The sequence below is a fragment of the Phaenicophaeus curvirostris genome, chromosome 26, assembly GCF_032191515.1.
Source record: "Phaenicophaeus curvirostris isolate KB17595 chromosome 26, BPBGC_Pcur_1.0, whole genome shotgun sequence".
Classification (NCBI taxonomy): Eukaryota; Metazoa; Chordata; class Aves; order Cuculiformes; family Cuculidae; genus Phaenicophaeus; species Phaenicophaeus curvirostris.
The window spans coordinates 3254402-3305570 of record NC_091417.1 but is presented as its reverse complement, the minus strand read 5'-3'; the positions used below and the strand labels follow the sequence as shown (position 1 = coordinate 3305570).

Here is a 51169-nt window from a genome sequence, read left to right as displayed (position 1 = left end):
CAGCCCCCCCGGCACCCACAGCTCTTGGCTGGCCCCGGGGCCGAAACGGGAGCATCTCTATGTGCTCAGCACTGGGGAGACCGCTCCTCGAATCCTGGGGTCACTTCTGGGCCCCTCCCCACAAGAAGGATGTTGAGGCTCTGGAGCGAGTCCAGAGAAGAGCAACGAAGCTGAGGAAGGGGCTGGAGAAGAAAAGGAGCGGCTGAGAGAGCTGGGAGTGTTTAGCCTGGAGAAGAGGAGGCTGAGGGGAGACCTCATTGCTCTCTGCAACTCCCTGAAAGGAGGTTGTGGAGAGGAGGGAGCTGGGCTCTTCTCCCAGGGGACAGGGGACAGGGCGAGAGGGAATGGCCTCAAGCTCCACCAGGGGAGGGTCAGGCTGGACATTAGGTAAAAATTTTTCACGGCAAGGGTCATTGGGCAGTGGCAGAGGCTGCCCAGGGAGGGGGTTGAGTCCCCTTTCCTGGAGGGGTTTAAGGGACGGGTGGACGAGGTGCTGAGGGACATGGGTTAGTGATTGATGGGAATGGTTGGACTCAATGATCCGGTGGGTCTCTTCCAACCTGGTGATTCTATGGTTCTCTGATTCATTGGCCAAAGGGTGGCTGCGAAGCACAGCTGTGCAGATGTTGGGAAGCCAGGAACAACTAGGGACCCCATGGGCAGGTGGGGATGCAGGCTGAGAGACTCGGGGTTGTCCAGCCTGGAGAGGAGGAGGCTCCAGGGAAACCTCAGAGCAGCTTCCAGCACTGAAAGGGGCTCCAGGATAGTTAGGGAGGTGCTCTGGATCAGGGAGAGTACAAGGGGAATGGTTTTGAGCTGAAAGAGGGGAGATGGAGATGAGATCTTAGGGAGAAATGTTTTCTTGTCAGGGTGGGGAGGCCCTGGGCCAGGTTGCCCAGAGCAGTGGTGGCTGCAGAGGGGTTCAAGAGCCATCTGGCCGTGGCACTGGGGACACTGTTTAGCCAGCACGGCCTGGATGAGCTTTAGAGGGCTTTTCCAACCTCAGTGCTTCCATGAGTGCCAGCCTTCCCGGGGAGGGCTGAGGATGCGCTGTCTGGAGAGCCTGGCCTCCTTCCAAGTGCTGAGGCTGTTTCTCTGGCAGGCGGCGGGGAGGAGAGAGACACGCCAGGCTGGGAGGGTGCTGGGAGGGGGGTGCTGAGCCGTCCTCACCCACTCCGGGTGCCCCTACATCCCAGATCCCCTGCGGGTGCCGGGGTTGGAGTTGACGCAGCAGCTGCCGTCACCCCAGACACGGCCCCGCTGCTCGGTGCCCCCCGAGCAGGAGCAGGGCTGCCCCCCCCATCCCCAGCCAAAGCCTCTGAGTCACTGTTTTCCCCACAGCTTTGCAAAGCTGATCAACACCACCGAAATTAATTCCCGTCTGGCTCAGAAACACAGGCAGCTCCAAGGAGAAGGATGGGCACCACCCATCCCTGTGAGGGGGCAGGAGAGGGGATGGAACCCTCCTGGCAAGGTGTCAAGGGAAGGATGGGAAGCACCAGACCAAGCTTGTGGAGCAAACTGTGCCAGAGGGCTGAGAGGGAGCAGAGGGCAGGATACAACCCTGGCCCCGGGCACGGAGGAATCATAGAATCACCAGGTTGGAAAAGACTCACCAGATCGTTGAGTCCAACCATTCCTATCAAACACTAACCCATGTCCCTCAGCACCTTGTCCCCCCTTCCCTTAAACCCCCTCCAGGGAAGGGGACTCAACCCCCTCCCTGGGCAGCCTCTGCCACTGCCCAATGACCCTTGCCGTGAAAAATTTTTACCTAATGTCCAGCCTGACCCTCTCCTGGTGGAGCTTGAGGCCATTCCCTCTCGTCCTGTCCCCTGTCCCTTGGGAGAAGAGCCCAGCTCCCTCCTCTCCACAACCTCCTTTCAGGGAGTTGCAGAGAGCAATGAGGTCTCCCCTCAGCCTCCTCTTCTCCAGGCTAAACACCCCCAGCTCTCTCAGCCACTCCTCTTCTTCTCCAGCCCCCTCACCAGCTTCGTTGCTCTTCTCTGGACTCGCTCCAGAGCCTCAACATCCTTCTTGTGGTGAGGGGCCCACAACTGACCCCAGGATTCACAGTATGAGGCAGGCAAAGGCCACACGTGGGCACAGGAACACATCCGTGGGTCCAAGAGGGTACCCGTGGGTGCAGGAATGGCTGCTGTGGGGCACAGGAGGGGGACACGAGCGTAGGATGGGGTCTGTGGGGTGCAGGAGCAGGCCTGTGGGGCACAGCTGGGCTCACAGCTGCACCATTTGGAGCTGGAGGCTCCTGAATATGCATGAATATGCATGAGGGGGGGCAGCCAATGGCAGCAGCGCTCCGGCGCTCGAGCAGCTGCCAGCCTTTGCCATGAACTGCTCCTGACATTTCAGATGCGCCTCAATGGGTTTCCAAGCCTCCCTCCCTCTCCCTCATGCGTCCTGCCCCGCCCCACATGAGGCTGAGACCCCCTGAGCCAGGGTCAGGCTCCTCAAAACTCATGATGGGGGGCAAAGGGGGACCCCGCAGCCCTGCCTGTCCCCTGCCAACCACCCCAGGGGCCTCTCTGCTGCCAGGGTCAGCCCGGGTGGTTCTGACACCTCTAGCCCCACAGGGAGAGGTGGAATAACCCTCTCTTTTTCCCCTAAAGCCGGCTCCCTGCCACCAGCTCGGCTGCAGCCCAGCTCCCTCCACCCACGCAGTGAGGACACACACGTTGCCAGCAACCAGCAAGTCTCTTCTACTTCATTTTTATTTCAAGTCAGAGCACGTCGGCTCTGCCTTCACCAGTGCAGAGGGTGGGAGGAAGAGGTACAGGAGAGCACAGGGAGTGGCATCGGGAGGAACCAGAGCCCAAGCAGTGCTCGACACCGACTCCAAGGCAGCTACATGCTTCCTTTGCCAGCAAACCAGATCCTGGCTGAGCCCCCCCCACTCCCGCCTGTGCAGGGCAGTCGGCGTGTGAGGGAGGAGGCTGCTCTTTCCATCTGGAAGGGGCATTCCCTCAAAAGGGCAGGAGACCACAAACTATCCCCTCTACCTCCCACTGATGTGTTCCCTCCCCCTGTGATCCCAGCGGGAAGCTCCTCTCCGTGCATCCCAGCCCCAGCCAACCTAGAGAGCGAACTGTGCCAAGAGGCCCCAGGTGTGGATACGATAACTGCACTTCACGCGTGGGGCTCCAGCTCCAGGAGCTGCACAGCGTGGCTGTTCCAGGGAAATGCAGCCTTCCCCACCTGGAGCACGGAGAGGAATGTGGGGAACTAAAGAGATCAGCTGGGCAGTGGCCAGCCCCTGCTCCCAGCCCACAGCTCCACTGAGGAAGGCCTTCCTCTGTCTTGCTGGATGTGAGCCAGCGTATCCCACCCTGCCCCAGAGCAGGGATGTGCTAAGGACACAGAGGCTCGCTGCCACTGCCACCTCAGCCCTGCTCCTGCACCCACCAGAGAGCAAAGGCCATGGGAACAACAAACACAGGTTTCACTAACCACAAGATCCCCTCTCCAAAGAGAGGAGCGATGGGAACGCGCTGCCTGGGACATCGAGGACAGTCGGGAGTCAGCAGGGAGAGAGCACGTGAGCCCCAGACACTGCAGAGCCCGGGACAAGGCCGTGTTCCCAGTGCAGCCCCAGTCCCACCAGCCTGGACATCCCTCAAGCAGGGCAGTGGTCCCTCTTCCAGCGAGGGCTGCAGGTCCCAGGGAAGGCAGGCAAGGTCACTAGGTCTATTTACTGCATCTCCCGCCGTCCCCCTAGGGGCTCAGCTGGCTCGTCCGGACTGTCCGAGTGGCTGTCGTCCATGCCGAAGTCGCTCCAGTGCGGGAAGGGCTCCAGGCACCTCGGACCCTGCGGGCTTCCCAGGCCGGCGCAGCTGGAAAGAGAGAAGAGGTCAGAGCGGAGAAGGGACGCAGGGGAGATGCAGGGCCTGATGCGCCTGCACGTCTGCACATCAACCGCTGCTTCCTTGGCACAACCGCTTCCATGCAGCAGAAGCTGCTTTTGCTCGGCACAGCCTCACCGCAGCCCACAGCTTCCAGCAGCTCGGCCACAGAAGCAGCCGCTCGCCCTTGCACGCAAACCCAGAGCAGGAAAGGAGGGGGGAGACTGCCACCAGTGACAGGGACACCCGAAGCTGCGCTGCCTGGGTACCTACCCATTGGCCTGGGCTGCCGCGCTCCCTCAAACCCCTTCCTTAAAACCAGAAGGGCTCTAGTTAAAAACTGGTCTCTTGCTGGGGTCCAGACACCTCTTTCTTCCTGCTAGTTGAAAACCAAGACGAAGAAATGTGGGGACCGGGTAGTGCGGGAGGCCAGAAGTAGCTTCAAGTCTCACGCGAGGGGCAGGGGGACTCTGAGCATCTCTGCCAGGCACTCTGGGCTGCCGTGAGCACAGCAGGGACCCTGCGCTGGCCACAGGACTCACACACGCAGGCGATGTCTGCGCTTGTGCAGCTTCTTGCAGGGAGCTGCGGCAGCTGCAGACCGAGGACACCCTCCTCCCCCCAGCCCAGCTGCCTCCCCAGGTGCAGAATCCCTTTGGACGGCCGCAGCCACGGCACCAGGAGATGCCTGGTTAATTCCCCGGCACGCCACAAGCACTCGGAAGCTCTAATGTGCATGAGGAACTACGAAACCCACTCATGCTGCAAGGACCAAGGTGAGACGCATGGAAAGCCTGAGCTTTGAAAGCCTCCAAAGGCTCCTCGCTCCCCAGAGATTAAGAAAGGAAAGCAGCCAAAGAGCTTTGTAAATCTCAGCTTAGGCTGTTCGAAGAGACTTAAGCTCTTTTCTGCTAAGCCCTCCGGAACAGGTCACCCTCCTGGGTAGCCTGGAGGGCAGCAGAAGAGCTGCCCAAGATACGCAGCTCCGTCTGCCTGACCCCCAGGAATCCTGCCTGTTCGGGCCTGGGGAATACGTGCTCAACCTCATTCCCTCAACCAGCTGTAGCAAGGATCATAGAATCATTAGGTTGGGAAAGACCTTTGAGATCATCAACTCCAAACTTACCTGTCCGCTACAAAATCAGGGAGGTTGGAACTGGATGGGCTTATCCCTTCCAACATAAACCATTCCATAGAATCACCAGGTTGGAAAAGACCCACTGGATCATTGAGTCCAACCATTCCCATCAATCACTAAACCACGTCCCACAGCACCTCATCCACCCGTCCCTTAAACATCTCCAGGGAAGGTGACTCAACCCCCTCCCTGGACAGCCTCTGCCACTGCCCAATGACCCTTTCCGTGAAACATTTTTTCCTGATGTCCAGCCTAAACCTCCCCTGGTGCAGCTTGAGGCCAATCCCTCTTGTCCTGTCCCGTGTCCCTTGGGAGAAGAGCCCAGCTCCCTCCTCTCCACAACCTCCTTTCAGGGAGTTGTAGAGAGCAATGAGGTCTCCCCTCAGCCTCCTCCAGGCTAAACACCCCCAGCTCTCTCAGCCGATCCTCTTGTTCTCCAGCCCCCTTCAACAGCTTCGTTGCTCTTCTCCGGACTCGCTCCAGAGCCTCAACATCCTTCTTGTGGTGAGGGGCCCAGAACTGACCCCAGGATTCGAGGAGCGGTCTCTGTACCAGACCCACAGCAGCAAGGAGAGGTGCGGACAGCAAGGCACCAGCCAGCATGGAGCAGTCCCAGGCACAGCACAGGAGCTCCCTGCACCCCATGGCCAGTCCTTTCGTGCCCGAGTTACCTGCCGTGCAGGTTCCCTCCTGGCAGCAGCGCAGGGCGGCTCTCTTCCTCCTGCACCCAGCCGCAGTTGGACATGGCGTAGTGGAGGATGGCTTCTGTCACTGTCTGTGAGCCTTGGCCTTGCACGCATGCCTCGATCTCGGGAACGGAGAGCTGGCTTTGCAGGAAAAGGTGCAGGCGGCTGTCGGAGAGGAGGACCACGTTCTGCACAACCCTGGGTACAGAGGAAAGAAAATGAGCGAGGCAGGAGCATGCTGAGCCCTTCCCCACTGTGACCATCAACAGCCCTGGTGCCACCTCACAGCCAGCATCCCCTAAGCAAGGCCAGGGCAGCATCTCCTCTCCCTCCCTCAGCTCTCACAAACACTCCACTCACTTCTCCAGGAACTGCTGCAGCCCCTGTCTCCGCTTCTCAATGAACTCATCCGTGCTGCCCACGAAGAATGTAGATTTTCCAGGCAGGTCTGGGACAGGCCTGCAGGCACAGAGCAGAGGCAGCGGCTCAGGGTCAGATCACCCCAGCACAGAGACACACGGGCAGCCAGGACCTTGCTGTGTGCAGAGCTGGATCCCAGGAGCTCAGGCGTCCTGTGTTCATGTCTGCAACTTCTATCCAGGACTGAAAAAGCTGGAGAGGGGAGGTGTCCCTGCCCATGGCAGGGATTGAAACTGGATGGGCTTTGAGGTCCCTTCCAACCCAAACCATTCCATGATTCTATCCGTAATCTGAGTTCCCATGGCTCTCCCAGGGTCAATGGGAAGCAGCGTGTGGCCGCAGGAAGGGGAAAGGAGGGAGCACCATGCTTACACCAGGCCAGCATTCTTCTGGAGCTGCCTCTTCAGCCACACAAATTCACGGTATCGGCGCCGCACGCATGAGGTCTTGGCAGTAAAGGCCTTGCTGTTGGTCTGCAAGAAAACCCACCAGGGAAACAAACCACATGATTGAGGGCAGCAAGGCAGAGGATCTTGCCCATACAGCTCCCCGTGTCCTGTGAGTGCGAGATCCCCTCAAAGCACTGTGAGCGCTGAGGAGCTGCAAGCGTCTTAAAGACCTGAGAAGGAGCCAGGTGAGAAGCTGAGTCTCAGACCCACATGGAGACAGCGCAGGAGGAGGGATGGGCTGCTGAGGGCTCCCCCTTCACAGCTCCTTCCATCCTCGCTCAGCATAGCTGGACACAGGCAGGCAGCCCCGCTTGGGAGCCTCGTGTACAGCATGCTGAGCTCTGCGGCTCACCCCTCTCTCCCTTGGCTGCAACTCACGTGGAGGAAGATTTTGTAATCCACATAGGAGTTCCAGGAGCCTTCGTTCTGCACCCGGGGGTCCTGAACGCGCACTGTGGTCAGCTCCTACGGCACAAACACCACCTGAGCGCAGGAGGCAGCGCTCACCGCCCCGCGCCAATGTTCCCTCTTCCCAGAGGAGCCCTCCTGGGAACGGGGACCCACGATCACACTGGCTCGTCTGGCTGTCCTGCCCCAGGGAGAACGCAGACACCTCCAGCCCTTCCCACCCCTCATCAGCTGCCCCTCAGCTCTGCCCCACAGACATCTCACACCCTTCAACACAGGAACAGACAAAACCCACGTCAAAAGGCTCTTACTTCCTCTCGGTTCTCCAACATCCTAGAGCCAGAGCCCAGTGAGAAACATCTGCACAGAGGAAAAAAGAAAAAAAAAGGATTTAGTGAGACAAGATCAACACATCAGGGTCTCCTCTGTACTCTGCCTCCCTCCAGGCACCTCTCCAGCCTCCATGCTTTCCCTGATCCTTTCCCCTCAAAAGAAAGAGGGTGCATTCAAATCCCTCAGCCCCCAGGGAAAAGAGCTTCCAGCATTAATCCCCCACGTGTTCCTGAGGCACAGTACAGCTGGGATGTACTGGAGAGCGTATGGTGACCACGGCCAGAGCCTGAGGCACCTCTTCAGGTCGGCCCTGCTCACAGAGGCACTGGGATCACAGGGCTGAGCAGGGCTCCCAGTTCAGAGGCGATGGGCCAGCCGGCTGCTCCTGCTCCCACAGCACTTCCCTGGCAGATAACGGAGTCTCCGGGAAAGCTGGACACAGCTCTGACAAAACTCCTGTTGGCCAGGAACCTTGTTGCCCAGGAACCTTGTTGCCCAACCAAGAGCTCAGGTCCCCCACTTTGCTCCCCGCATCCAGAACTCGGATGTGGGAAGGCAGGAGGGGGGAAAAACCCAGCCCACTCCTCCCAGGGGCAGGTTTGCACTGAAATTCCAGGGGAGCCGGTTTGGCTGGGGAAGAGAAAACCCGTTTTGGCTGCCCATTTCCCTCTCCCACGGGCCTGCCTCTCTGCTCGCCGCCTCCCAGCACGAGCTGGGCTGGGGTCTGTGAGCTACTCCTGCTCTCCTGTGTGGATCAGACCCGCTCCCCAGCTGCCCCCTCGGCAAGTCGCCCATCAGCACCAGAAACGGATAATCCCGCTTCTCTCTGGCTCTTTCACAAGTCACCTGGCTAAGCAGCAAACCTGGTACCACGATCTCCCCACCCTGCTGGGTTTCGTGTCTGCATTCCCACTGCTCTCCCTCACACTCCTCCCTAACACCCCCCTTCCCCTTCTCCCAGTGGGAACTGGGGGGGGAAACGAGCATCTGTGAAGCCCCCTGGATCCCCAGCGCTCCCCAACTTTCCTGGCTCCCACCACACTCAATGCTTCCTCCACCATTCCCGGGTCCTGCAGATTTACTGCACCATTACGTACTCCTGCAGTAATTCCTGTTCCACACAGCAGCAGGAACACAGCCCCAGGGCTTGAAGAAAGGGGAGGCCAGCAAGATGACCCCTCTCTCCCAATAAATACCCAGTCCAGCCAGCCAAACCCCTCAGAGATAGATTCCCTGCATGCACACAGACGAGGAATACTCGTCAGGGGGAGCTGGAAGACCAAGCCTGTCCTGTGTCCCGGTTTCACCTCCTCTGCAGGATTATTTACAAGAGGTTTGGGAACAGGACCCCGCCTGCTGCTGCTGCCCGGGCTCCCGAGGGACACAGCTGCCTGATGGCAGGGGCCACGCAACCCTTCACCTGTTCCTCATGCCTGGAATCTTGCCTTTTAGGCCATGAGAGCTGCCAAGTGTCAGGCGGTGCTGGAAACCCAGCCTTTATTTATAAGCAAAGCTCTTCTGAAGACGGTGCTAATTTTAGCTGGGAGAAGGGGAGGGGTTGGGCCACAAACCAGGCTTTAAAAAAAAAAAAATCCAGCTCCACCGGTTTGCAGGTACTTGCTGCAAGGCTTCAGCTGTTCCATTCTGCCTGGAGAGCAGGAAAGCGTTAATAACTGTGGAGAAGGAGTTGGGAATAGACAACCAGAGAAACCCAAGCTCACTGCGTGGTGTCTTGGAGTAATTGAGCTCAGGCTGGTGGTGGGTCAGGCTACTGCTGTCTCCAGTTTGAGCCGTAAAGGGGGAAAAGGACAAGAGGAACCTCCGAAAAAAATAACCCCCACGCTCCAGCACACATGATTCCTCCCTTGGGGAAGGAGGAGAGAGAAAGAGCCAAATGTAACATGAGTCAGACGGGTGGGAGCTCCCATCCCATCCTCCCCCGTGCTGGGGGCTCCCAGCCAGAACCAGTTTCAGCAGAACTTGACCATCACATTCCCTGGCCTCCCCAGGAGATGCTGCTGCCATCCCGCTGCTTTTAGAGCTCCTCGCTCATTAAAATGAAGAAGAGACTCCGAGATTGCCTAATGGAACAGCGGAGCATTGCCAGGAAGAGGAATTGAATTCCCCAGCTCCTGGAAGGGTGTTTGGAAGAGCAGGGAGACCCAGGAGAGGGAGACCGAGCTCCACAGGCAGGGAGAAAACTGGAAGTAGAGATTCCAAGCGCTCCCTATGCTTTCACCCAGTGTTATAACAACACAGGCGTAATCTTATTTACGCTTTATTTGGAGTTAATTGATCTTAACTTGATAAATCAACATAAACCCAACCGAGAAGGCAGCTCGGGGGTAGCTTTAACCAGTTACAGCAAATCCTCTTTCAGGGTTTTTGCTTAAAGCCTCAGTTTAAGGGGCCCGGGGATACGGGGTTTGGTTTAATCTTCCTCCAATTTGCATTTCGGTGTTCCCAGGGCTCACACTTACAATGTCTTCCAGCTAGAAGGATGCGAGAGGTGGAAGCCACCCGGCAACACCCCACGCTCCCAGAGCCTCACAGCTTTCCCCTGGCCCAGGATAGAATCATAGAACCACAGGATACAGCAGCCTGGATGTTCAGAGCCCCAAGCGGGGTCCGGTTCCAGGCAGATCACCTCCCCGAGCCCTCAACTCACACTACTGGTAGAGAAAGTGTCCGGTTTTATCTCTTGCCTGCTATCTTTTACCTTTTTGCTCACTCAGACTCATCCTTAGCAACGGTCTCTACCCCTCCATACCAGCAGAACCTGCATGGAGCACTTTCCTACCAGGGATCATCAAGTCCAGCTCGGAGCTGCCTCTCCAGCTCAGTTCCCCGAGGCTCCACAGGCATCCGAGCACACAGGGCACCCCTCTAGGCTGCTTCCAGGGCCGCTAAGCCTGGGGGGAAAGCCTCCCAGCGGAGCTCCAGGTGGGAAAAGAGGGAACAAGTCCCATTTACTTCTGCTTTTGCCTGTCAGGCTTGAACAGAGCCGTCCACACAGAGCACTGAGGAGGATTATCATGAAATCATGGGATGGTTTGGGTCGGAAGGGACCTCAAAGCTCATCCAGGCGCAGGGACACCTCCCACTGGATCAGGGGCTCCAATCCCCATCCAACCTGGCCTTGAACCCCTCCAGGGATGGGGCAGCCACCCCTGCTCTGGGCAACCTGTCCCAGGGCCTCCCCACCCTCACAGGAGAACATTTATCCATAAGATCTCACCTCAATCTCCCTCTTTAAAGCCATTTTAACCCTCCCTAGTCCCAGCCTTGTTTTCCCCTCAGAAGGAGGGTCCCAGGCGGCGACTCCCGAGCACGACGACCCCCACCCCACCGGGAGAGGCCGCGGGAGAAAGAGGTCGAGGACTCCCAGCTCCCCTCCCGCCCCGAGGATCCCGAGCTCCCCCCTCACCTCCTCGCAGGCCGCGGCCCCTTTAAGCAGCGCGGCGACACCGCAGCCTTAAACCTCGGGCGGCGCTTCCGCTTCCGGCGCGGCGCACGCTGGGAGTTGTAGTTCGCGCCCGGAGGCGGAGAGAGGAACCTGTTGAGCCTTTCAGCTGCGATGTGGACCCCGCGGGGAGGCGTGGCCACACCAGGCTGCGTCGCGATCGCCACCGGGCCTGCGAGCTTAGGCCTGACCGGAAAGGAATCCTCGCCGCGTGTAGGCGGGGGGGGACTACAACTCCCAGCATGCATCGCGGCGCGGGGGAAGGGAAGGGAAAAGGCATGACTCCCAGCGTGCATCGCGGTGGGTGTGGGAGGCTGGGACTACAACTCCCAGCGTGCGCAGCGGGGGCGAGAGGGTGGGACGGGACTACATTTCCCAGGGTGCCTTGCGGCGGCGCTGCGGGTCGCGGCGCATGCGCAGGCGGCGCGGCGGGCAGCGGGGCTGGCCGGGCTCTTTTGTTCGAGGGAGGCGGACGGAGAGCGGCCAGGCCCGCGGCCCCAGCCCAGCGCCCCCAGCGCCCCCAGCCGCCCTCACCCTCCGGCGGGGCTGTGCAAGGTGAGGGGGCGGCCCCGGGAGCGCGGCTGGGGCGGTGCTGGGCGTTACTGGGGCCGGGGGGGGCGTTGGGGAGCGATGCTGGGGAGGTACTGGGCGTTACTGGGGAGAAACTGGGTGTTACTGGGGGGGGGCGGGCAGTGGGGAGAGGGGCTGGGGAGAAACTGGGTGTTACTGGGGTGGGAGGGGGCTTGGGGAACGATGCTGGGGATGTACTGGGCGTTACTCGGGGGAAACGGTGTTACTGAGGGGGGGGGCAGTGAGGAGAGGGGCTGGGGAGAAACTGGGCGTTACTGGGGGGGCAGTAGGGAGAAGGACTGGGGAGAAACTGGGGGGCAGTGGAATGAGGGGCTGGGGAGAAATGGGGGGGCAGTGGAGAAAAGAACTGGGGAGAAATGGGGGGGGCAGTGGGGAGAGGGACTGGGGAGAAACTGGGTTTTACTGGGAGGGACAGTGAGGAGAGGGACTAGGGAGAAACTGGGCGTTACTGGGAGAACAGTGAGGAGAGGGGCTGGGGAGAAACTGGGCGTTACTGGGGGGGGCAGTAGGGAGAAGGACTGGGGAGAAACTGGGGGGCAGTGGGGAGAGGGACTGGGGAGAAACTGGATGTTACGGGGGGGGGCAGTGGAGAGAGGGACTAGGGAGAAACTGGGGGGCAGTGGAGAGAAGAACTGGGGAGAAACTGGGGGGGCAGTAGGGAGAAGAACTGGGGAGAAACTGGGGGGCAGTGGAGAGAGGGGCCGGGGAGAAACTGGATGTTACGGGGGGGGGCAGTGGAGAGAGGGACTAGGGAGAAACTGGGGGGCAGTGGAGAGAAGAACTGGGGAGAAACTGGGGGGGCAGTAGGGAGAAGAACTGGGGAGAAACTGGGGGGCAGTGGAGAGAGGGGCCGGGGAGAAACTGGATGTTACTGGCGGGGGCAGTGGAGAGAGGGACTAGGGAGAAACTGGGGGGCAGTGGAGAGAAGAACTGGGGAGAAATGGGGGAGGCACTGGGGAGAGGGACTGGGGAGAAACTGGGCTTTACTGGGGGACAGTGGGGAGAAGGATGGGGGAGAAAGTGAGGAGAGGGGCTGGGGAGAAACTGGGCGTTATTGGGGGGGCAGTGGGGAGAAGAACTGGGGAGGAACTGGGTGTTACTGGGGGGCGATTAGGAACCGGTGCTGAGATGGAACTGGGCGTTACTGGGTGCTGGGGAGGGACTGGGCAGTACTGGGGAGCGGGGCTGAGGTGGAACTGGATGTTCCTGGGAGATCGAGGAGGGATTGCTGAGGGAAATGGTGTTTAAGGGGTGAGGTGATGTTTGAGGGTGTGGGGAGAGGTTTGGGGTGCTGGAGGGTAGTGGAGAAAGAAGGGGGGTTGCTGGGGGGGCTGAGGCAGGGGTACTGGGAAAGCGAGGGGCTGTGGAGATGGGGAAGCGAAGAGGGGGTGTTAAGGATGCTGGAAGGGGGTGTTAGTGGAGGAGAGGGGGTTTGGGGGTGCCAGGAGAGGGAGTGTTAGTGGAGAAGGGGGGTTAGGGATGCTGGGAGAGGAGGTGATGCTGAAGGGGGTGCTTGGACTCGATGATCCAGTGGGTCTTGCCCAGCCTGGTGATTCTAAGGTGCTGGGAGGGGGCGTGTTAGTGGAGAGGGGGGGTATTTAGGGGTCCTGGGGATGGGTGTCAATGGGAGAGCGCTGCAGGAATCGGGGTGCTGGCAAGGCTGAACCCCTCCAAGGGGACCCAGTGGGGCCAAAGCCGAATGTGGGAGCGAAGAGGGAAGTTTGGGAGGGGAAAGGCTGGAGTAGGGACCCTGCTGGGGAGAGGGGGTGGCATTAGGGTGGGAAAGGGCTTCAACCCAACCTTGGTGGAGCCCCTGGAGTGAGGAGGAGGGGAGGGAGGTGGTGGTGGGGGTGGAAAGCTCTAGGAAAAGGGGGAGGAGGGGGAGTCTGGAGCGGGGAGGGGACAAATATCAGCTTTTGGCGGGGAGAATGAGCGGGAAGCTGCTCTGGAGAGAGCGGGATGGGAGCCCGTGAGGGGAACCGGAGGGGGAAGAGCTGCTGTGGAGTGAACTGGAATGGTGTGAGACTGGGGGAGAGCTTCCCTGCGGAGATCCCACTGGCAAAGGGAGGCTGTGTCTGGCAGGCTGGAAGCAGGGACGCGCTGGGGAAAGGGAGGGGAGAGATGGAGCGGGAGCTGTGTTTGCATCGAGTCCCTGCTCACCCCAAATGAGAGGGGGGTGATTGGGCAGCTCCCAGCAGGACCGGATTCCTCCAGCCCCTTTGCTGGAAAAGAGGAGGTTTGGGAGCCTGGAGAAGAAGAGGAGATTGGGGCGCAAGGAGGTCTGGGCTCTAAGGGAGTTGAACCACGCTTGGCATGGGTGTTGTGAAGCGTTTAGGGGAAGAGGAGGACTTCTAGAAAGCGATGCTGGAGCCCAAATGGGATTCATATCTCTGATACGAGGCTTTGCTGAGGAAATGACAGATGTGGGGGTGGCCGGGAGGGTGGCAGTGGGGTTTGGCTCCAGGTTGACCCGTTCCCTCCCAGTGCAGAGGAGACAGCAGGACCAGAACGTGGTCTGGGTGTCGGGGGTGAGCGTTGGGATCCTTGGGATGTGGCAGCGCTGTTGGGGTTGGGGTTGATCAGCTTGGGAGCAGCACACACAGATATGGTCCCTATAAAACCGAGAGATCAAAGTATAAAAGGGCGTTCAGGCTGAATAATGATTTTATTCACTTAAACCCCAACGTAATAACCTCTTGTGCATCCAAGAGAGGAGGGTGTTGGCGATGGGGGCGTTTGGGGCCAGCATCCCTGTGGAGTTTGCGACCCAGGCCCTGTTTCCGTTAGTGCTCGAGGTAGTGGCAGCGATGAGAACCAGATGTGGCTGCTCCAATCTCTGCCACCGCCAGGGAAACGCAGAAGGAAGCAGGTGAGGGGCCTGCGGGTGTCGTTGGGAAGAGCCCCTGGATGCGATCCCTCTGTCCCTAGGGATGCAGGCTGGCAGGGGTTGCTCTGGAGAGGGAGGAGGTGCTGAGGAGACTAGGAAGCTGGGAATCCTTCAGCCCTTGAGGCAATGTTTTCCCCTCTCCATACAAAAGGAAGGAGGAGGAGGTAAATCCCTGCTCTGATTCCATGAGTGTTGATCCCATCTAAAGTGTTTGGAAGCTGTGTCTGCCTTCACATAACAGAATTCGTCTCTGCACGATGAGATTTCTTCCTTCAGGTTCTCTCTTCCTCCTGCTCCCTGTGTGTTTCCCTTCAATCCAGCAGTGCCTTCTCTCCTGGATTGTGAATTTAACTTGGAATGATGTGGCTGAGCTTGGAGGTCGCAGCTTTCCTTTAGCCTGGTCTCCACTCAAAGGCTTGAGCTCTCGCTCAGACTTTCCAGAACCGTTTTCAGGCTCTGGAGAGTGGAAGATTTAACGTGCTTGTTCCCACTTCAAAGGAATGATGCCTGCTGCCTTTCCCTGGCGCGCGTGGAATAAACTTGGCGTGCTCGTAAGTCTGTAAGGAGATGAGCGATCCCAGCCAAGGCAGGAGGAGGAAACGTTTTAACTTTAAAACTCCTCAAAGCTGAGCTGAACAGTGAATCCTGTAATGCAGAGTGAATGGAGCTGCTCTGTACTGAAATTAAACCTCTGGGTCTGCCCTTCCTTCTTTTGACTTCCTACCAAGAGGATCAGCGCCTGGCACCACGGAAAGGTGTTGGGTAGAGCTTCACCGTCTCCCGAGGGAAGCGTCCCAGCCAGCGGTGCCGATAGCGTTTGCGTTCCCAGTAGGAGTTTCCCTGCGTGGATACGGATCTCCGGGAGATCTGGTGATGCCAACACGGATTCCCTGCAACGGTGTGCTGGAAATTCCAGCCCTCGCTCCTCCATCTGCCCCTGTAACCAGGCTTCTTTGCACTGGGCCTCTTTCTTCATGGCCTTTTACTCCTATGTGAGTTCTTTCCCAGTGGCTTAGGTGTGTCCTGGATCTCTTTCCTCTTAGCCACAGACCAAGATGATATTCTTTCAGCTTCTCTCTCTTCAGCCTCCCCCTTGACAAAGGATTTCAGCTTTGCCTTGAGTGCTAGAGAAGGAACAGCAAATGAAAATGGAAAGATTTCCTAGAATCATGGAATGGTTTGAGTCAGAAGGGACCTTAAAGCCATGGGCAGGGACACCTCCCGCTGGATCCAGGTGCTCCAAGCCCCATCCAACCTGGCTTTGAAAACCTCCAAGGATGGAGCAGCCACCACTGCTCTGGGCAACCTGGGCCAGGGCCTCCGCACCCTCACAGGAAACCATTTCTTCCTAATATCTCATCTCAATCTCCCCTCTTTCAGCTCAAAACCTTCTCCCCTCATTCTCTCCTTGCACTCCCTGATCCAGAGCCCCTCCCCAACTTTCCTGGAGCCTCTTTCAGTGTTGGAAGCTGCTCTGAGGTCTCCCCACAGCCTTCTCTTCTCCAGGCTGGACAACCCCAACTCTGAGCCTGTCATCCTAGGGTAAAAAATGTGGCATGGGCCCATCCCAAATGTTGTCTCAAAATCCTATTTTTCAGTGTAAGCCTGGTGTAGGAAACTGAAGCTGAGTTTTAGGAACCTGAGCTCCTGCTGTGATCTCTCTGGGCAGGACCTTACATCCTGTAGACTCCAGCGTCTCCTAGAAGCGTGACAGGAGCTGTCTGCCCTCCCCAGAAACGCCCAGGCGAAAGGAAACGGCTTCGTTCCACGTGTAGGGACTCAGTGCATGTGAAACGTGTTTATTTGAAAGCCCTGGAGACGAGGGAGCAGAGCACGGGGTGAGCTCCCCTGGGCTGCCTTTCCAAGTAGGTGGGGATGGTTCAGCCTCTCCCCTTTCTTCCCGAGACCCAAAGCCAGCTGGTCCTTTGGGTGGCTGTGGTTTGTTTTCAGTAACTAAAATCGGAGGGTTTGGACGTTCCTGAAGGCTGAAATGTTTGCTGAGCACCCTCTTCTGCAGAGGAACAGGGCGTGGGGAGCAGCTCGGGTGTTCTGCATATAAACCAGGCGCTGGTTTTGTGCCCTGGAGGGGCCAAAGTCCCCTTCTCGCACCAGAGCTGCGGTTTGACTGCAGTGCAGCAGCAGCTTCCCTCTGTGTCGCTGCTCCAGCACTGAAATTCCTGTTTCTACTGCTGGAACCACAGCTCAACCTTCCTACCCAGAGCAGCTTTATGGTTTGCTTGCTCTGGAGACAAACCCGTTATCCCTGCTGCAGGGATGTGACAGCAGGTTTCTGGAGAGCCCACGGAGGTGGAGCAGGTCCCCGGCACTTGCTGGAGTCAGTGCCTGGAGCAGGAACAGGAATATCTGCTGAGAGAAACAGACCCCGAGTGCGCAGGGACTCCGGTGAGGCTGCTGCTGGCCGAACACTGAGGTGCGGTTGCCACAGCCCTTTGCTCTGGGATTATTGTCCCTCCCCTTGGCCAGCTCTTTCTCCAAGTGCTCCTGGCCCTGGATTTGCGTGCTCCCTTCCCAGCTTTACCACAACGAAACGTTGCGTTTCCCTGCTGCCTCTTTTCCTTTCCACCCCTGCCTGCCCTGCACGCCTCCAGTTCCAGCAGCTCCTCTGCTGTTAGACCCTCTGATCCAGTTGCCTTCCTCAAGCAGCCACAGCGATCCAGCTCCGCATCCTTGGGGGCCTTAAAAACAAGGCCTTCTCCGAGCCACAACCACAGCACTTCTGACTAAAACCCTGCACAGAGGTCCCCGCTGAGAGCAAGGGAGCCGGAGATCTTGCCCCTCTGGGCCATCTTGGAGTTTATTTGCTGGCTATAATCAGAGCTACGACAACTCCTTCATGGGAATCGCCTCTGCTGGGCTCTGGCCCCTTTCTCCATCAGCCACGCGGTGCCAGAAGAGGAGGAGGAGGAGGATGGAGGGGAGGAAGGAACTGCCTGAAGAGTTGCAGACTGAAACCTGATCCCAGGGCTTCCCGCTGCAGCGCTGGCTCCTGCTCAGGATTAGCTGCTGGCAGTGGGTCGAGGCTTTACATTGTTGTGTTGCCCACCAGCTGAGGCGGTGCCAGGCAGCCCAGCCTCCTCCTCGGTGAGGCTGCGGGTGGCGTCACTGCTTCGTGTTGGCCTCTGTCTGGTGTCTGATTAAATATGCTCTCAGTCTAGTCCAGCCCAGGAAGGAGCTGAGGAGGGAGAAGCCTCTCTGGTGGATGTTCTTGTCCAGCTCTGTTTTAGTGGCTGTTCCCATATGGTTGACTCTTACTCCATCAAACAGGGTGATAAAATTCATCCTGAGGGGGCTGCGAGTCCTCTGATGTTCATAGAATCGTGGAATGTCATAGAATCCTGGGATGGCTTGGGTCAGAAGGGATCTCAAAGCCCATCCAGTTCCAACTCCCTGTCACAGACAGGGACACCTCCCACTGGATCCGGTTGCTCCAAGCCTCATCCGATCTGTTTAAATTGCTTTGCCAGCAAGTTCATGATGATGCTCCATAGAACTTGAGGTGTTCAAGGCCGTGATGCTATCCTTCTAAGACATAAAGGATAGAATTCAATCTGCCAGCAAGTTATTCCCTGTCCCAGAGTACCTGTTGACCTGATTGTCTGTATGAATTGGGAAAAACCGTCTGTGTTTTTGTGGAGATTGAGGCCAGTGTGCGAATTGAGGGTGTGTGGAACCTGCGTTTGGAACTGGGACCAGCCCCAAGGCAGTTTAAGCTTTCCCTTCCCCGTTAACACCAGGACTAGCAAATTGTTTGTTCTTAGGGCACTGAGACTCGAGACTTCCACAGAATCATGTTCCAACTTCTTTAGAGCTTCCCTTGACAAATACCTGCTGGAGCTGGGAATGCAGGGAGGGCTTGGCTGTCGTGGGGCAGCGTGGAACAACAGGAGAGGACAGCGATGCTCACACAGATTTAATAGTTGCAATGCAGTCACGCGTGGTCCCAGCGTGGCCGAATGCTGCGTAAAGAATTCAGCACTTTAGTTTCTGGCTATTAAAGTTTCCGGTCCTGCTTTTTGCGTCTCTAAAATAAGATTTACACGATGGCTGGAGGTTATTGTGATCGTGGCTTTGAGCTTGGGGTTTCTAACTCAAATATGTCAGGGTTTTTGCTTTAAAAATCCAAAAGCTGAGTCCTCAAATGACCGAGAGCCCAGGTGCTGGCACAGCTGGTACCAAGGTCGGCTTGAATGCTGCAGCGCAGTAGCAGGGTCCAAAGGATAAACATGTTGATCCGGCACCTACCAAGCCGAGAGGCGCTGCCTGCTCCCTCTGCACTCTCCTGTGCCCCTCGGCTGCCCTGGAGCCCTGGCTGGGAGCTGGCAGCGGAGCTGGGTGCTCTGGAGCGTGGCCTTTGGGCTCAGTTCTCTCCCATCTGCTCTGCCCTGGCCCTTTTGAGCCTTCTGGGGCTCATTTGTAACCCGTCTCCTTTGGAGGATGCTCCAAGGCAGCTCCTCAGCATCTTCTACATGAAGGAGCGAGTCCAGACGTACCCCAAGAGCTGAGGCCATTCCTGAACTCATCCGTCTCCATCAGCCAGAGTAAATATGTAGGATTTTTGTTTTGCTTTATAAACCAGCCCTGATTTGGGTAGGTTTTGCCAGCTGAAGTTTATTCTGCCTAATTCAAGATAACCTGAGTGGCACAACTGAAGTTTCTGAGGAGGCAGCGTTTGCCCTACTCACCAGGCATTTTGCTTGGCAGAAAATACGTGTTTTATGGGAATAAAAGAGAAGTATTCCTCAGTGCTCCAGCTGGGAACGCCCCTGGGCTGCTCTTGGGTGACGTGGGGAGGCTGCAGAGCAGAGTTGGTTTCAGCGGTCTGGGTCCTGTTGCCAGCTTTGCCAGCGGCTCTCTGTGACGGCATCGCTGCTTATCAGAGATAACAGATGGAGAGGTTTGGAATCTCCTGACCCTTCAGTCGGCCTAAATCAGTGTAACTTGTTCTGTGCGCCCGGCTGCCTGTGCAGGCTTTGGAACAGAGGTCGAGAAGGAGCTTAGGGAACCAGAGGGCTCCACGTTTTCCTGGAACTGAAGGAAAAAAACCCCTTCCTGCATCCCCTTCTCACCCAAGCAGAGGTTCTGTTGGCATCTCGGTGGCTTAGGATCTTGTCCATCAGGCTGGGACCTCTTGGTGTAACTGGTACCAGTAAGAAGTGACTGGAGAGCACTTGCAGGTAGTGGAGGAGGGATTAACAGACCCTCTGCCCCCCACAGAAGGGACAAGGTGGACGGCTCTTCCCAGGAGAGACTCTGATCTGCCCAGCCGAGCTGCTCGCACTGGTGTGAGCCGGGGAAGCGAGGCCTCTCTGTGGTTTTTGGCTCCCTGAGGTGTTTCGTTTCAGCCTGGGGGAAGCGCCTGGCGAGTTGGCAGAGCTGCTCCTCCTCTGCCATCCCCTTGGCGCGAGCGGAGTGCAGGGAACTGTGCTGAGGGCCGCGCTGTCCCGTGTTACCTGTGTACGGCAGGTAGCCTTGGGCTGGCAGGCCAGAGATTTCCCTGCCCTGCATCACTTCCGCTGCTTCCCAGCGAGCACCGGAGACACAGGCCGGAAATTTTCACTGTTTAAACAGCTCTAGAAGGTAAGGGGGGGGAAAAAATAAAGGTTTTCTGGGTTGTGAGTTAGATAAATACCTCAGAGTGCATATCTGTGAACCAGCAACGAAGCTCGGTACTAGAGGCTGAGACTTGTCTTTAACTTGGATTAACTGTTTATTAACTCTCAGTTAATAGCAGCGTCACGCTGGCTCCCTTCTGCTGCTGTGCAGCTGCTTCCTGCAGCCCGAGGCAGGGTTGGACTGAGCTGAAGGGCAGGGCTGTGAGGTGAGGAGAGAGAACAGGTCGAAGAGGGATGCTTGGCATTCAGGAGAGGAAGGACAAGGTGTGGAGCAGCTGATCTAGGATGTGGTTTCATCTCTTCACCATCGGCACACAGGAGCAGCGAGGACGAGACACGATGTGCTGAAAACAGCACAGGGTGGAGTTGGGCTGAGTCTTGATGGAATTGGTGAAATGAGGTGCTGAAGAAGAAGGCTGAAGCTGCATGTCAGAAAGAATCGTGGAATGATTTGGATTGGAAAGAACCTCAAAGCCCATCCAGTCCAACCCCGCTGCCCTGGACAGGGACACCTCCCAACGGATGGTTGGACTTGATGATCCAAGAGGTCTTTTCCAACCTGGTGATTCTATGATCCGGTTGCTCCAAGCCCCATCCAACCTGGCCTTGAACCCCTCCAGGGATGGGGCAGCCACCACGGCTCTGGGCAACCTGGCCCAGGGCCTCCCCACCCTCACAGGAAAGAATTTCGACCTGATAACACATCTCAGTCTCCTCTCTTTCAGCTCAATGCCGTTCCCTGTCATCCTATCCCTGCACTCCCTGATCAAGAGTCCCTCCCCAGCTTTCCTGGAGCCCCTTTTCATTACTGGAAGCTACTCTGAGGTCTCCTTGGAACCTTCTCTTCTCCAGGCTGAACAAGGGGTCATCTAAATATGGCAATTTTCTGTTTGTCTTTTCGTCTGGCTGGAGCATCCTGGCCCATCTCTTCTATTTCCATGCGCCTCTTTTCTCCAAAGCCGCATTCCCGTGCTGTATCCGATGCGTTTGCTGCCTGGCAAAGGCCAACCTGACCTTAACACAAACATGTGGTTCTCTCTCCTCTTTTAGCAGCGTCGCCCATAAGCTGAAAAACTGGCCAGCACAATGGGAAAAAAACAGAACAAGAAGAAAGTGGAAGAGGTGTTAGAGGAAGAGGAGGAGGAGTATGTGGTGGAGAAGGTGCTGGATCGGCGAGTGGTGAAGGGCAAAGTGGAATATCTGCTGAAGTGGAAGGGCTTCTCGGAGTAAGTTTCTGCTGCTGTGGGGTGGGTGCTGGGCTGCTCCAGCACGAGCATCTCTCTGTCTTTGGCTCCCAAAGCCTCTCCAGGCAGGTGGATCAGACTCCCTGACCTCTCCTTGTGGAGCAAACAGGCCAAGGGCAGCCGCAGTGATAAAAACGTGGTGCTGTATGCATTAAGGTTGGAAAAGCCCTCTAAGCTCATACTGTCCAACTATAGAATCAGAGAATCACCAGGTTGAAAAAGACCCATCAGATCATCGAGTCCAACCATTCCTATCAAATACTAAACCGTGTCCCTCAGCGCCTCGTCCACCCATCCCTTAAACCCCTCCAGGGAAGGGGACTCAACCCCTCCCTGGGCAGCCTCTGCCAGGGACCAATGACCCTTTCTGTGAAAATTCTTTTCCTAATGTTCAGCCTGAACCTCCCCTGGTGGAGCTTGAGGCCATTCCCTCTCGTCCTGTCCCCTGGCCCTTGGGAGAAGAGCCCAGCTCCCTCCTTTCCACAACAACTATCAGTTCAGCCACACCGTGCCTGCTAAACCGTGTCCCCAAGTGCCACGTTGGCATGTTTTTTGATCCCCTCCAGGGATGTAGACTCCACCACTGCCCTGAGCAACCTCTGCCAGGGCTTCACCACTCTTTCAGTGAAGAAATTTTTCTTAATATCCAATTTAAACCTACCCTGGTACAACTTGAGGCTATCTCCTCTCATCCTGTCACTTGTTTCTTGGGAGAAGAAAGCTCTGGGAGCTGCAGAGAGCAATGAGGTCTGCCCTCAGCCTCTCTGATCTCTGCTTGGGTGAGGACAGGGTCCTGTTCGATGGGGCGAGGAGATGGCTGCTTCCCTCAGCATCCTGCCGTGACTTCCCTGAGAAGTCCAGGGCTTTTCTTGGCAGGGACAAGCTACCCGTGACTAAAATTCTGCTGCTGTCTGTGGTTGCAGCGAGGATAATACATGGGAACCCGAGGAGAACCTGGACTGCCCAGACCTCATCGCAGAGTTCCTGCAGTCCCAGAAAACTGCGCATGAGAGTGAGAAGTCCGAGGGAAGCAAACGCAAAGCGGAGTCGGACACAGAGGATAAAGGCGAGGAGAGCAAACCAAAGAAGAAGAAGGAGGAGGTGAGGCAGGATGGGGTTTCTGCTTGTGTTTGGCATGGGGTCTGGCAACAAAAGACTCCGATCAAACTGTTCTGCATGCAGAGGAAACTGTTCCACCTCAGCAAGATGCAGATAAAGTGCTTTTGAGAAGGTGTGGCTCTCGGAAGGAGTCCAGGTCCAACTCTAAACTGGAAGGCAAATTCTTGAGCCAAAAAGGTGTGGAGATGGGGTAAAACAGGAGACAGGGATTGTTTGTTGTCCCCCTTGGGGTGGATCAAAGAGCCTCCTGCTCAGGTCTGCCTGGGAAATGGGGCAGTAAAAGGCTCTGCAGTCTGGTTTTCATCCCAGGAGCTGCAGAATCTGGGCTGGTACAAGGTTTTAGCCAGCAGGGCCTTGGAAATTGGGTTCTCTGCTTGCAGCGTGAGCAGGGTGCTCTGCTGTGTGGTCCCAGGTCACCTCAGCAGGATTACACCTGAGCATTTGGCACAGTTCCCCATGGCCTCGGTCACTATAGTCCGAGTGTCAGATACGCAGAACCTCTCTGAGTGGCCCCCAGTGTGTCCCGGTGCCCAGACGCAGGGCCCTGGCTGTCATGCGTCGTGTTACATTTGGAAACTTTTCTCTTTGCAGTCGGAGAAACCGCGAGGCTTCGCCCGGGGATTTGAACCAGAGCGAATCATCGGTGCCACGGATTCCAGCGGGGAGCTCATGTTCCTGATGAAGTGGTGAGTGTGACTTTGTGTCTGTCACATCTTCGCTTATTCTGTGCCAGAGAGGGAAGGACCTGCACCCGGGGAGTCCCTGCTACCTGGCACCCAACCTCTCGCAATGGCGCTGCTGCCTGAGGCGACCCCTCTGCGCTGAGGCTAACGAGGATGTGAAACGAGCAGGTAGGGCCCAGAGGATCGTGAGGCTCGTTAAGGTGTCCCCCTGCAACAGGCAGGATTTGGGGAGAGAGAGAGAAGGGCACGGTGACCCGTCACGGGCTGCAGTTCTAAAAGGCTGCGCTCAGAGGAGAGCTGTGATGATGACCACGTCCCCTTGGGCTGCGGTGACACGGGGCTGTCACCGGCGCAGGAGCCAGACCAGGCAGGTGTAGGTGTGAGAGTCATTTGCTTTTGCACCATCTCGGAAAGATGGAGTGGCTGGGGTCAGGGCTGCATCCTTGATTCGGCTTCTCCCCGTCCCAAACAACCTCGAGCTGAACTGACATGAGAAGCTCGACATGTGCGCTCACAGCCCAGAAACTACCTGTGTCCTGGCTGCATCCAAAGCCGTGGGACCAGCAGGGTGAGGGAGGGGATTCTGCCCCTCTGCTCTGCTTTGTGAGACCCCACCTGGAACCCTGTGTTCACTTCTGGAGTCCTCAGCACAGGGAGGACGTGGATCTGTTGGAGTGAGTCCAGAGGAGGCTACAGAGATGATCCAAGGGCTGGAGAACCTCCCGTAGGAGGACAAGCTGAGAGAGTTGGGGTTGTTCAGCCTGGAGGAGAGAAGGCTCCAGGGAGACCTTAGAGCAGCTTCCAGGACTGAAAGGGGCTCTAGGAAAGCTGGGGAGGGGCTCTTGATCAGGGAGTGCCAGGATAGGATGAGGGGAATGGTTTTGAGCTGCAAGAGGGGAGATTGAGATGAGATCTTAGGGAGAAATGTTTCCCTTTGAGAGTGATGAGGCCTTGGCCCAGGTTGCCCAGAGCAGTGGTGGCTGCCCCATCCCTGGAGGGGTTCAAGGCCAGGTTGGATGGGACTTGGAGCCCCTGATCCAGTGGGAGGTGTCCCTGCCCATGACAGGGGGTGGGACTGGGTGGGCTTTGAAGTCCCTTCCAGCCCAAACCATTCTGTGATTTTCCCTGGGCTTATGTGCTGCCTCTCCCTGCTCCAGACCCAGTTGGGAAGGGGCCTCTTGGATCCCCCGCACAGCTCAAGGACTCCGTTTACCTCCCACTTCATGTTTTTTCTCCTCTCTCCACTTCTCCCACCTCCCCTCTCAGCCTCCTAACTTGCTTTTCTCCTCTTCCCTTTAGGAAGAACTCGGACGAGGCCGACCTGGTCCCTGCCAAGGAAGCCAACATCAAGTGCCCGCAGGTGGTCATCTCCTTCTACGAGGAGAGGTTGACATGGCATTCCTACCCTTCAGAGGATGATGACAAGAAAGAGGACAAGAACTAAACGCCCCGGTCCCCGCGCTGGCCAGCCTTTGTATAAAGATCTGAACTGTGGGTTTGAGCAGGAGGGGGAGAGAACGCAGCTTTTGCTCGCTCGGGAGCATAGAGATGGCTGGAGAAGATGCCCTTTGAAGAGACCAGTATGGTTTCTGTGCCCTGCAGCTGCGCAACCGCTTTAATGCGGCTTCACGCTGCGCACAGATTCCATCCAGCCCGGCTCGCTTTGGGAGGGGAGGGAAGGGCAGGGGGATAGCGGAGAAGGGGGGGGGGGGATCAGGGGGGGTTTCAAAGCTGTTTAATTGCAGCTTTGGGGGAGAGGAGGCAAAGCCCCTTCCATGCGGGACTATCCCTGGGGGCGGGTGGGCTGGGGAGAGGGAATGCAGACGGATACTGCTTGTTCTTCAAAGACCATCTCAGCAACCCACAGCCTTCTTCCCAATAGTGTTAACTCTGCATTTTTACGGCGTAGCATGTGTGTAGTTTTGGGTTTTTTTCTCCTTTTTTGCTCTTTACTGGTGTTTTGGGGTGGGGGGGGGAGGGAGGGGTGTGTGAGGGGAGGGACTCGGGCTCTTTGGGAGGGAGGGAGATGAGCTCTGGTGGTGACGTTCCAGATCATTTCCAGAGTTGGGGTTGTTTTTTTTTAAGAACCAGAATTCAAACAAGGAAAAACAAAAAGGGGGGGAGGGCAGGGGGGAGCTCAGTATTGATGACAGAAGCAGGGAGATGGGACCGCTGACACGAGACTGAAGCTGGGAACAGCCAGGTCTCTGGAGCTGAGATCCTTGAAACCCTGCGAGCTGTTTTTTTAACGGGGTGGGGTTGGGAGATGTGAAGCTGCAAACTTGTGATCCGGATTGTCCCGCAGCACAACTGCCAGTTCCTGACAAGTATTGGATGTGGGAATGGATTTTAACCCTTTAAAAGCCTTTCTACCCTTCTATTCATTATAAGGTGCTATTTCTCAAACCTGGGGGTGGGGAGGGTAGGGGGAGAGACTCCTTGTTCCTTTTCTCACCTGAATTTGATTTCCAGCCAGCAGCACTGGGAACCCCTTTAATTGTGGGAGGGAGAGGAATTTGACAGCGGCATAAGGCAAAAAAATCAATTCCCTGTTCTCTACCAAGTGATTGTTTGTCAGAGGCTGGCCCTTGCTGCTGGAGCCGATCTGGTACCCAGAACCTCCACAGTGGGGTTTTTTTTAAGTCAGATTTATTACAAATACTGAACTATTTAACGTCTGGAGTCGTGAGCCCCACCAGACTCCCGGCCCCTCCTCGTAGGGTGGTCTGTATCTCGACTTGCATTGTACAAACCTTTTTTTAAAAGCATGTGTTTAGGTTTCTGTGAAAAACGTTGTTTAAATGTAAAGTACGTGTTTGGATTTTAACTTCATACCGAGCTCTGTCAGGTTTGGTTTTTTGGTTTTTTTTTGGTTTTTTTTTTTTTTTTTGTCTCAATAAAATTTTAGATTTATAATCCTGATTTTTTTCTTCTCTACCTTGCTCCTTCCTGCAGCTCCTCGCGCACCAGGCGCCGAGGTTTAGAGCCGGGCGCGAGGGGAGGTTGTGTTCTCTCTGAGCAGGGCTGGCTCTGCTGCAGCCCCGCTTGGGATGTCGACAGAGCAGGAGCTTCGGGGCAGCCAGCAGCGTGTTCTGGTTTATCTCGACTTCCATCCGGAGAAGAAAAGCGTTCGAGAGGCTGGTGTCCAGAAGCCTGAGTTGTGTTCTGTCCCTGGAGATGAGGAATCGCTGTGATCTAGGACCTTATTTGATGGAGCGAGATTCTGTTCGAGCTGGGAGCACACGCTGCCTGCGTTCTTAGTCAGGACCTGGCACAGGAGGTGGGGTAAGTGACCTTGACTTCAGTTCTCATTTCAGTGTTGAGCACACTTGGTCACTTTGCATTTTATGGATGGGTTGTCAAAGCTCTGGTGGTGGTTCTGGTGACTTTGGCTGAAGATGGAGATGGAGATGGCCTCCCCTGAGCCTTGCTGAAGGCCACAAGCTCTTATGCCTGGGGAATGTTGAGGCTCTGGAGTGAGTCCAGAGAAGAGCAACAAAGCTGATGAAGGGGCTGGAGAACAAGAGGAGCAGCTGAGAGAGCTGGGGGTGTTTAGCCTGGAGAAGAGGAGGCTGAGGGGAGACCTCGTTGCTCTCTGCAACTCCCTGAGAGGAGGTTGTGGAGAGGAGGGAGCTGGGTTCTTCTCCCAAGGGACAGGGGACAGGACGAGAGGGAATGGCCTCAAGCTCCACCAGAGGAGGTTCAGGCTGGACATTAGGAAAAAATATTTCACAGAAAGGGTGATTGGGCAGTGGCAGAGGCTGCCCAGGGAGGGGGTTGAGTCCCCTTCCCTGGAGGGGTTTAAGGGACGGGTGGACGAGGTGCTGAGGGACGTGGTTTAGTGATTGATGGGAATGGTTGGACTCATGATCCAGTGGGTCTTTTCCAACCTGGTGATTCTATGAAATCGAGGTGCCGTGCTCAGCCTTGGCCCTCGCTGAGTTCCGAGGTGCAAGGTCCCACCTGCCCCTCTCCCCGCACAGAGTGTGGTGGAGGTGAGACAGAGGGGAGTGGATTTTGCTGGGCTTGTTCTCAGCTCAGGGATTGCTGCTCCCGGAGGCTTGGGAACGGTTCTTCGCTGCCTGTAGCCTCCCAAGAGGGGTTTGCTGAGTTTGTGCATGAGCCAGGGTGTGTGTGAACGCAGGAGCTGGAAGGAAAAGGTGCTGCGGCAGAGCAGGCAGCAAAAAGAGACCAGAAAGCACCGCGTCCTCCCCTCCCCGTCCGTGCTGATCCCACTTCTCCAGGCCAGGAGTGAGCAGTGACCCCAGCGTCAGGGCCAGAGCCTTCTCCCAGCGTCATGGGGTGGAGAAAACCCCTGTGGGTTTTTGTGCAAGCCGGTATTCCGCTCTGGAACAGCCCTTGGAGAGATAGCAGAAATAAATAGCCTGGAGGCCGAGACGAGCCAGGACGCGCCTCGGAGTGTGGATTTTCATGCCTCGCGGCCCCCTTGGCCAAGAGGTTGCCATGCGTGGAGCTGGCGTGGGCTCCGCACTGGCAGCGGGAGAACTCTTCCCGGCCATAAGGAGAGGTTTAATCCCCAGAAAAATGATGTTTTCCCCGTGGGAGCCGCGATGAAAGACAAAGGGGAAGCAAAGCTGCTTTTCGCTTGCTGTTCTGGTTGTGCCAGGTGAAGGGAGGCGCCCGAGGCTGCTGGACACAAAGCTTTGGGGCCCCAAAAGTGGCCTCTCTGCCAGCGTCGTGGCTTTAGGGAGATGCTCTGGTTCTTTGCTGCTCCATGCAGGAGCTGCTACGTCACACGGCGTGAGATGAGACGGTGCCCACGAGCGGCGAGGCCAGTAGGGCAGCGGGTAGGCATCTGCAACTAAGAAATACGGAGAGGGGCAGGGTCCTGAGCCACAAGGATCAGCGCAAAATGCTTCTTTCCAGTTCAGCAGCTCAGCCCCAGCCAGTCTTTTGCTGGTGCAGCAGCAGTTCCCAGTTTTCCATCCCCAGCTGAAGCTGGAGGCGGCTTTCGGCAGCGCCCTGGCTGCCGGGGAGCCTGTGCCGCGTCCCGGCCCAGCGCCCTGCAGCCCTGCGCAATCCCTCTCACAAAAGAGCAGCCGCGTCAGGACCCGGAGCAAGGCTGGACGCAATCCCAGCGCTGCCCGGGGAGCGGGGCCAGAGCCAGAACTTCGCATCACGGATAACGGGTCCCCTCCGCCGGCTCTGCCGCTCCCCGCTCTTCTCAAGGGCTTCGTCCTGCAGCGAGGGAGCTGCAACCAGAGCTGGCAGCGCCCGCATTAAATACACGCACGATGGAATCAACTTCGGCTCTGTAACCGCACGATGGAATCAACTTTGGTTCCATAACCACAGCCGAGAGCTGCGGGGAAGGTGGCCGGAGCTGCGAGAGGGAAGGGAGGGTTGGGGAAAGCAGGAACCGGAGGATTCGGCAGCGCCGACCACGGCAGCCGGACGCTGACTTGGAACGACAGCAGCGCTGGCCAAGAGGAACCATCATTTAACCAGGAATTTGGTTTTCCTTAAGAAGATGCTGGTGGGGAGATAGGAAAGAAGCTGCTGAGCCAGTTTCCCACAAACATGAAGCCTTTTGTGTTGCGAGGCTGCGACCTGGAGCCCCAGAGCTGCTCCAGGTGCTTCCAGGAGCAGGACTCGCAGAAGAGGCCGCTTTGTTTCCTTGACGCACTCGTATCTTTTAAAATAATAAAATAAGAGCCGGGAAAACTGCTTGTACAGTGAATAAGCCGTTTTATTTTTGTCCTGTGCTCACACAATCTCTTCTCTCCCTGACAGGTCACAGAGCAGGCAAATAAAGTCTCTAAAGAGGAAAATAACTTAAAACATACGCGCGGGGCTCCCTTCCGACCTCCCCGCACCCCCAGCTCCACCTCTTGTGCTTCGTCTCCTGCGTAAGCCAAGCCGTTGGACCTCAGGAGGCCGGGATGGGAGGCCAGAGCCCGCCGGGGTCCCGCGCTCCCGGATCCAACTGCTTTTCCCTCCTTCGCCTGGAAAAATACGGCTCCTCCAGGCCTCCCCGCTGCATTCCCAGGTTTCCTTCCTGTGGGTGACCACCCCGAGCCTTCCCCTCCGCCCGCGCCGCCCTCGCCCCGCATCACGTGCACAGGACTTGGCCAGGAAAAGCCAGTTTTAAGCTTTTTTTTTTTTTCTTCTTATTTTCTTTTTTTTTTTTTTTTTTTTTTGTTTCGTTTGTTCGGTTGCTGGTAAAGTCAGGACCCTCCCAGCTGTGCTCTATTGGAAAAACAGCTTCTAGGACCGTCTCCGTGCGGAGACCGACAGTGATCAAGGCACTACCCCCACCCCCCTCCTGAAAACAAAGGAAGTCGGACCAACACCTCAGGACAGAAGAGAATCCTATAATGTGATCACACGGTTACACGGAATCCTTATGGCAAAGAGAACATTTAGCAGCTTTGAACGTTTGGGGCTTCTCCCTTTGACTCAACACAAGCACTCTAGACCCTAGAGGGAAAAACAGGGCGGAAGCCCCCGAAAAAACCAAAGCGCGGTTGGGAATCGGGAATCCTATCGGCTCTCTAATTTCTAGAAGTGACGAGGGCCGGGGCGGGGGGCCCCCCTGCTCCCCGCTTTGTGCTCTGCGGCGAGCCGGAGAGCCCCGCGGCCCCCTCCCCGCCCTCCTCCCCAAGCAGCTCCCCAGTCAGCGGGAGAAGAACAGCGGTTGCATGCAGGCTGCTGCGTGTGCCGGCCCGGGCTGGCTCGGCGGCAGTGACGTGCTCCGAGTGCGGTTGGCAGGGGTTCATTAACACTCTTAGCACTCTTAGTTCAACCCTCTCCAGTTCCACGCTCTTTCCCCCCCCGACCCCCGTCTCCATTCCACTTCCCTTCCCCAAAATCCTAAAGCTCTACGCACCCCAACCCCCCCCCCCAATCACGGTTCTCCCACGAGATCCACCCCTGCGGAGCTTCCTCGGATCGAGAGGGGTTAATGGAAGTCACACCACTTGTGGTTTCCACGTGTGCACTGGTCTGATCTAGGAAGGGATGGTGGTTAATCTGGATTCGAGTCAGGTTGGATCACACACACCGATGTTCAAAACTGGTTCAGGAAAAGGAGGAAAAAAATAAAAGAGGGAAGAAAAAAAAAAAAACAAACAAAACCCAACTACCTGAAATCACGGAACTTTGGAAGTTCAGAAAACGTCTCTCCTAGAACTCGTTTGAAGTTCGTTTGCTTAAATCTCTTTTCTTATTTAAAGCCAGTTCCTAACAGTAGTTTTTCCACCTCTGCTAACCTCCCCACCTGCGACGCCAGCTCCTTTCCTGCGCTCAAAGGATTCCAGGTTGTGGAAGGCGCCGGGCTGGGCAGCGCGGGGTCCCCGTCCCTCAGCCTGCAGGTCCCGCAGTCCCTCCCGCGCGCTGACCGGCAGCAGTCCCGGTTGTTTGAGAAGATATTATCGGATAAGAAGGCATGAAAGTTCCTCTTTTTTTAAGTTCAACCTTCCAGGCTCAGCCCTTCTCCAGTTCTCACTTTTGAGCGAGTGTCCCACTCGGCCCGCCTCGCCGGGAGCTTCACTTCCTCCGGTCCTTCTGTTTGCGCTCCTGCCGCCGCGCCTGCTGGTCGGCTACGGCGCGAGGTATCAAGATGACGCTGCCGTCGCTGGCGTATTGCAGCGCGTACTGGCTGGGCGAGTAGGGCTGCCCGTTCTCGTCCCGCAGCCTCCCGAAGACTTCTTGGTAGAGGTTCTGCACCTTTTGCTTCATCTGGCGGATGGATTTGAGGAATTCCACCTTCTCCCTGAGCAGTTTGGACTTGTCGCGTTGCAAGTCCTCGACGTCGCGTTCCAAGTTGAGGATGGTGTCCAGCTTCCTCTTGCGGCAGTTCTGGGCAGCCATCTTGTTCTTCCCTCGCCTTCGGATGTCGCGGATCAGGCTCAGCTGCGCCTCGCTCAGCTGGTACTTGGAGAGGAGCTCGTTGAACTCCTCCACCGGCAGGTTGATGATCTTGTCGTTGGTGAAGGGGATCTTCATGGCTCTGGCTCGATGCTCGTCCCTGCTCATCTGCTTGTCCAGGAACTCGGACGGCTTCTCCTTGCTGCTCTTCTTGCCGGCGCCGGGCAGTTTGGGCTCCTCGGGATCCAGGTTTCCTGGAGCCATGTTATAGGTGTGGTTGTGGCCAACATGCTCCAGGTAAGGCAAATAATGGAGCTGCGAGGGGTCCTGGTAGCTCATGCGGCAGAACTTGCTGTACTCTGGCTGGTATCCAACTGCCCCTTCTGCTTCTTCAAAGTCCACGTTTTCGGAGTCGGAGCTGTAGCCGACAGCTCCTTCCTCAGAAAACGAGGAGGAGGAAGAGGATGAGGAGGATGAGGAGGAAGAGGACGAGGAAGAGGAGGCTTCCGAGCTGCTCAGAGAAGCGGGACTGTGGCCAGAATCCAGAGAAAGACCTGAGTCGGAATCAAACTCCTCTTCCAGCTGCGAGGCCTGCACGGGGTTGAAGCCTTCTTCGATCGCCAAGTCCATCAAACTGATCTCATCAAGCATGGCCTCGTCTAGGAGGCCGCCCAGCGGGTCGGGCAGCTCGGGGCCGGCCGTCTCGTTGACTGTGCTGTTCAGCTGCGGAGGGAAGAAGATCCCACTCAGGTTGGTGGAGCCGAAGGTGCTGTTGAGGCCGGTGGAGTTGTCCGGCGCCAGCTGGAGCAGGGCCGAGCTGCCGGCCATGGAGGGGCTTTCGATGTCGGAGCTGAAGAGGGAGAAGTCCTGCGCGCAGCTGCCCAGCGAGGCCTGATGCAGGCTGACGTTCTGGTTGATGGGGGTGTTGGGGGCCAGGCTGTAGTTAGCGGTCAGCAGGTCTCCGCTCGTGCCGTTGTACAGCGTCTCCGCAGTCGTGCTGTTCACTTCCATCGCCTGGAAGAGACGGGGAACAGCTTGGTGAACGAGCTGCGCTCCAGCCCTGTCTCTCCTCAGTGCCCTTCGCTTCTAGCGCGTGCCAAAAAGAGACAGGACGATGCTTCTGGATCCCACAGAAGGAGCTCCCTCCAGCAGCTCGGCAGCATCCGGAGGGTTGGGATGGCAGCAGCAGCTGCCCCACGGGTGGGACAGTGTCACCGCACAGGCTGGGATGGAACTGAAGCAGCCACAGCCAACCCCGAGCCACGGCTGCAACGGGATCGGATGCACGGGATGCCCATCAAACCTGAATTCCATCGAGCAACACGCTCCTAACAGGCTGCCCAGGGAGGGGGTTGAGTCACCTTCCCTGGAGGGGTTTAAGGGACGGGTGGACAAGGCGCTGAGGGACATGGGTTAGTGATTGATGGGAACGGTTGGACTCGATGATCCGATGGGTCTTTTCCAACCTGGTGATTCTATGATTCCTGAAAGGGAAAAGCCCGCTGGAGCTCACCTGCATTTCCATGATGGACATGAGGTCCAGCCACTGCTGCTCCAGATCGAAGGGCGACTCGGTCTCGGCGAGGAGCGGAGACAGCAGGCTGGTCTGGATGCCCGCAGATCTGCTCTCGCCGGGCACGGCTTCGCTCAGGGTGGAGACATCCGCAGCTGGAAACTAACCACGTGAGACAGAGTCAGTCCCCGGCTGAGCTGCCATGGCCAGCGAGACAGCAATCCCGAATGCCCTTCCACCTCCGCGCAGGCAACCGCTTTGCCTTTGTTCAAAGCAAACCGGTTGCAGTTATTGCTGCGCAGTTCACTAGGAACTAATTAGAAGCAAAGCCAGAAATCTTTAATTAATTGTGACCTCCCCCCCGCTTCCTTCGGCAGGGTAACCCAATTTACTGCCAGCTCTGCGGGCTGGGTTCAGGGTACAAGAAGCATCGATACCCTAGCGAATGAGCAGAGGAGAGCGGCTGCTGCCTCGAGATCTGCTGAGGGGTGGACCCGTCGCCCTTCTCCGCTCACCTCTGAATTCTCCCCGAACGGGAAGGTGGCCTCCAGCAGCCTAAGGCACTCCTCCAGGGACAGGGCTGTCTGATCCTCTGCACTGGGCACCTGATGGAAAACACAAGCAATCATAGCCCTGGGATTAGGGAGGTGGTGAGGAGAAACGAGCTCCTTACAGCAACGCATCCAAAAAGAGCCAGAGGCCCCACCCAATGCTTCGCAGACTCCATCCTCCTGCTCCAGAGAGCGTCAGAGCGGCCCCGGAGGGAAACGTGCCGCCTCTGCTCCCGGCGAGCCTCACCTCCTGCCAGCGCAAGGACTCTGCTACAGGCTGGAGGGGACTCTGCGTCTCTGCCGCTGCCACACAACCCAAAGGCACAGCCAGAACCAGACACCCTCCTCCTAGCGCCCTGCCGGCGGTGACACGGCCCTTCCCCTGCTTCGCTGCGGCTCTCCGGCCCGTCAGGCTTTGCCAGCATCAAATCCACCAGGTGAAGCCTTATCCTGCGGCTCAGCGCATCCTCGGCGAGCATCACACGCGACACCCTCACCCCAGAGCCGGACAGAGCACCCCTCACCTCCCCGGCGCCTCCGAGGGATCGCAGACCCCCCGTTCACGCTGCAGACCCCAGCCCGGGCAGCCACGGGGCTTTACCTGCGCAGGGAAACTCTCCCCGGTCTCTCCATCAACTAGTAGGGTCCTATCCAAGATGTCATTCCCTCCGCTCCTCCAGCTGTCCCCGCGCTCCCTCCCATCGCTCAGCTCTTTGTCCACTTCGCTCTCTTTCTGACGGTGGCTGTAGTCAAAAATCTCTCGCCCAGCGCCGAGATCAATATCCTGTCTCCACAGGATGTCAATCAAATCGATGTCCTGAAAGACAGACCACATCTCCTTCAGCCCCAAGCAGGGTCCCCGCCCCGGGAGGGACCCCCCACTCCCTTTCCCCGGGGTCCTTCTGCCTCCGGGGATCCCCGGGAGCGGCTCTGCGGGCTCCAGGCCCGCCTTGCATCAGCCCGTGGTGCCATCCCGGCCATTTGCATAAGGGGTGCGGTGCAGCCGGGAGGAAAATCCCCGCATTCCCACCCACCTGATGCAACTTCAACCGCGGAGACCGGCTTACCGGCAGCCTAACCCCCCCCGCCGCCGTCCCCTCCCGGTGCAGCCCCGCTACCTTTCTCATGTCCCCAGCTGCCACCCGGGCCGATCATGATCCCCGGGGGAGGCGGCGGCGGCGGGGCGGGCTGGCCGGGGCGCGGCGCCGCGCACGCATCGCCGGCTGCGGGAGGCGGAGGGCGGGGGGGGGTGAAGCCACCGTTCTCTGCTCCGCCCCACCGGCCCCCGGCGGCGGCGGCGGCGGGAGGGCTGCCCGGTGCTCGCAGGGCCCGGCTGGGCTGGGCTGGGGGCGCCCTGCCCGGGCCGGGGCTGCGGCGAGCCCCGCCCGCCGGTACCGTGGCTGCGGCTCCCGCCAAGCCCCGCCTCGACCGCCACCCCCCCCGCCCCGCCGGGATGCGGCGGGCCGGGACACGCCCCCTCCCGCCACCGGAGCCCCGCGAGGCCCCGCCCACCGCGCCCGGCACGCACCAATCAGCGCCCAGCCAGGCCGAGGCCACGCCCCCCGCGCCCCCACACGCCGACCAATCAGCGCGGAGCCGCGCTGAGGCCACGCCCCCCGCGCGCCCCCGCGCTGAGGTGGAGCCCCGCCCGCCGCGCTTTATCCAATGGGCGCCGCGCTGCGGCGAGGCCACGCCCACCACTCCCCAGCGCCAGCCAACCAGCGCTGAGATGTGGAGAAGCCACGCCCACCGCGCTCCCCACGCCAGCCAATCGGGACCCCGCCCCGACCAATCGGCGCCGCCGGGGGGCGCGCGCTCAGCCAATAGGAGGCGCCCCCGCGCCCCCGCAGCGCGGCCCCCCCCGGCCTCGCCCTGCGCCGCCAATATAGGGAGGGGGAAGCGGCGGGGGGGGGGCTCGTCCCGGGGCCCCGAGCGGAGGGGATGGGGAGGGATGGGAAGGGGAGTCAAGGCCGGCGTGACCTTGGCTCCCCGCCCCACACCGGGAGATCCCGGGAAAGCGGTGGGAAAAGGCTCCCCAACCCCCCCCCACCCCGCTAGCAACGGGCACCGGGCGTTCCCGGGGGCGCTGAGCCGGCTCAGCCCCCGCGAAAGGCGCTGCCCGGGGCCAGCGCTGAGCCCCGGCGGCTCATCACATGCTTGGGCCGCGTATTTTTATCCCGGCGCTGCCTCCCGCCCTTCCCCACCCCCAATGCTGCAGAGGGCAGGGATCCATCCCGGCTTTCCCGTTGGGATAACGCGGAGCGGGTTAGTAAAAAAACCCAAATTCCCCTTTTTCGCATGATTCCGAACCCCCAGGAGCCCCGCGCCGCACCCAAAGGCGAGGTCCAGCTCCTAAAATTCTCCCTAGCAGCACGCGGAGTCGCAATATTCCCCGTGCCAGGAAAAGTCAGGTCAAAATTTAAAGCCATCTGCAGCTCAACCGCTTAAAAGAAGGATCCAGCCCCGCAGGTGCCTTCCAGAGGCTGCTGGGAGCTGCGGAGCGCAGGCAGGATTCCCAGCAGAAAAGCTGGAGGGTTGCTTGGAATTTACCAGGGAGTTGAGGTTCCAGGCCAAGACCCCCCCCTAAAAAAAGGGTTTGGGGAGCACAGGCCGTGTTCGAGGTGGCAGACGGGATTTCCTGGCATTAGGTGCCCAGGCGCTGAGCCCCCCACACCCTGCAGGAGAAATAACCCCCTTTCCTCCCCGAATCAGGGCTTTAGGGGGAAAAACATGGAAAAAAGGGGCCTGAGGAAGAGCACTGACACCTGAACTGGTGGGATTCAGGGGAGGTGCAGACCCAAATCTCCCCACCCTTCCCTGAAGGAGCGACTGGAGCGAAACTGCAGCGCGGAGGAGCGCGCTTCCCACCCAGCATCGCGTGATTCCCACCCGGCATCGCCTCCTTCCCACCTGGCATCACGTCCCTCCCACCTGGCATCGCCCAGGCTGGCTACGAGTTCCACTCCCAGCCGGTCCAGCCAGAGCTGGCTGGGTTTGCGATGGTGCTTAATGCAGGATGGCATTTTAGGACAGGAATAACCAGGAAAGCCATGGTGTTATCTACCTCCTGCCACCCAAATCCACAGTGTTTCTCCCTAAAACCCGACACGGGTTCTCTGGGAAAGGCTACGCAGACCCCACGCCCTTTGCCTGGAGCACCAGACTTGGGGAAGGACAGTGAAGTGACCTTGTACAAGGCATCCCATCCTTCCCAGTTCCCAGGACAGGGAATCGCCCCTCGGTTATCAGGGAGGAAGCTGAGGGTGTGAACGTTTGCCTTGCGTCTGCCACCCTCTGACCGCAGCTCCTCTCGTTGACGCCTCCAAGGTCACCGATCACAAACCCAGAGTGGGATTTTTCACTCCTCCAGAGCCAGGAGATCCTGGCAGAGAGGGAAAAGCTGCCCGCAGGACCAACCCAGGCTCCCTCCACGCTTCCTATGGCAGCATCCTGCTGCTCGGCCCTCGCTGCCAGACCCGAAACAATCATCACCTTTGTCTGCACGCGGTCTCCCACCGCTTCCCTCACACCATTCCCTGCCCGCTTCTGCCAGAGCCACACGGCTAAAGCTCTCGGCATCCACGACAGCTGCTTGCGGAGCTGCCCACCCCGCGCTGCCAGGCACAGGCAGCCGGCTCCGGCTCTCCCCATGCCCAGACGCCTCAGCGCCTCGACCCAGACGCAATTTAGCAGACGCTGGAAGGACCCGACGCTGCAAATCAGCCCTAACGTCCCCGCCGGCACCATCGGGGAGAGACAGAACATGCCGTGACAGAAAGAGCGGTGCCAAAAGGGAAAAGACGGGAGTGGAAGAGCATCCGGGGCCCAGTCTTGCATCACAGCCTCCGCAAGGCTGGGCTCAGACAGAAACACAAACCCGCTTTCCACTTCACCTCTCCCCACCCTCCTGTGATGAAAACCGAGCCATAAACTTCGCCGCTGGATGAACTCCAGAGCCAAGAAACCCAAGCACCCGCTCGGCACCTGGGATCGCGCTGTTACCCAATGCCCCTGTTTGTTTCCCAGCCTCGCTTTATCGGTTTCACAACACCCAGCTACGCACGCGGGTTGCGACGCTGACCCCAAACCTTTCCCCCCAACCCTTTCACTATTACTTTCTCACCAAGAATAAAGCAAATCAGGAAGAAAAAAAACACCTCGCACATCCCTGGAGACCTCCAACTGAAGCAGAATTCAGCATTCTGCCATTCCCAAGCGGGATCCCACTTTTTCCAAGTGCTAAACACACACAACACACAGAGTCCCGCTCACTCGGGGCGGTACCAGAGGGTAAAATCCTCCCCCAACAGCTCCCTTTTCCCCCCACCAAAAGAAAATAAAGTCTTGCCTACCTCTTTGGTCAGGTCCCCGTTCACCGGCGCAGCCACCGCTCCCAAATCTTCCAGTTCTTCCCAAATCCCTGCTCAGCTCCGCTCTCCCTCACCCCGTTGTCGGATTGCTGGCATCCTGCAAGCCGCTGCTGTTCTCTAGGGCGATGCCGGCGCTGGGCTGGCTCCCGGACACGGATCCTTCGGGGTCTCTGTGCACCAACCAGGCGTTGACCTCAGTGGTGGGGACCTGAAACCGGTCCAGGGCCTCACCTGGTTGAGCAGCCGGCGAGCGGTGAAGTAATAGTCCAGGTCTACGCTTTTTGGGTGGATGCCATAGCATCCAAGGTGTTTCGCAGGTTGTGAAACTGGGTCTGGGTGTAAGCGGAGCTCTGGCCGAGGATGATCTCCCGGAGAGGAGGGAGCTGTGAGTTCAGGTAGGTATCCACGTCCACGCGAACGCCGATGAGGCTGAGCAGGATGGTGAACTGGATGAGGCCTTCAGTGAAGTATTTCTTCAGAGAAAGCATTTCTGGCAGAGGAGAAAAGAAAACAGGTAGAGGGGTTGGGAATTCAAAACAAAAAAGCCAGCGTCGGATGAACGTTCCACACAACAGGTTGGTTGGGTTTGTCTTTCCTCTGCCCCACTTTCGAACAAACAGCACAAAGCAGCGACTTCAGTGTCCAGGTTATCGCTAAAACACAGGATAAAAGTTGAAAGAACATTCAGGGCTTTGGGATCGGGATGGCTTTGTTTTCCTTCTCAGATTCCGGATCTCGCTGGTTCATTATTAAAGATTGAAATCTTAAAAAGCAACAAACCCTCCCCAGAAGTCGGCCCCCGCTCATTCACACCCCTTTGTCTCTTCAGAGCAGTATGAGACAGAAAAATCCATGACTTACTGTCCAAAAACTCTACATACAGCGCCTTCCCCTCTCCCCGCCGATTCCCCACGCTCCAGGACAGGCTCCGACAGCCGCCTGCTCGTTCTTCCCCTCCTCTGGCCCGCGCAGCCTCTTGCAGGAGCCTTTCAGGAGTCAAAGTTCCAGCTCACGGGAAGGTCCAGAGACGCCTCCGCTCCTGGCTGCAATTTCATCAGCCGCTGCAACACAACCAGAGAGCAAACGCGATAACTCACCCGGGCACCACCCAAAACATCACACATGGAGCGACTCGGCCAGCAACCGGCGGCTGCCCCCGCGGAACCCCATCGGTCCCACTTCAGGGGCTGATTTTCCACGAGGCGGGCACGGCGAGGTTACCTTTGGTGACAATATTGTCCATACTTCCCCTCCCTGAGCTATTCTTAGGCTGGCGCGTCAACTTCCCCTCGCTGAAGGCATCCAGCTCGACTCCCTTCGCTCCTTCTCCCTCTTTCCAGCGGCTCTACAAAAACACACCAGAGGCTTTTCCAACAGCAACAAAACAACCTAAACCGGGGGGTTCCCGGCCTTGCCCTTCCCACCCCTGCTTGGCCCCCGTCCCGGTGCCCCGGAGGAGCCGTGGGGCCCCGGTTCTCCCCGCCGTCCCCTCCTCGGTGCTGGGGACGACAGGGCCCTGTGCCCCCTCCCACCAACCCCATCCCGGGTCCCGGTTCTCCCTTCTCAGGGGGGGCTCCCCCCATCCCCTACTTCCCACCCCAGGTCCCGGTTCTCCCCGCTTTCCCCTCCCTAACGGGGGGTCCCGGTGCTGCCATGTGCCCCCCAACCCCGGCCTGGGTCTCCCGGTTCTCCCCTCGGTGGGGAAGGTGGGGGTCATGGCGATTCCCCAACCCTTCCTTACCCCACCTCCCCTCTCCCGAGGGCTCCCGGTGCTGCCCCCCCCCCCAATCCATACCCCCATTTCTCCTCTCCCGTGGGGAGATCCCGGTAACTCCCTCAATCCTGATCCCGGCCACCGATTCCCCCCCCACTCTCCCCTCTATTTTATTTTTTTTTGGGGGGGGGGCGTGATCCCGGTGATTTTCTACCCCGGTTCTCCTCTCCCGGAAGGAAAACCCCGGTAATTCCCACCCCCTTCTCCATCCCGACCACCGGTTCCCCTCACTCTCCCCTCCTTGTGGGGTGGGGGGGGGGGCGCTCCCGGTGCTACCGGTCGGGTAGCTGCCCCCCCCACCTCCCTTCTCAATCCCGGTACTGCCCCCCCCACGCCATACCGGGCCCTTTAACCCCCTCCCAGCCGCTCAGCGCCGCCCCCCGGTACCCGCCGCTCGCCGCTCGCTCGGGCCCCGCCGCCGGCCCCGCTCCCCGCCCCGGCCCCGCCGCCTCCTTCTTCCTCCTCCCCCCGCCGCCGCCTCCCGCCAACTCCCGCCTCGCGCGGCGCCTCCGCCAATCAGCGGCCGCGCTTAGGGGGCGGGGCGAGGGAAGAAACCAATGAGAAGCGCAGGTGAGGGGCTGCGCCCGCCTCCCGCGGAAACAGCCAATCAGCGCCGCCGGCCCCGCGCTCGCCCAATGGGAGAGGGGGAGCCACGCGGTAGTCCCGCCCCCTTCGGCTTCGGGGCAGTTGAGTGACAGGAAGGCGACCAACCAAACGTGGCGCCTCGGCCGAGCGGCGGCCGCAGCCACCAATCAGACGCCGCGGCGGCTCGGCTCGGCGCTCGAGTGGCTCCGCCCCCTCCGCCCCGCGGCCGTTGCCATGGCAGCGGGGGCAGGGGGAGGCCTGCGGCCGCCATGGCGGAGGCTCCAGCCCCAACAGGCCTCAACAACGGCCCCGGCTCCCCAGGGAGGCTCCGAGCCCCATCCAACCTGGCCTCGAGCACCTCCAGGGACGGGGCAGCCACCACTGCTCGGGGCAACCCGGGATAGGGCGTCCCCACCCTCACATTTCTCCCCAAGATCTCATTTCAGTCTCTTTCAGCTCAAATCTTACCCCACCTCTCCCTGCCCTCCCTCATCAAGAGCATCTCCCCAGCTTTCCTGGAGCCCCTGAAGCTGCTTTAAAGTCTCCCTGGAGCCTTCCCTCCTCCAGGCTGAACAACCCCAACTCTCTCAGCCTGGCCTCGAACGGGAGGTTCTCCAGCCCTCCCATCATCTCCGTGGCCTCCTCTGGACTTGCTTCAACATCTCTGCGTCCTTCCTGAGCTGAGGACTCCAGAGCTGGACGCAGGGCTCCAGGTGGAGCCTCATCGGAGGGGCAGAATCCCCTCCCTCCCTGCAGGTCCCACGGCTTTGGATACAGCCAGGACATGGGTGGTTTCTGGGCTGTGAGCGCATGTTGCCAGCTCAGGTTGAGCTTCTCATCCACCAGCACCTTCCCTTGTCTCAATCCATCCTCCCCCCAGCCTGTAATTGTACCCTGACCCAGGTGTAGGACCTCGTCCTTGTTGAACTTGGAATCGTGGAATCATGAAGGCTGGAAAAGCTCTGTGAAGATCATCCAGTCCGCCCCCACCAGCTCCACGGTGACTTAAACCATGTCCTGAAGCACCACATCTACGCTTTGAACCCGTCCAGGGATGGAGATGCCACCACTGCCCTGGGCAGCCTCTGCCAGGGCTTCACCACTCTACAAGTAAAGGAATTTTCCATAATATCCAAGCTAAACCTGCCCTGGTGCAACCTGAGGCCATTTCCTCTCATCCTATCACTTGGGGAGACTGAGATGAGATTTTAGGGAGAAATGTTTCCCTGTGAGGGTGGGGAGGCCCTGGGAAGTGGTGGCTGCCCCATCCCTGGAGGGGTTCAAGGCCAGGTTGGATGGGGCTTGGAGCCCCTGATCCAGTGGGAGGTGTCCCTGATGGAACTGGGTGGGCTTTAAGGTTCCTTCCAATCCAAACCACTCCTTGATTCTATGATTTAATTAGTCATTATTTATTGTGTTCTAATAAAAGTTATGACAGGAGATGAGCAGGAGAGGGGGGGACACCTTCTTAGCTAAGCAAGGCTTGGGGACATCCTGGCCTTCATGGTTTTGGGGATGAGATGGGGCCATCACCTTCTGCAGTAGAACCAGAGAATAGAATCATAGAATAGTTTGGGTTGGAAGGGACCTTAAAGATCATCTAGTTCCAACCCCCCTGCCATGGGCAGGGACACCTCCCACTGGATCAGGCTGCCCAAGGCCCCATCCAACCTGGCCTTGAACCCCTCCAGGGATGGGGCAACCTGTTCCAGGGCCTCACCGCTCTCGTGGTGAAGAAATTCTTCCTTATGTCTAGCCTAAACCTGCCCCTCTCCAGTTTATACCCGTTGCCTCTTGTCCTATCACCACAAGCCTTTGTAAACAGTCCCTCCCCAGCTTTCTCGTAGCCCTTTCAGGTACTGGAAGGTCACTATAAGATTTCCTTGAAGCCTTCTCTTCTCATAGAATCATAGAATCACCAGGTTGGAAAAGACCCACAGAGCTCCTCTGTGAGAGCTGCCGGAGCAGCTCATCCCATCATCACCTCTCGGAGATGATCAACCACCAGGACCTTGATGGGAACTCCATAAACCATTCAATAAACACAGAGCAGGGTCGTGTGAAAACCTGTCATCCCTGAGCAGGTTTTTTACACCCTCCATCAATTGGCGGGGTTGCCTCAATTAACGCCGGTGTCCCCAAAACAAGGGGCAGAGGCTGCAAGTCCTGGCAGGGAGGAGGGCAGGGCAGCACCTCCCCTGCTATTCTTGCCACCCTGCAGCACTCGGAGTGTCCTCAGCTGCCAAAACCAGACACCCTCTTCCCTGCCCTAGAAACTCGCCGGGACAAACAGGATGCCAGAGACAATAGTTCATCTGAAAAAAACGTGGAAAATGAGCGTGGGCTCCGATGCCTCGCAGCAGGGCGAGGTTTTCCAGCCAGGAGTGTCTTCCCAGAGCAGCAGCCGGGCCAGAGCTCCTATATTTTATGGCGAGGACAAAGGTTTCTGGATAGCTGAGAGATGAGGATGGGCTGTGCACGCCCCGGACCCACAGAGCCCTAGCGCTGCGAGCAGGGATGCTCCAGAGCACCCAGGGAGACGGGCGCGGCAGGGAAAGGTGGCAAAGAGCCTGGAAGCACCCAGATCCAAACGATTTTTTGGGTCACGGGCTCGCTCTTCCCTAATCTCCACATGGAAAACAACCCATGGAACACCCACAAAAGCCGGGGCGCGGCCGCTGCCCACGTCGTGGCACAACTGGCAATTTGCTGTGGCAACGGGATGGATGGATGGATGGATGGATGGATGGATGGATGGATGGATGGATGGATGGATGGATGGACGGACGGACACACAGCCCCGTTGATACTGTGAGCCAGGAAATCTGGGGGTTCTTCCAACCCCGATGGCCACGAGGGTTTGCGATGGGGACGCCTCGAGCGTTATTCCAGCACCATCTCCCCATCCAGCCCTGCATCCCATGAGGAAAACAGGCGCGTGGGAGAGTCCCTAAAACCACCCCCCAGCAACCCGAGCCGGGCTGCCCCTCGCAGGGTTATTTTTAGTGTCCCTCTCGGGGACATTTGGAGGCTGGCAGGCATTCCCGTGCCCTGCTTCGTGCTGGCACAAAGGGCACGGAGCTCTGTTCCCAGTGCTCCCAGTGGAAAACCAAACCCCAGTTTCCCTTTGGTCGTGGCCGATGGGGACGGTTGGGGACAGTGGGATCCCTCGGGTGGGATGCAGCGGGTCGCTGCTCCAGGAGTAGCATGTTCCTCGCTCCGGGGGTCCCCAGGGGCTCAGCCCTCACCACGGGGAAACACTCCAACCTTGGCGATTAAAGCAAATCAGGGTGGTTTGGGTGCAGCCAGCAAGGATCATCTGGGGGGCACCAGCCCCCTAGACACATCTGCACCCCCCCAGCTGGACCCCACACTGCTGGGACCCCCCCCGTCCACCTCCCTCAGGTCACCTAGGGGGGACCCCAGATTAAAGGCACCCTAAAAGGGTGATCCTGAGCCTCCCTCCCTCTATGCGCTCCCCTGAACCCCCAGTTTGGGGGGTGGGGGTCTCAGCCTCCCTTTTCCCCTCCTCAGCCGGTCTTTTCCCAAAGGGGGTGTAGGAGGGGAGCACGGGGGGGACCACACGAGTGTCCCCCCCTCATTCCCCACTGTGTCAACACAGGGGTGCAGGATCTTTGTTGGGGACACCCCCCCCCTTTTTTTGTCATTGCTGCAGGATTGCTGAGCCCAGGGTGCGAGGGGGGGGGGACACGGGGCCAGGGCGGAGCTGGGGGGGGGTGGTGGAAAATCAGAGGAGGAATGGAGCCATGGAGCTCACGAGGCCGGTATGGGATTGGGAAAGGGCTGGGGGTCCCCTGGGAAGTGGGGGGGTGTGGAGCATGGGGAAATGGGGGGGAAAGAGGGAAAATTGGGAGGGGAAGCATGGAGGGGGGGAGAGAAAAAGAAGGGAGGGAGGGAGAAGAAAAAGGGGGGGTGGTGAGAAAAAGGGGGGGTAAAAAGGGGAGATATAAAGAGGGGGAGATGAAAGGGGAGAGGTGAAAAGAGGGGGAGGTAAAAAGGGGGGGAGGTAAAAAGGGGGGGGTAAAAAGGGGGGGAATAGGGGAGAGAGGGAGGGAAAGGGGGAGGATGGAGAAAAAGGGGGGTGGAAATAGGGGAAGGAAAGGAGGAGAAGGGGAGCAATGGAAAGGAAAACGAGGGAGAGGTTGTGGGGGAGCCCAAGGTGGGTGCCCCCACCCCAGCCCTTCTCCCCCAGGAGCCCTCCCTGTACACGGTGAAGGCTCTCCTCATCCTCGACAGCCACGGGCAGCGCCTGCTCGCCAAGGTGAAAGCCCCTGCCTCAGTTTCCCCGAGGGATGCTGCGTGCGCTTCCCAGCACCCTCCTGCTTCCCCCAGCTTGGGCTGCAGGGTCTCGGGGGGGGGTCCCAGTACTGACCTTGAGGGTCTTGGTGGGTGGCTTGGAGATCCCAGCAGGGGCTTTGGGGGAGTCTGGTGGGGGTTTGAAGGGTCTGTCAAGGGCTTTGGGGGCTCTGATGGGGGTTTGAGGGGTCTGTCAAGGGCTTTGGGGGTTCTGATGGGGGTTTGAGGGGTCTGTCAAGGGTTTTGGGGGCTCTGATGGGGGTCTGAGGGGTGTGGCGGGGGGTTTGAGGGGTCTGTCAAGGGCTTTGGGGGTTCTGATGGGTATTTGTGGGGTCTGGCAGGGCCTTTGAGGGGGTCTGGTGGGGGCTTTGGGGGTTCTGATGGGGGTTTGAGGGATCTATCAGGGGCTTTGGGGGTTCTGATGGGGATTTGAGGGGTCTATCAGGGGCTTTGGGGGTTCTGATGGGGGTTTGAGGGGTCTATCAGGGGCTTTGGGGGAGTCTGGTGGGGGTTTGAGGGGTCTGTCAGGGGCTTTGGGGGTTCTGATGGGGGTTTGAGGGTTTTCGCAGGGGCTTGGAGGTCCCAGCAGAGACTTTGCGGAGTCTGGTAGGAGCTTTGGAGGTTCCAACAAGGACTTGAAGGGATCTGGCAGGACCTTGGGGGTCCTAACAGAGGGTTTTTTGGGGTCTGGTGGACTCTGGGGGGTCCCAGCACCCCTGCCTCCCCCCATGCAGGGTTTATGGTGCCCACCCTGACCCCCCAATCCCCCCAGTACTATGACAGCACCTTCCCCACGGCCAAGGCGCAGGCGGCCTTCGAGAGGAGCATCTTCAAGCAGAGCCAGCGGGCAGGCGGTGAGCGGGGGGGGGCTGTAATCGGGGGTAGGGGGGGACAGGGGTGCAGAAGGCTTGATGCCAAGGTGAGGGGCATCAGGCTTGGAGCAGACACTGACAGCGCCCCGTGTCCTCGTCTAGGTGAAATCGCCTGTCTGGAAGGACTCACCATCGTCTACAGGAGCAGCGTCGACCTCTTCTTCTACGTGGTGGGGGGCTGCCAGGAGAATGAGGTAGGGGGGCAGCCCTGGGGGAACCCCCTGTGTCTCCACTGATACCTTGGGGACACCCCACATCCCTACTGATGCCTTGGGGACCCCCTGTGTCCCCACTGATGCCTTGGGGACACCCCACATCCCTACTGATGCCTTGGGGACCCCCTGTGTCCCCACTGATACCTTGGGGACACCCCACATCCCTGCTGATGCCTTGGGGACCCCCTGCGTCCCCACTGATGCCTTGGGGACACCCCACATCCCTACTGATGCCTTGGGGACCCCCTGCGTCCCCACAGATGCCTTGGGGACACCCCATATCCCACTGATAACTTGAGAATACCTCACATCCCTACTGATGCCTTGGGGACTCCCTGTGTCCCCACTGATGCTTTAGGGACACCCCACATCCTTACTGATACCTTGGGGACCCTCCATGTCCCCACTGATGTCCTGGGGACCCCCTGGGGACCCTCCACATCCCCACTGATGCCTTGGGGACACCCCACATCCTCACTGATGCCTTGGGGACCCTCCACATTCCACTGATACCTTGAGAACACCCCACATCCCCAGTGATGTCCTGGGGGCCCTCCACGACCCCACCAACGCCTTGGGGACCCCCTACATCCCCACCGATGCCTTGAGGACCCCCTGTGTCCCCACTGATGCCCCGGGGACCCCCCAAACCCCCACTGACGCCCCGTCCCCCCGCAGCTGATGCTCTCAGCCGTGCTCACCTGCCTCCTCGATGCCCTCGGCCACCTCCTGCGGTGAGTGCCCAGGGCCACCTGGCTCAAACCACCTCAGCCTCGGGTGGGGAAACTGAGGCAGGGCACGCTGTGAGCTAGCGGAGCCCCTGTCCCCCAACACCCCGGGTGGGACGGGGACAAAGCGGCTTCGGGGTGGCAGGGGTCTGGGTTCCAGGACCCCAAGACTTGATCGGGAGTGGGTGCAGCGACGTCTCCCACCTGCTCGCCCGCAGGAAAGAGGTGGAGAAGCGCTGGCTGCTGGAGAACATGGAGGGGACGTTCCTGGTGGTGGATGAAATCGTGGATAGGGGGTGAGCACCACGTGGGGGGATGGAAGGGGACAAGGGACAGGGGTGGCATCGCCCCTCAGTGCTGGGAAGGGGCTGGACCGCTGTCTGGCCCCATCTCAGGGCAAGCGGGGCCCCCCGATTTCATAGAATCATAGAATCACCAGGTTGGAAAAGACCCACTGGATCATCAAGTCCAACCATCCCTATCAATTTGCCACCAGTGCCACAGCTTCTCCTCAAACCTTCCTCAGGGATCCCCCCAAAGCTTTGCTCGGGGAGGGAAACTGAGGCACGGGGGAGGAGCTGTGCCGGAGGGGATCCCAGTGGATGGTACCAGCACCTCGCTTCTCCGCAGGGTGATCCTGGAGAGCGACCCCCAGCAAGTGATCCAGCGGCTGAGCCCGCGGGTGAGCGCGACCATCCTGCACCAGGGCCTTCTTCCTCCACCCTCCTCTGCCTCCCGCCACCTTCTTCCCACCACCCTCCTCTTCCTCTCTCCATCCCAGGTCCCGGAACCCGCGCCCTACGGCTTCGTCCTCTTCGATTACCTGGCGGGCAGCTCGGAGCGGAGGGACACGAGGGACGCAAGGGACACAAGGGACGATGGTGGCTCCCAATAGGAAAAGCCAAGGAGGTACCAACCCCTCCTGGGTTGGAGTTCAACCGGTGCTGGAAAGCTCCGAAGCTCCATGGCCTCGTGGGTGCTGGGGATGCTCCTCATGTCGGGGCACCCAGTGGGTCCCCATTTTCCTCTCCTAAATCCACTAGTCCCTTTCCCTCTCCCAGCCTGGTGAACCCCATCTCTCTGAGCAGGCTTGGGGAAGCTCTTGGGTAGCCTCGCTAACGAGGGGTGGGCTGCGCAGCTTCACCCAGCACGATGGAGGTGGGACTCGCTCCCTTTGTCACCCCAGCACGGGGTCGCGCGCCCCCCAAATTGCTCAGCACGAGGTGTCCCCCCCCTTCCCTGGCCAAGGGAACCCAGTGTCCAGCCAGGAAGGGCGCCCCAAGGCCAGGCTGACCCCATCCCTGGGGGCTCATTCCAGGTCCCACGGCCACCAAGGAACTCATGGTCACCTCTGCGGATGTGACAGCTCTGGGGTGTCCCCGTGGAGGGGCTGGCTGGGGCCCCAGCTCTAGGGGACAGCACCCACAGACCTTCCCCCACTGGGACCCCAGCCCCAAGCCTGCACCCCATTCTGGATCCCCCAGATGGCTCCTCCACCTCCACAAGCCCCTCGTCAGGTCTCGTATCCACCCCTGCTATTAATAGCATCGAGGGAATAATTAAGCACTAATGAAGGAGAACTGATGCAGTGTTTCCACTCGCTCCCAGCTGGAGCCGGCCACAAATAAAGTTTTCCTCCCCATTTCCGTGTCCCCTCTCCATCAGCCGTGGGATCGTGGTGGGACCCCATGGGCACGTCGCCCACCTAGGCTGGCTCAGAGGGTTCTTCCGCTCTTCGCTGTGTTCCCTTGGGAGGCAAAGGCAAAACTTATGGGGTTTTATGTTAAATCCCACTCTGCGGGTTCAGAACTTTAAGGCATCAGAGACCAGTGGGGTCCAGGGGGCTTGGGGACCCCACAGCTGGGGTGAGGGTCTGGGTAAAGAGCAGAGGAGACCCCCAAACCTCTCCTTGGCCATGCCCAGGGTGGAAGCCACCTCTGCCACCTTGGGATCTCCTCTACCTTGGGCTCACCCCCTTGCTAGGGAAACTCCTGCCCTACAGACCCCGCCCCCATCCTGGGACACCCATCCTAGGGACCCCCGCACCTTGGCATCACCCCATTTCTGGGAACCCCTTGTCCAACACGCACCCCCCATCCTGGGACACCCTTCCTGGAGAGCCCCCCACCTTTCCATCACCCCTTTCCTAGGGACCCCCCCCTCCTCTCCATCACCCCCTTCCTGGGGACACCCCCTCCTTTCCGTCACTCCCTTCTTGGGGACACCCCCTCCTTTCCATCACCCCCTTCCTGGGGACACCCCCACCTTTCCACCATCCCCTTCCTGGGGACCCCCCCCACTGTACAGACCCCCCAGCCTGAGACTCCCAGCCTGGGGACCCCTCAACCTCAGCATCACCCCCTTCCTGGGGACCCCCTGCCCTACAGACACCCCCCCCATCCGGGGACCCCCAGCCTGAAGACACCCCCCAACACCCCATGTCACCCCAGGCTGGGACCCACCGCCTCTTGCGCGACGCTCCCTAACGCCTCGGACTCAGCGCGGCTCTTGCGCGACGCTCCCTACCGGGACCCCGCGCCCTTTGCGTGGCCCCGCCCCCCGCCGACCCAGCTCCTTATATGGCTCGTGACGTCACACCTTGGCCACGCCCCTCCGCCCATTCACTGTCCTGCAGCGCCCCCTGCCGGCCGCACCGGGGAGCGCCGGGACCCCCGTTCCGAGCCTCCTCCCCAGCTCGGGGCACCCCTGGGCCCCTCCCCTGAGACACCCCCAAATCCAAGGGATCCGATCCTTGGGTACCCCCCTTCCGTTATAGGGACCCCCCCCATCGTGGGACCCCTCCCCAATACAGGGAACGTCTGGAACCCCCTTGTAATCCCCCAAATCCAAGGGATCTGACCCCTAGGGATGACCCCCTCGACAATAGAGACCCCCCTCCATGTCGTGGGACCCCTCCCCAATACGGGGCACACATGGAACCCACCCCCAAATCCAAGGGATCCGACCCTTGGGGTCCACCTCTCCAATTCTAGCGACCCTCGCTTCATCACAGGGAGCCCTCCCCAGTATGGGGACTTGGACACCCTCCACCCCAACTTGAAGCCCCCCCAAACCCAAGGAACCCAACCCTTGCGACCCTCCCTCTAGTTCTAGCGAACCTCCTTCCATCATAGGGCCCCCCTCCTCCATCATAGGTACCCCTCCCCAATCCGGGGGACGCCTGGACCCCCCCAAATCCAAGGAATGGATGAAGTGATGAGGTGTTCATGGTAGCCACACTGGGGTGGCCATGCCCTGATGGGGTGACCATGGTGACCATGCCCTGATGAGGTGTTCATAGTGGCCACACCAGGGTGGCCACGGTGGCCGTGCCATGATGGAGTGGCCGTGGTGGCCACACTGGGGTGGTCATGCCCTGATGGGGTGGCCATGGTGGCCATGCCATGATGAGGTGTTCATGGTGACCATGGTAGCCATGCCGTGATGAGGTGCTCATGGTGGCCATGGTGGCCATGCCATGATGAGGTGCTCATGGTGACCATGGTAGCCACGCTGTGATGAGGTGCTCATGGTGGCCATGGTGGCCATGGTGGAGGGGGCACCGGGGCGGCAGGGGGTACCAGGGGTGCCCTTCATGCCTGTCCCTGATGATGGATGGGGCAGCTGCAGGGATTTCTCCCTAAAAAATTTGCCTAGAGGGAAGTGGGAGAATGGGAGGGGGACACAGGGATGCAGGGTGGAAGGAGAAGAGAGGCAGGGAGGGAGGGATAGATGGATGGAAGGAGGGATGGATGGATGGATACAGAGATAGATGGAGAGAGGGATGAAGGGATGCAGGAAAGGATTCAGGGATGGAGGGAGGTACAAAGGGATGAAGGGATGGATGGAAGGAGGGATGTGGGGATGCAGGACAGGATAGGGGGATAAACGGAGGGACAAGGAGGTAGGGATGGAGGAAGGGATGGATGCAGGGATAGAGGGAGGGAGGAACAGACGGATGGAGGGATGCAGGCAAGGACACAGGGATTGATGGAGGGATGCGGGGAGGGATGGAGGGGGGGGACGCATGGGAGCAGCCGTGGGGAGACTGGGGACAGACGGGGGTGCAGGGGGGACTCGGTATAGCCCCCCAGATGGTGCAGGCCCCCCCCTCACTCCCCCTCCCCCGGCGGCTCTGCTGGCCTGGCAGCTAATTGAGCGCAGTGGCTGTCAGCGAGGTAATTAAAGGGGAGCGGGAGCACCCGGGCAGGCCTCGAACAGATGGAGGGGCCCCTAATTGGTAATTAAATTCCTCCCTGGCAGGTGAGGCCGAGCAGCAGCCAGGCCCCCGCCCCGAGCCCTGAGAGGGGGGAGGCAGAGGCAGCCCCGGAGCCACCACCATGGGGGTCCCCAGCGCCCCCCACACCATCCCTTTGTCTGCTGCTTTCTGGGACAAATCCAGCCCCCAGCCCCCCAGGATCCCCCCTCCTGCAGCTGGTGACCGGTGGGGGGGACACGGCCCCCCAGGGGACCTCAGCATTTGAGGGGATCCTTGCCCAGGACCATAGGTCCTCTCCATCCCCATGGTCCAGGATGCCCCAGCCCAATTCCATGGGGCCAGGACCCCCCTAACTGCATCCCCTGGGACCAGGATCCACCCCAGCTGGATTCTATGGGGCCAGGACCCCCCTAACTGCATCCCAGGGGACCAGGATCCACCCCAGCTGGATTCTATGGGGCCAGGACCTTCCTTGCCCCATGGCGATGGGGCCCCCTGTGCCCCACAACCAAATCCCTTTGGTCCATGATGCCCCACAACCAGATCCTATAGATCCAGAATCACCCCCCACCTCATGGGGATGGGGTATCCTCTGCCCCACAACTGGATCCCATGGGTCCATGATGCTCCACAACCAGATCCTATAGATCCAGACCCCCTCCCACCTCATAGGGATAGAGTCTCCTGTACCCCACAACCAGATCTCCATGGCGATGGGGCCCCCCTGTGCCCCACAACCGGATCCCATTGGTCCATGATGCTCCACAACCAGGTCCTATAGATCCAGAATCACCCCCCCACCTCATGGGGATGGGGTCTCCTGTGCCCCACAACTAGATCCCCATGGCAATGGGGCCCCCTGTGCCCCACAACCAGTTCCTATGAGTCCAGAACCCCACTCCATCTCATGGGGACGAGGTCTCCTGTGCCCTACAGCCAGATCCTACAGATCCAGACCCCCCCCACCTCACAGGGACAGGGTCTTTTGTGCCCCCCAACTCGATCCCATGAGTGGGAGGGGTTGGACCCCCACCATCACCAGCCAACCCGCATCTGCCCTGTGCCAGGGGGGTGGGACAACAAGGACACAGCAACCAATGGCACGACACCACTTGGGTGTGCCTTGACCCCACCCAACAGATGCTGGGACGCAGCCCAGTCTGTCCCAGTATAGCCCAGTATCGTCGAGGGGGCGTCTGGGGGGCGGGGGTGATTAATGGTGGCCATCACTCACTGTCCGGTGGGGGTTGGGGGGCCCCCCCCTGCGCGGCGATAACGAGC

General features: G+C 59.0%; 4 protein-coding genes across 8 annotated transcripts; 2 read left to right on the top strand and 2 right to left on the bottom strand.

The window, feature by feature from the left end:
* Window positions 1–2714: 2714 nt before the first annotated feature.
* Window positions 2715–10794, bottom strand: SNX11 (sorting nexin 11). 2 transcript variants are annotated; one of them, XR_011339144.1, is made up of 8 exons: window positions 10722–10773; window positions 7273–7321; window positions 6932–7018; window positions 6477–6577; window positions 6045–6143; window positions 5670–5882; window positions 4134–4239; window positions 3722–3851 (listed from the first exon to the last, which is right to left on the bottom strand). XR_011339144.1 is itself a non-coding variant. In XM_069877063.1 (7 exons), exons 2-7 carry the CDS (start codon window positions 7291–7293, stop codon window positions 3710–3712), a joined length of 663 nt encoding a protein of 220 aa, XP_069733164.1. In that variant the 5' UTR covers window positions 7294–7321; window positions 10722–10794; the 3' UTR covers window positions 2715–3709. The 2 variants fall into 2 exon arrangements, 1 of the variants encoding a protein (XP_069733164.1); XM_069877063.1 differs by lacking the exon at window positions 4134–4239 and having other exon boundaries at window positions 2715–3851; window positions 10722–10794.
* A 371-nt stretch (window positions 10795–11165) lies between these two features.
* Window positions 11166–24605, top strand: CBX1 (chromobox 1). Its single transcript, XM_069876748.1, has 5 exons — window positions 11166–11312; window positions 20919–21094; window positions 22036–22213; window positions 22823–22917; window positions 24214–24605. Exons 2-5 carry the CDS (start codon window positions 20955–20957, stop codon window positions 24356–24358), a joined length of 558 nt encoding a protein of 185 aa, XP_069732849.1. The 5' UTR covers window positions 11166–11312; window positions 20919–20954; the 3' UTR covers window positions 24359–24605.
* Window positions 24606–28603: 3998 nt separating this feature from the next.
* Window positions 28604–39422, bottom strand: NFE2L1 (NFE2 like bZIP transcription factor 1). The gene is given in 12 exon segments (XM_069877336.1): window positions 28604–31758; window positions 32258–32419; window positions 32773–32862; window positions 33410–33625; window positions 37161–37219; window positions 37222–37260; window positions 37263–37403; window positions 37406–37477; window positions 37480–37668; window positions 38040–38239; window positions 38400–38523; window positions 39340–39422. Coding segments are annotated over 9 exon segments (2301 nt in total). The 5' UTR covers window positions 37667–37668; window positions 38040–38239; window positions 38400–38523; window positions 39340–39422; the 3' UTR covers window positions 28604–30423.
* Window positions 39423–43272: 3850 nt separating this feature from the next.
* COPZ2 (COPI coat complex subunit zeta 2) lies at window positions 43273–47311 on the top strand. 4 transcript variants are annotated; one of them, XM_069876793.1, is made up of 9 exons: window positions 43273–43322; window positions 43751–43819; window positions 44627–44705; window positions 44829–44920; window positions 45620–45675; window positions 45888–45965; window positions 46300–46351; window positions 46451–46578; window positions 46988–47311. In XM_069876793.1, the coding sequence occupies exons 1-8, from the start codon at window positions 43305–43307 to the stop codon at window positions 46562–46564; spliced, it is 558 nt and encodes a 185-aa protein (XP_069732894.1). In that variant the 5' UTR covers window positions 43273–43304; the 3' UTR covers window positions 46565–46578; window positions 46988–47311. The 4 variants fall into 4 exon arrangements, with proteins under 4 accessions (XP_069732894.1, XP_069732893.1, XP_069732896.1 ...); XM_069876792.1 differs by having other exon boundaries at window positions 44627–44708; XM_069876795.1 differs by lacking the exon at window positions 46451–46578 and having other exon boundaries at window positions 44627–44708.
* Window positions 47312–51169: the final 3858 nt, after the last annotated feature.

Bases quoted from the DNA above. Each gene is read 5' to 3' on its own strand.
- SNX11 (XM_069877063.1), bottom strand. From the start codon at position 7,293: ATGTTGGAGAACCGAGAGGAA. The intron at 5,883-6,044 runs GTGAGTGGAGTG...CTCTGTACCCAG, and splicing joins CTGCAGCAGTTCCTGGAGAA to GGTTGTGCAGAACGTGGTCC. The intron at 3,852-5,669 runs GTAACTCGGGCA...CTCTCTTTCCAG, and splicing joins GGAGGGAACCTGCACGGCAG to CTGCGCCGGCCTGGGAAGCC.
- CBX1 (XM_069876748.1), top strand. From the start codon at position 20,955: ATGGGAAAAAAACAGAACAAGAAGAAAGTGGAAGAGGTGTTAGAGGAA. The intron at 22,214-22,822 runs GTGAGGCAGGAT...TTCTCTTTGCAG, and splicing joins CAAAGAAGAAGAAGGAGGAG to TCGGAGAAACCGCGAGGCTT. The intron at 22,918-24,213 runs GTGAGTGTGACT...TCTTCCCTTTAG, and splicing joins CTCATGTTCCTGATGAAGTG to GAAGAACTCGGACGAGGCCG.
- COPZ2 (XM_069876792.1), top strand. The intron at 44,921-45,619 runs GTAGGGGGGCAG...GTCCCCCCGCAG, and splicing joins GGGGCTGCCAGGAGAATGAG to CTGATGCTCTCAGCCGTGCT. The intron at 45,676-45,887 runs GTGAGTGCCCAG...GCTCGCCCGCAG, and splicing joins GCCCTCGGCCACCTCCTGCG to GAAAGAGGTGGAGAAGCGCT.